This window comes from Aegilops tauschii, chromosome 5, assembly GCF_002575655.3.
Source record: "Aegilops tauschii subsp. strangulata cultivar AL8/78 chromosome 5, Aet v6.0, whole genome shotgun sequence".
In the NCBI taxonomy this organism is placed as follows: domain Eukaryota; kingdom Viridiplantae; phylum Streptophyta; class Magnoliopsida; order Poales; family Poaceae; genus Aegilops; species Aegilops tauschii.
In genome coordinates this window covers 62,858,008-62,929,459 of record NC_053039.3, presented here as the reverse complement: position 1 = coordinate 62,929,459, position 71,452 = coordinate 62,858,008, and the positions used below count along the sequence as shown (strand labels likewise).

Here is a 71,452-nt window from a genome sequence, read left to right as displayed (position 1 = left end):
GGTAACTTTCTCCAGTGTAGTCCCCAAGGGCCGGTTTAACTTATGAAGATGAACCGGTACATTTTAGAAGAATACCCATAACGTTACTTTGAGCAAACATACATTAGCCCCCAAGTGCCAAGAGTAATACTTGTATTGCACTTGGGACTTGTAGAAATTTCTGATAATGAGAAAATATGCATTAGCCCCCAAGTATCAGGTGCATAACTTGTTATGTGCTTGGTACTTCAAATATGTACTGCCAACTCATGATATATCTGTCTCTTATAGGCTGAGCTGAGCAAAAAGGAAACTCAAACCGCTGATCTACAAGAAAACCTCAAGTCCCAGCAAGCAGAAACTTCCAAAGCCAAAGAGGAGCTGACCAGTGCCTTAGCTGCTATGGAAAAGTTGAAGGAGAGTTTCAACAAGGAGCAAGCTGATTGGGAGACAGAAAAATCCGCATTGCAAAAAAGAGCTGAGGACGCAGAAGCAGCTCTTAAACCGGTGGTTGACGAGCTGACTGGTGTAAAGCGGAAAATACATGCTATGACTGTTGCTGTGTTTGGTAAACATCCTGGATTTAAGTTTCCAACATACCATCCCATACATTGCCGGTTTACTGATGTTTTCAACGATACAGGAACTCGCATTACTCATCTGGGTTCTGACGTACAGAAGAAGCTGAAGGCTGCCTATACTCTTATAGAGCAGTTATATACCGGCGCGCAACGGATCATCTGCACCGCCTCTCACAACAAGCCGCCCCCAACTTTAATCAAAGATACCTTAGAAAGGTTGTCAATGCTGCCTGCGCGGGTAGAAGAGCGAAAGAGATCCGCTGCAAGGGTTGGTGCTCTGACCGCACTAACCCGGGCAAAAGCATGGGTGCCTGATCTTGATCCGGTGGATGTGGGCAAAGGCTATCCAAGCTTAAAAGAAGACGGATCAGAGTTCGGCAATGATGACCTCCGAGCCATAAACCGGGAAGTACGTCCACTGGCTTGTCAACTGGCTGAAGAAGCTGATCTTTCATATTATCAGGCGAGTTATGACGTCAACAATAAAAGGGTCGCTGCACCAACTCCTGAGGCTCAAAATCTTATCCTGCCAATCCGTAAGCACACCTATGCCCCTGACATTGAACCGTCCACCCTTATAAGCGATGAAGCTGTATTCCAAGCCCTAACTGGGATCAACTGGGCAACCATTGACTTCCAGCCACTGGGTAGAGAGGAGGATGATGAACTGGTGCAAGATGATCCGCAGCCGTCAAGTCAACCTGGAGATGAATCATGATCCGGAAGCCGGTTTATCCTTCCGCGTGCTGCAATACTTGAAAAACAATTATTCTTTTGGGCACTAAAACGCCTTGTAATAGGCTAGTTAAAACACTTGGTCTACTATGCCATCGTGCATATTTATGTTTGCATGACACTTGTTAATCCGCCATGCTTAAGATATATTATGGTCATAACCCGTAGCTGCTCCTGCATACAAGAAGTTGAAAGTGTCCTGGCGGTTTACCGCCGGACGGGTCATGATGCCCAAATATATAGCCATGGTTTATAACCCAGGCTGTAAAAAGATAATCAAATATGAAAATAAATGATACCTGTGACATTGAATCACAGCGTTGGTTGACCAACTTTTGTAATAAGGGCGATACCCCTAATCATGAGTACTGATAACTCCTTCCATATTGTGCCGGTTTATGATAAAACTGTACCGGGTTGTGATAAACATCGGATTGTTCATATATAACACTGGTGACTTATAGTCGAAACCAGACCGGGTTAATAAGCGCCGGATTATAATTGATCATGTATTGACAACTTGTAGTTGAAAGTCAAGCCGGGTTAATGAACGCTGGTTTATCAAAACATTATAAATGTCATCAAAAGAGAAAAAAACTTGGCAAATAAAAGCATATGAAAAACTTGTAGTCGAGGCTTTTCAAGGGCTGCCAGGCCCCAAATTCGAGGCTTTTCAAGGGCTGCCAGGCCCCAAATTCGAGGCTTTTCATGGGCTGCCAGGCCACTGAGTTAAGATGGTCATCAATCCTTAACCAATCGTCGTTTTAACTTTGACAATTTCAGGGTCTTATGAGATTGACTTGTCGAAGTTCGGTGGGTCATACCAGGTTTACCTGGACGGAGTGACTTACTTAAAAAAGGCAGGCTAACCCGGGGTTTTACGTGTATACACCAGGCTTCCAAGCCGTGGCTTGATAGCCTATTACAAGTGTAGATTCTTTGTTCGTTGCGATAGCAAAGAATCCCCAAGCAATATTTTGAGCTGTGCTTAGTAGGTGCCTATGTTTGAGTTGTTCTTTTGCAACACTCTCTTGGGCCCCTAAGTATTTTTCTCTTGGCCTTGAGCCGATCAAGAGGTGTGGCTATGGTTCATATGACCAAGCCCCCAAGTGATTTTCCTTGCGGCCTTGGGCCGATCAAAAGGTGTAGCTATGGTTTGAATAGGACCAAGCCCCCAAGTGATTCTTAGATATGGCTTTATAAGCTGAATCAAGGTGTAAACTGGACGCCGCTCTATAAACAGAAGCCCCCATGTAACCACACATGATGTAAGAAAAAACAACAGATACCCCGCTTTAGCTGAGGCTCCGGTTTATTATATTCATCATAATATATACATTGTCATAACTATGTACATAAGCAGAGCCTATGGCTCATGTATAGTAAGGCCGTAGATGAGTGATATTCCACGGCCGGTGGGTCTCCTCCTCCGATTTACGTGAGTCTTTGTGCTCTCGAACATCGATTACGTATATGACCCGCTGTGCAGATTCTTGCTGACCACAAAGGGTCCTTCCCAAGGGGGGGATAACTTGTGCATATCAGTCTGATCCTGGATGAGTCGGAGCACCAGATCGCCTTCTTGAAAAGTTCTGGTTCTAACCCGGCGGCTGCGATAACGACGCAGATCCTACTGGTAAATCGCCGAACGAGCTGCTGCAATGTCACGCTCCTCATCTAACAGGTCAAGTGCTTCCTGCCGTGCCTTCTCATTATCAGCTTCGACATACGCCGCCACACGGGGCGGGTCATGATGGATGTCACTAGGGAGAACCGCCTCCGCTCCATTAACCATGAAAAAAGGCGTGTAACCCGTGGATCTGTTGGGCGTGGTATTGATGCTCCATAACACAGAAGGCAACTCCTCCACCCAACAACCTGGCGTCCGTTGCAAAGGAACCATAAGCCGGGGCTTGATGCCTCTCAAGATCTCTTGATTGGCTCTCTCCTCTTGACCATTAGACTGGGGGTGAGCCACTGATGATACGTCAAGCCGGATGTGCTCACGTTGACAGAACTCCTTCATAGCACCCTCGGACAGATTGGTACCTGATATGTCTCCAATGTATCTATAATTTTTGATTGCTCCATGCTATATTATCTACTGTTTTGGACATTATTGGGCTTTATTATTCACTTTTATATTATTTTTGGGACTAACCTATTAACCGGAGGCCCAGCCCAGAATTGTTGTTTTTTGCCTATTTCAGAGTTTCGCAGAAAAGGAATATCAAACGGAGTCCAAACGGAATGAAACCTTCGGGAACGTGATTTTTAGGAAGATTATGATCTGGGAGACTTGGACCCTACGTCAAGAAACAAAGGATGAGGCCACGAGGTAGGGGGCATGCCCACCCCCCAGGGCGCGCCCTCCACCCTCGTGGGCCCCCTGTTGCTCCACCGACGTACTCCTTCCTCCTATATATACCTACGTACCCCCAAACGATCAGATACGGAGCCAAAAACCTAATTCCACCGCCGCAACCTTCTGTACCCACGAGATCCCATCTTGGGGCCTATTCCGGAGCTCCGCCAGAGGGGGCATCCATCACGGAGGGCTTCTACATCATCACCATAGCCTCTCCGATGAAGTGTGAGTAGTTTACCTCAGACCTTCGGGTCCATAGTTAGTAGCTAGATGGCTTCTTCTCTCTTTTTGGATCTCAATAAAATGTTCTCCCCCTCTCTTGTGGAGATCTATTCGATGTAATCTTCTTTTTGCGGTGTGTTTGTTGAGACCGATGAATTGTGGGTTTATGATCAAGATTATCTATGAACAATATTTGAATCTTCTCTGAATTCTTTTATGTATGATTGGTTATCTTTGCAAGTCTCTTCGAATTATCAGTTTGGTTTGGCCTACTAGATTGATCTTTCTTGTAATAGGAGAAGTGCTTAGCTTTGGGTTCAATCTTGCGGTGTCCTTTCCCAGTGACAGCAGGGGCAGCAAGGCACGTATTGTATTGTTGCCATCGAGGATAACAAGATGGGGTTTTTATCATATTGCATGAATTTATCCCTCTACATCATGTCATCTTGCTTAAGGCGTTACTCTGTTTTCATGAACTTAATACTCTAGATGCATGCTGGATAGCGGTCGATGAGTGGAGTAATAGTAGTAGATGCAGGCAGGAGTCGGTCTACTTGTCTCGGACGTGATGCCTATATACATGATCATACCTAGATATTCTCATAACTATGCTCAATTCTGTCAATTGCTCAATAGTAATTCGTTCACCCACCGTAAAATACTTATGCTCTTGAGAGAAGCCACTAGTGAAATCTATGGCCCCCGGGTCTATCTTCATCATATTAATCTTCCAACACTTATTTATTTTCTTTGCTTTTACTTTGCTTTTATTTTTACTTTGCATCTTATCACAAAAATACCAAAAATATTATCCTATCATATCTATCAGATCTCACTCTCGTAAGTGACCGTGAAGGGATTGACAACCCCTTATCGCATTGGTTGCGAGGAGTTATTTCTTTTGTGTAGGTACGAGGGACTCGCGCGTAGCCTCCTACTGGATTGATACCTTGGTTCTCAAAAACTGAGGGAAATACTTACGCTACTTTGCTGCATCACCCTTTCCTCTTCAAGGGAAAACCAACGCAATGCTCAAGAGGTAGCAAGAAGGATTTCTGGCGCCGTTGCCGGGGAGTCTACGCAAAAGTCAACATACCAAGTACCCATCACAAATCCCTTATCTCCTGCATTACATTATTTGCCATTTGCCTCTCGTTTTCCACTCCCCCACTTCACCCTTGCCGTTTTATTCGGCCTCTCTTTTCCGTTCGCCTCTTTTTCGCTTGCTTTTTGTTTGCTCGTGTGTTGGATTCCTTGTTTGTCACGATGGCTCAAGATAATACCAAATTATGTGACTTTACCAATACCAACAATAATGATTTCCTTAGCACTCTGATTGCTCCTCTTACCAATACTGAATCTTGTGAAATCAATGCTGCTTTGTTGAATCTTGTCATGAAAGATCAATTCGCCGGCCTTCCTAGTGAAGATGCCGCTACTCATCTAAATTGCTTCGTTGATTTGTGTGATATGCAAAAAAAGAAAGATGTGGACAATGATATTGTTAAATTGAAGCTATTTCCTTTTTCGCTTAGAGATCGTGGTAAAGCTTGGTTTTCGTCTTTGCCTAAAAATAGTATTGATTCTTGGAATAAGTGCAAAGATGCTTTTATCTCTAAGTATTTTCCTCCCGCTAAGATCATCTCTCTTAGAAACGATATTATGAATTTTAAGCAACTTGATCATGAACATGTTGCACAAGCTTGGGAGAGGATGAAATTAATGATACGTAATTGCCCTACACATGGTTTGAATTTGTGGATGATTATACAAAAATTTTATGCCGGATTGAATTTTGCTTCTAGAAATCTTTTAGATTCGGCCGCGGGAGGCACTTTTATGGAAATCACTTTAGGAGAAGCTACTAAACTCCTAGATAATATTATGGTTAATTATTCTCAATGGCACACTGAAAGATTTACTAATAAAAAAGTGCATGCGATAGAAGAAATTAATGTTTTGAGTGGAAAGATGGATGAACTTATGAAATTATTTGCTAGTAAGAGTGTTTCTTCTGATCCTAACGATATGCCTTTGTCTACTTTGATTGAGAATAATAATGAATCTATGGATGTGAATTTTGTTGGTAGGAACAATTTTGGTAACAACGCGTATAGAGGAAATTTTAATCCTAGGCCTTATCCTAGTAATTCCTCTAATAATTATGGTAATTCCTACAACAACTCTTATGGAAATTTTAATAAGATGCCCTCTGAATTTGAGACTAGTGTTAAAGAGTTTATGAATTCGCAAAAGAATTTCAATGCTTTGCTTGAAGAGAAATTGCTTAAAGTTGATGAATTGGCTAGGAACGTTGATAGAATTTCTCTTGATGTTGATTCTTTAAAGCTTAGATCTATTCCTCCTAAGCATGATATCAATGAGTCTCTCAAGGCCAGGAGAATTTCCATTGATGAGTGCAAAGAAAGAACCGCTAGGATGCGTGCTAAGAAAGATTGCTTTATGAAAGCGTGTTCTTCAAATTCCTATGAAAATAAAGATGAAGATCTAAAAGTTATTGATGTGTCCCCTATTAAATCTTTGTTTTGCAATATGAATCTTGATAATGATGGGACTGAATATGATCAACCTTTACCTAGAAGGCGTTCCAAAAATTCGAAGTTTTTAGATCTTGATGCTAAAATTGATAAAAGTGGGATTGAAGAAATCAAAACCCTAGATGTTGCTAAACCCACTATTTTGGATTTCAAGGAATTTAATTATGAAAATTGCTCTTTGATAGATTGTATTTCCTTGTTGCAATCCGTGCTAAATTCTCCTCATGCTTATAGTCAAAAAAAAGCTTTACCCAACATATCGTTGATGCCTTGATGCAATCTTATGAAGAAAAGCTTGAGTTGGAAGTTTCTATCCCTAGAAAACTTTATGATGAGTGGGAACCAACTATTAAAATTAAGATTAAGGATCATGAGTTCTATGCTTTATGTGATTTGGGTGCTAGTGTTTCCACTATTCCCAAAACTTTCTGCGATTTGCTAGATTTCCGCAATTTTGATGATTGCTCTCTAAACTTGCACCTTGCGGATTCCACTATTAAGAAACCTATGGGAAGAATTAATGATGTTCTTATTGTTGCAAATAGGAATTATGTGCCCGTATATTTTATCGTTCTTGATATAGATTGCAATCCTTCATGTCCTATTATTCTTGGTAGACCTTTCCTTAGAACGATTGGTGCAATTATTGATATGAAGGAAGGGAATATTAGATTCCAATTTCCACTAAAGAAAGGCATGGAACACTTCCCTAGGAAGAAAATAAAATTACCATATGAATCTATCATGAGAGCCACTTATGGATTGCCTACCAAAGATGGCAATACCTAGATCTATCCTTGCTTTTATGCCTATCTAGGGGCGTTAAAATGATAGCGCTTGTTGGGGGGCAACCCAATTTTATTTTTAGTTTTTTTTGTTTTTGCTTCTTTTAGTAATAAATATTTGATCTAGCCTCTGGTTAGATGTGTTTTTATGTTTTAATTAGTGTGTGTGCCAAGTTAAACCTATAGATTGCCTACCATATGAATCTATCATGAGAGCCACTTATGGATTGCCTACCAAAGATGGCAATACCTAGATCTATCCTTGCTTTTATGCCTAGCTAGGGGCGTTAAAACGATAGCGCTTGTTGGGAGGCAACCCAATTTTATTTTTAGTTTTTTTTGTTTTTGCTTCTGTTTAGGAATAAATATTTGATCTAGACTCTGGTTAGATGTGTTTTATGTTTTAATTAGTGTTTGTGCCAAGTTAAACCTATAGGATCTTCTTGGATGATAGTTATTTGATCTTGCTGTAATTTCCTGAAACTTTCTGTTCACGAAAACAATTGTTAAAAATCACCAGACCGTGATAAAATAGTGATTCCAATTGCTGCTTATCAATAAACAAATTTCCTAGGTCGTCCTATTTTGGCTGATTTTTTGGAGTTCCAGAAGTTTGCGTTAGTTGCAGATTACTACAGACAATTCTGTTTTTGACAGATTCTGTTTTTCGTGTGTTGTTTGCTTATTTTGATGAATCTATGACTAGTAAAATAGTTTATAAACCATAGAGAAGTTGGAATACAGTAGGTTTAACACTAATATAAATAAAGAATGAGTTCATTACAGTACCTTGAAGTGGTCTTTTGTTTTCTTTCGCTAACGGAGCTCACGAGATTTCTGTTGAGTTTTGTGTTGTGAAGTTTTCAAGTTTTGGGTGAAAGATTTTGATGGATTATGGAACAAGGAGTGGCAAGAGCCTAAGCTTGGGGATGCCCATGGCACCCCCAAGATAATCTAAGGACACCATAAAGCCAAATCTTAGGGATGCCCCGGAAGGCATCCCCTCTTTCGTCTACTTCCATTGGTAACTTTACTTGGAGCTATATTTTTATTCACCACATGATATGTGTTTTGCTTGGAGCGTCTTGTATGATTTGAGTCTTTGCTTTTTAGTTTACCACAATCATCCTTGCTGTACACACCTTTTGAGAGAGCCATACATGATTTGGAATTTGTTAGAATACTCTATGTGCTTCGCTTATATCTTTTGAGTTATATAGTTTTGCTCTAGTACTTCACTTATATCTTTTAGAGCACGGTGGTAGATTTGTTTTATAGAAACTATTGATCTCTCATGCTTCACTTAGATTATTTTGAGAGTCTTAAATAGCATGGTAATTTGCTTAAATAATCCTAATATGCTTGGTATTCAAGATTTGTAAAACTTTCTTATGAGTGTGTTGAATACTATGAGAAGTTTGATGCTTGATAATTGTTTTGAGATATAAAGATGGTGATATTAGAGTCATGCTAGTTGAGTAGTTGTGAATTTGAGAAATACTTGTGTTAAAGTTTGTGATTCCCGTAGCATGCACGTATGGTGAACCGTTATGTGATGAAGTCGGAGCATAATTTATTTATTGATTGTCTTCCTTATGAGTGGCGGTCGGAGACGAGCGATGGTCTTTTCCTACCAATCTATCCCCCTAGGAGCATGCGCGTAATACTTTGCTCTGATAACTTGCAGATTTTTGCAATAAGTATATGAGTTCTTTATGACTAATGTTGAGTCCATGGATTATACGCACTTTTCTTCCTCCCACCATTGCTAGCCTCTCTAACACCGCGCACTTTTCGCCGGTATCATACACCCACCATATACCTTCCTCAAAACAGCCACCATACCTACCTATCATGGCATTTCCATAGCCATTCCGAGATATATTGCCATGCAACTTTCCATCGTTCCGTTTATTATGACACGCTCCATCATTGTCATATTGCTTAGCATGATCATGTAGTTGACATTGTATTTGTGGCAAAGCCACCATTCATAATTCTTTCATACATGTCACTCTTGATTCATTGCATATCCCGGTACACCGCCGGAGGCATTCATACAGAGTCATATTTTGTTCTAAGTATCGAGTTGTAATTGTTGAGTTGTAAGAAAATAAAAGTGTGATGATCTTCATTTTTAGAGCATTGTCCCAAGTGAGGAAAAAGATGATGGAGACTATGATTCCCCCACAAGTCGGGATGAGACTCCGGACGAAAAAAAAAGAGGCCATAAAAAAGAGAAAAGGCCCAAATAAAAAAATGAGAGAAAATGAGAGAAGGGACAATGTTACTATCCTTTTACCACACTTGTGCTTCAAAGTAGCACCATGATCTTTATGATAGAGAGTCTATCATTTTGTCACTTTCATATACTAGTGGGAATTTTTCATTATAGAACTTGGCTTGTATATTCCAATGATGGGCTTCCTCAAAATGCCCTAGGTCTTCGTGAGCAAGCGAGTTGGATGCACACCCACTTAGTTTCCTTTGTTGAGCTTTCATATACTTATAGCTCTAGTGCATCTGTTGCATGGCAATCCCTACTCACTCACATTGATATCTATTGATGGGCATCTCCATAGCCCGTTAATACGCCTAGTTGATGTGAGACTATCTTCTCCCTTTTTGTCTTCTCCACAACCACCATTCTATTCCACATATAGTGCTATGTCCATGGCTCACGCTCATGTATTGCGTGAAGATTGAAAAAAAATTGAAAATGTCAAAAGTATGAAACAATTGCTTGGCTTGTCATCGGGGTTGTGCATGATTTAAATACTTTGTGTGGTGAAGATAGAGCATAGCCAGACTATATGATTTTGTAGGGTTAACTTTCTTTGGCCATGTTATTTTGAGAAGACATGATTGCTTTGTTAGTATGCTTGAAGTATTATTATTTTTATGTCAATATTAAACTTTTGTCTTGAATCTTTCGGATCTGAATATTCATACCACAATTAAGAAGAATTACATTGAAATTATGCCAAGTAGCACTCCGCATCAAAAATTATGTTTTTATCATTTACCTACTCGAGGACGAGCAGGAATTAAGCTTGGGGATGCCTGATACGTCTCCAACGTATCTATAATTTTGATTGCTCCATGCTATATTATCTACTGTTTTGGACATTATTATTCACTTTTATATTATTTTTGGGACTAACCTATTAACCGGAGGCCCAGCCCAGAATTGCTGTTTTTTGCCTATTTCAGAGTTTCGCAGAAAAGGAATATCAAACGGAGTCCAAACGGAATGAAACCTTCGGGAACGTGATTTTTAGGAAAATTATGATCCGGGAGACTTGGACCCTACGTCAAGAAACAAAGGAGGAGGCCACGAGGTAGGGGGCGCGCCCTCCACCCTCGTGGGCCCCCTGTTGCTCCACCGACGTACTCCTTCCTCGTATATATACCTACGTGCCCCCAAACGGTCAGATACGGAGCCAAAAACCTAATTCCACCGCCGCAACCTTCTGTACCCACGAGATCCCATCTTGGGGCCTATTCCGGAGCTCCGCCGAAGGGGGCATCCATCACGGAGGGCTTCTACATCATCACCATAGCCTCTCCGATGAAGTGTGAGTAGTTTACCTCAGACCTTCGGGTCCATAGTTAGTAGCTAGATGGCTTCTTCTCTCTTTTTGGATCTCAATACAGTGTTCTCCCCCTCTCTCGTGGAGATCTATTCAATGTAATCTTCTTTTTGTGGTGTGTTTGTTGAGACCGATGAATTGTGGGTTTCTGATCAAGATTATCTATGAACAATATTTGAATCTTCTCTGAATTCTTTTATGTATGATTGGTTATCTTTGCAAGTCTCTTCGAATTATCAGTTTGGTTTGGCCTACTAGATTGATCTTTCTTGCAATGGGAGAAGTGCTTAGCTTTGGGTTCAATCTTGCGGTGTCCTTTCCCAGTGACAGCAGGGGCAGCAAGGCACGTATTGTATTGTTGCCATCGAGGATAACAAGATGGGGTTTTTATCATATTGCATGAATTTATCCCTCTACATCATGTCATCTTGCTTAAGGCGTTACTCTGTTTTCATGAACTTAATACTGTAGATGCATGCTGGATAGCGGTCGATGAGTGGAGTAATAGTAGTAGATGCAGGCAGGAGTCGGTCTACTTGTCTCGGACGTGATGCCTATATACATGATCATACCTAGATATTCTCATAACTATGCTCAATTCTGTCAATTGCTCAACAGTAATTCGTTCACCCACCGTAAAATACTTATGCTCTTGAGAGAAGCCACTAGTGAAATCTATGGCCCCCGGGTCTATCTTCATCATATTAATCTTCCAACACTTATTTATTTTCTTTGCTTTTACTTTGCTTTTATTTTTACTTTGCATCTTATCACAAAAATACCAAAAATATTATCCTATCATATCTATCAGATCTCACTCTCGTAAGTGACCGTGAAGGGATTGACAACCCCTTATCGCATTGGTTGCGAGGAGTTATTTCTTTTGTGTAGGTACGAGGGACTCGCGCGTAGCCTCCTACTGGATTGATACCTTGGTTCTCAAAAACTGAGGGAAATACTTCCACTACTTTGATGCATCACCCTTTCCTCTTCAAGGGAAAACAAACGCAGTGCTCAAGAGGTAGCAGTACCATTATCAGTTATAATGTTGTGTGGAAAGCCAAACCGGAAAATCACCTTTTTGATGAATTGAACCGCCGTAGCTGCATCACACTTACTGACTGCCTCTGCCTCCACCCACTTAGTGAACTTATCAACCGCCACCAAAAGGTGGGTCTTCTTATCCTTGGATCGCTTAAAGGGCCCAACCATATCCAGCCCCCAAGTTGCAAAAGGCCAAGTGATTGGTATCATCCTCAATTCCTGGGCCGGAACATGTGCTCAGCGTGAAAACTTCTGACAACCGTCGCACTTTTTCACCAAGTCTTCTGCATCAGCATGAGCCGTCAGCCAATAGAAGCCATGACGAAAAGCTTTAGCCACCAGGGATTTTGAACCGGCGTGATGACCACAATCCCCTTCGTGAATCTCACGCAGAATCTCACATCCTTCTTCAGGAGACAGGCAACGCTGAAACGCCCCTGTCACACTGCAATGATGTAACTCTCCATTGATAATAGTCATGGACTTGGACCGCCGGATTATCTGCCGGGCCAAAGTTTCATCGTCCGGTAACTCGCCCCGGTTCATATACGCCAAATATGGGACCGTCCAGTCTGGGATGACATGAGTAGCTGCCACCAACTGAGCCTCCGGATCAGGAACAGCCAAATCTTCCTCTGTTGGGAGCTTGACCGACGGATTATGTAGCACATCCAGAAAGACGTTAGGTGGAACCGGTTTACGTTGGGAACCCAAGCGACTTAAAGCGTCCGCCGCTTCGTTCTTCCGCCGGTCCACATGATCAACCTGATAGCCCTTGAAGTGACCTGCAACAACATCCACCTCTCGATGATATGCTGCCATGAGCAGATCCTTGGAATCCCAAGTACCAGACACTTGTTGAGCCACCAAGTCCGAGTCACCGAAGCACTTAACCCGGCTTAAATTCATCTCCTTAGCCATTCAAAGACCATGGAGTAAAGCTTCATACTCAGCTGCATTGTTAGTGCAAGGGAACATTAAACGGAGAACATAACAAAACTTATCACCTCGTGGGGAAGTTAATACGACTCCATCCCCCGAGCCCTCCAATTGTCTGGACCCATCAAAATGAATAGTCCAATAAGTATGATCCGGCTTCTCCTCTGGCGCCTGTAATTCTGTCCAGTCATTGATGAAATCCACAAGTGCCTGAGATTTGATCGCCATCCGGGGCATATATTTTAACCCGTGAGGCCCAAGCTCAATAGCCCATTTGGCAATCCGGCCAGTCGCTTCCCTGTTCTGGATTATATCCCCCAAAGGAGCAGAGCTGACCAAAGTGATGGGATGACCCTGGAAATATTGCTTAAGCTTTCGGCTCACCATAAAAACTCCATACACCAACTTCTGCCAATGCGGGTACCTTTGCTTGGACTCGATAAGTACCTCACTGATATAATAAACCAGCCGTTGAACCGGATACTCCTTTCCGGCCTCCTTGCGCTCCACCACAATAGCCACGCTAACAGCCCGGGCGTTAGCAGCCAAATATAACAACAATGGCTCTTTATCAACAGGAGCAGCAAGGACCGGCGGATTGGCCAGCTGCCGCTTTAAGTCCTCGAACGCTTCATTGGCAGCGTCACTCCAGACGAAGTCATCCGTCTTCTTCAGCATCTATTACAAAGGGATGGCCTTCTCACCAAGGCGACTGATAAACCGGCTCAAGGCGGCAATCCGGCCTGCCAGGCGTTGAACATCATTGATACACTTCAGTTTAGCCAAAGAAATTATAGCCTTGATTTTCTCCGGATTAGCCTCAATGCCCCTGTTAGACACCAGAAAGCCCAAGAGCTTGCCTGCTGGTACACCAAAGACACACTTGGCCGGATTAAGCATCATTTTATAAACCTGGAGGTTATCAAAGGTCTCCTTCAAGTCATCTATCAATGTCTCCTCCTTTCTGGATTTCACCACAATATCGTCCACATAAGCATGAACATTGCAGCCGATCTGATCATGAAGACAATTCTGCACACAGCGCTGATAAGTCGCCTATGCACTCTTGAGCCCAAAAGGCATAGACACATAACAAAAGGCTCCAAAGGGAGTTATGAAAGATGTCTTCTCCTGGTCCTTAACTGCCATTTTGATCTGATGGTAGCCAGAATAAGCATCCAGAAACTTTAAACGCTCGCAACCTGCCGTAGCATCAATGATATGATCAATACGAGGGAGGGCAAAAGGATCCACTGGACAAGCCTTGTTTAAATCTGTGTAGTCCACACACATACGCCAAGTGCCGTTCTTCTTAAGTACCAGCACCGGATTAGCCAACCACTCAGGATGAAACACTTCAATGATAAACCCAGCCGCCAAGAGCCTGGCTACCTCCTCACCAATAGCCTTGCGTCTTTCTTCATTGAACCGGCGAAGAAATTGCTTGACCGGTTTAAATTTCGGATCAACATTAAGTGTGTGCTCAGCGAGTTCCCTTGGTACACCTAGCATGTCAGAAGGCTTCCACGCAAAGATGTCCCAGTTCTCACGGATGAACTCGATGAGCGCGCTTTCCTATTTCGGATCCAGGTTAGCGCTGATGCTAAACTGCTGGGATGAATCGCCAGGAACAAAATCAACCAGCTTAGTCTCATCAGCCGATTTAAACTTCAAGGCTGGATCATGCTCTATAGTTGGCTTCTGCAAGGTCATATTTGCCGGATCAACATTGTCCTTGTAAAACTTCAACTCCTCTGTTGCACAAACCGACTCAGGATAAGCCGCATCACCTTCTTCACATTCCAAGGCGATCTTACGGCTCCCATGTACCGTGATGGTCCCCTTATGACCCGGCATTTTGAGCTGCAGATAGACATAACAGGGCCTTGCCATGAACTTAGCATAAGCCGACCGCCCAAACAGGGCATGATACGGGCTCTTGATTTTCACCACTTCAAAGGTCAATGTATCTGATCTTGAAACATGCTCATCACCAAAAGCAACCTCCAGAGCTATCTTACCCACTGGATACGCCAATTTACCAGGCACCACACCATGGAAAACGGTGTTGGACGGTCTAAGATTTTTATCTGTTAACCCCATGCGACGGAAAGTTTCATAATAAAGTATATTGATACTACTCCCTCCATCCATGAGTACATTGGTGAACTTATAACCCCCCAACCTGAGGTGCCACCACCAACGCCAGATGACCCGGATTATCAACCCGAGGTGGATGATCCTCTCGACTCCACACAATGGGCTGTTCAGACCGGCGTAAGTAACGGGGCACCGCCGGTTCAACGGAGTTCACTGCCCTTTTATGAAGCTTCTGATCGCGTTTACACAGGCTAGTGGTGAAGACATGGTACTACCCACTATTCAACTACTTTGGGTTGCTCTGGTAACCCGACTGCTGTTGCTGCTGTTGATTCCCCTGATGATTATAACCACCTTGGTTGCCTTGATTGCCTTGATTGCCATGACCGCTTTGATTACCGTGAAATCCTGAACTGGAACTGCTTCCACCATAACCCGGCCCATGAGACCCGGGGCCTGAACCGCCGGCCGGTCCATGATCATTCCGGAAAAAATCTGAATTTTTTAACTCCCGCATAATATAACAATCCTTCCAGAGGTGCGTGGCTGGCTTGTCCCGCGATCCGTGCTTTGGGCAGGGCTAGTTCAACAGGTAATTCAGGCGCTCCGGATTGGGACTTGGTTCTCCTCCACGTGGGGCGGTTTACCCTTACGACGCTGACCATTACCCTGCGCATTGGTATTAGCCACAAAATCTGAACTGTTATCCGCCTTACGCTTACCGCTGTTTCCATGACCCGTCGGGTTATGCTGCTGCCCTTTGGTGCTGCCGCCCTTCTTTCCCTTTCCTGTCTTGTCATCATCAAATTCAGGGTCCTTGGTACTATCGGAGTCGGCATACTTCACCAAGGCTGCCATAAGAGTCCCCATGTCATTGCAGTGACGTTTGAGCCGCCCCAACTTCAACTTCAGAGGTGTAAACCGGCAATTGCCTTCCAACTTAAAACTGTTGTATCAGCGTTGATGCGATCTGGTGAATGCAAAATTTCTGAAACCCGGCGCACCCAATGGGTTGTTGATTCTCCTTCCTCCTGGACACAGGCCGCTAAGTCCACAATTGACATGGGTTGCTTGCACGTGTCTTTGAAATTCTGAATAAACCGGGCTCTTAACTCGGCCCATGATCCGATGGAGTTAGCTGGCAAGTTCTTCAGCCAAGTGCGAGCCGTCCCTTCCAACATCATGGTGAAGTATTTAGCACATGCCGCATCATCTACGCCTAGCATCTCCATCGCCATCTCATAACTTCCAACCCATGCCTTGGGGATAAATCGGCAGTGTAATTCGGCACTTTACGTGGGCCCTTGAAGTCCTTGGGCAGCCATACATTGCGTAATGCTGGGACGAGACATGGCACCCCCAAAGAACTGGAGGTCACCCCTAGTTCCACCGAAGTTGTTGGACGAACCGGAGTAAGCTGACGGGCTGCGTTCTGTGCTGCTAACTCAGCCACCCGATGTGCCCTGGCACGGTCCACCACATCCTGAGCATCAACACCGCCACCCGCCGGGTTATGGCCTCGAGGCTGATTACGGTTCCACGCACTGCTAGACACAGCCGGTTCATCAATATGTCTGTTGTAACTCCGGCTTGGGCGGGGGGTGGAATGAATCCTCTCGCGACTGTACGAATAAGCCTGCTACTGAGTCAAAGCTGTCTGAAGGAGCTCCCTAGCTCGTCGCGTCTCCACCGCTACAGGGGACTCACCATCGACTGGGAGGGCTGCCCGTGAAGCGGCCGCGACTATGTTATCCAAGGTGTTGGAGTAATGACCCGGAGGTGTGGGCACATGTTGGGATGGCATATTCTAAGGAGGTGGGTCCATTGTGCGTGGCTGAACCGGCGTCCCCGTTCCAGGTGCCTCGACCCGGTTTACCACTGGCTGGTTGCTGGTTCCTGCTCCTAGTGTGTTGAAGAGATTTCTGGCTTCGTAAACCGGAGGCAGATGAGATCGGTACCTCCTTCTCATGACATCATTCCATGCGTTTTGATCCAACATAAGCCGATAAGCCTGTGCATCTAACTCGGCCTGCTTCGCCGTCATCCTGGCGTTTTCGGCGGCCAGGTCCGCTTTGGCTTGGGCTATTTGATCATTTACCTTTGCCACCTCCGCGTTGTGCTGCTCCTGATCCGCCGGGTTGACCTCAGCGGCTAGCAGCGCTGCCAAGGTGTCAAATAAATCGGACAAAGCATGAGCCAGTGGTGGTGCGGGGCCTCCTGCCCCAGCTGCCGTTGCCGGCGTTGAACCGGAGATCATCGCCGCGGTAGTCAAAGATTGTGGCGCTGACTGTGTACCGGCCATGAAGATCGCAACTCGGCTTGGCGGATCAAAGGGGTCCGGAATACTGTCGCCATCAGAACAGCCCCCAAACCGGCCATCCTGAAGCTGGTACAATGACTCGGTTTCTCCAGTAGATGACTTGTCCCCGGAGTAAACGACGGTTTCGCCATCATATTCCGATCTATCCTCAGATTCCACTCCGTGGATGACTCCCACGAAGGCACGCTTCATGGCAGGCTTAACGCAGGCAGATCTCGCACACTGAGCCGTTTCGATGATGTCGGTGCAGATGTCCGGCTCAGGGCCCGGTTCGCCAATCTTGCCGATGAACACGTGAATGCCGCCGAAGGGGACCCGGTACCCATACTCAATTGAGCCGGCCTTGGGGCCCCAGCCTGCGTCGTCGATGTAGAGTTTGCCGCGACGACTCTTGGTCATCCGGCCCACAGCATATCCCTTGAGTCCTTCGAAACTGCCCTCTAAGAACTCGAAACCATCGTGCGATAGCCCCACGGTGGGCACCAACTGTCGTGGTTTTGTCACGGCAGATGTCCTAGGGAAAGGACTTAGTCGTGGAGCCATCGCGACGGGTTAGCTTAAAGGGGTTAAAGCGGACAAAGGACATAGAGAGTTTATACTGGTTCGGCCCCTTGCGGTGCAGGTAAAGGCCTAGTCCAGTTGTTGTGGAATTGCTAGGGTTTCGATGACCAGGGAGCGAATTCGCTATGCCTGGCTCTCGAGTTGTTGTTTGTTCTCCCTAAACCGCCGCCGGGTCGTCCCCTTATATACATGGGTTGACGCCCGTCGGTTTACAGAATCCCGAGGCCGGTTCATAAATGTGTCCGGCCCGGTCTCTACTCTTTCTATCTTACAGCACAAGTTTACATATCAATGTCGGTTTATGTCTACAGGCCTTAATCCGCCTTTGGGCTTTGGGCCCCCATGAAGCGCCACCATCTTTGTCTTCATGGGCTTGAAACATAATAACTCGTTATGGGGATAACCCGGCCTCTCCTGGTCGGTTTATACCCAGTAGTAATATCCCCAACAGGTGTGGAGTGTCGAATCTAGTCGCGTGGGCCGTCGGGGAAGTCGGAGTGGCGGCTCCGAAGAGCACCTTTGTGTTGTGGGGTGTCAGATCTGGTCTGTGGGTGACAGAGTCGTCGGCTCGTGTGGAGTGCGACCTCGGGGACGGCGGGGAAGTCAAACAATGGCTCCCTAGAGCACCTCTATGATGTGAGTGTCGGATCTAGTCTCGTGGGCGGCAGAGTCGTCGGCTCGTGTGGCATGTGTGAGTTGTTGAGGTTTCTAAGACGGAGTGGCAGCTCCAGGTCGTGTGGTAGGGTAGTAACTCTGGTCATTTGGGTGACAAGGAAGCCGGCTTGTTTGGGTACGTAGTCCCAAGGCTGTTGTGTGTTTCATTGTATCGGTTTTCGTCCAGTATTCCTTATAGACTGACCAATTCTCTTCCTATTAATGCCTACAAGTATTCCTTATAAACTGGCTAATTCTCTTCTTATTAATGCAAAGGCCGAGAGCGTGTCGGTTCCTCGAAAAATGGCATTTCTCTCATAGCTGAAATATGTCGCAATGAAATAAAACTCACCACACATCCACAAACTATTTCCTAAATTACATTTTGTCCTCTGAACATTTGACCCACATTTTCCATATCTGATCCCAAAACCTTTGCCCCAAGAGTATAGGTTGTAACCTTTCTATAATTCATCAGTGTCACATAGCTAAATTGCAATTATTCAACGGTAGAAATAGCTGCCTTGAGTAAATATTGATTAAAAAAATTCCCAACACCGAGACTGTCATTAGTAGTACTATTGTATTTTTATTATTTACCTTACATCAGACTCAATCAAAAAATTACTCCCTTCGTCCTTCAAAGAGTGTACTTCCAACTTTATTGGGAAATCAAATTATCTCAAAGTTTGACTGAGTTTGTGCAAAAATATATCAATGTTTGTGAAACCAAATAGGTATATGATGGAAATATATTTTATCGGGAATCTAATGTTAGTACTTTGATGGCATAAATGTAAGTGTATTGTTGTATAAATACGGTCAAACATAAAAAAGTTTGATTTTTCAACAAAGTTAGAAGTACACTTTCGAGGATGGAGAGAGTATATCCTTAGAACAAGCTCTCTATAGACTGCTAGTACACCCAATGACCTATACCAAGCGTGCAGCCCAAAGCTGGCGGGCCAACCAAAAGAAAATATCTTATGGGCTATTATTTAAAGGCCTAGGAGTAAATGCATAGTGTACAAAATACCTTGGGCTGGGCAAACCACGCCCCATTAAGCCTTGCTTTAGCTCCGCCAGTGCACAAACCTCCAGTCCAGCCCGGCTGCCCGCGCTTCATATCGGGTAATAGCTTGGAGACCTGGGTGAGATCGTACACCTTTGTTTCTTCCTTGCAGTACTGTGCATCTATGTTCACGGCCGCTTCCGCATGTTCTAGTTCCCCTATACTGTCGTCCAAAAAAGATATAGTTCCATCTTTTAAGATGACATTCCATACTGAGATGATGTACTGAATAATTTTGATATGGTTTTTGGTGAGTACGGATGCTCTCGAAGTTCTTCAACATCTGAAAGTAGTTTTCCCTATACCATAAAGCACAACATTTCATTACGAGGCAAATAGTAAGTTTTTCTTGTACCATAAAGCACAACATTTTATCATGATTCAGACTATTCCTTGGACTGTATGAATCATAAAGCTAATTAGCATTGCCTCAGCATACGAAGTGTACCCATAAGAAAGCAAACGAAGCGGAAAATAAAGAGTCAATGCTCCATGCATATACATTGTAGGATCTGATATGTACAAAAAGTACACCACCATGCAATCATCACGGCTTTATAAAACGACCAAAACACATGAGTTCATATTTTCTCTAGAAAACAGAAGAACGCAAATTGAGTGTTGCACAAAATTATCATAACATGATCTCCCACCAGTATTGACAAAAAAATTACACGTATACTATTACATCAACAGTTAAGTTGAATGCACGCATTTATAGATGTACATAGAAGCAATTGTGGAGCTAGACAAGTTTCCTTTTTTTCTGTTACCTGTTTCAAGGCTTCCATGCCTATGTGGCAATCCTTCCATCAATGGTGGCAGTCGACCCTACTCGAGGAAGCGGCATGCTTCTTCAATTTAAGAAAAACAATACAACGAGCCATGCCATTGCGAAATGCAACAGTATTGTCTAATACCTCAAGCAAGCAGTTCACCATGCCATGCGTCCATCCTTGTTTTACCACTCCCTCGCGTGATTGTTTGACTTGGAAATACCTCCTATTCCGTTCCATTACCTTCTTATCACCAAGAAATAAAACATACGGATAGGGTGTGCACCGTTAAATTCCTGATGAAACCATTGTACATGTAGTAGGCCGAAGCAAGATGTTAGGTTGCAGACTTACAGTAGATAGATTCAGTAGCATACTTTGAGAAGGTACTCAAAATTGCAACCTGTGATTTGTGAGAGACACGAAGACAACAATAGTAATAATAAGCATGTCGATCACGTGCAGCTACTTAATAGGACTGAAAGTACAATAACAAATAAGAGGATATTTCAAAACAAAAATACTGGAAAGATGACTTTTCCATACAGTACCATTCCATAATTAGAAGAAATGAAAATAACATCTTCATATGTCCTCTCCAAATTAGTATACCTGCGATTTTGAAACATACATGTTTTCTTTCTAGTTAGTGTCTTTCCAACTATGTAGTTTATTCAGTTTCTTCTAATTGATACTTCTACAGGTATGTACAGATTGAAACAGAACACTTGCAAGAGGGATGACAATTCCATATGCTCCAGCGGGCGACACTAATTATTTCCATCAAGAAGGAGAGTTGCAAATGCCTTCTTGATACAACCAATGGCTACAAGCATAGATAACTGAAATTAGAAATCATCATTGCCTTGTTGCATGCTAAGGAGGATACAACCTGTGATCTTGGGGAAAATGGATATGACTTTGTATAGTACCATTTGCATTATCAATATGAGACCATGTTTTCGGTGGAAATATTTGTTATGATCAAGGTTGGGACTAATAGGCTCACGCAGATTGCGCATTCTGTGGTGCAGCATTTCCAAACTGCTTTCATGCCAGACAGAAACATCCTAAAAGAGGTTGTGGTCCTTCATGAAACGCTCCATGAAATTCACACGAAAAAACTAGATGGAGTTGTTTTTAAGGTGGATTTCGAGAAAGCGTACGATAAAGTCAAATGGTCATTCCTTCAACAGGCCTTGCGTATGAAAGGTTTTGAAGAAGCCTGGCGGCGCCAGGTAGAATCATTCACGCAAAAAGGGAGTGTTGGAATTAAAGTGAATGATGACATAGGTCATTATTTCCAGACACATAAGGGCCTAAGACAAGGGGATCCAATGTCTCCTATTTTGTTCAACATTGTAGTTGATATGTTAGCAATTCTGATAGGAAGGGCTAAGGAGGCTGGTCAGGTGGGTGGATTAGTGCCTCATCTAGTTGACGGAGGTGTGTCTATCCTACAGTACGCCGATGATACGATCATCTTTATGAAGCATGACTTGGCAAAAGCGAGAAATATGAAGCTGGTGTTATGCTTATTTGAACAATTGACCGGGTTAAAGATTAACTTTCACAAAAGCGAATTGTTCTGTTTTGGAAGAGCCAATGAGGAACAAGAGGCTTATAGGCAATTGTTTGGGTGCGAATTGGGGACTTTACCTTTTACGTATTTAGGTATACCAATTCACCATCGTAAGCTGACAAACAGAGAATGGAAGTGTATCGAGGATCGCTTTGAAAAGAAACTGAGTTGCTGGAAGGGCAAGCTCATGTCTTACGGAGGCCGATTAATTCTGGTTAATTCGGTTCTCATGAGTATGTCTATGTTTCTCTTGTCGTTCTTCGAAGTCCCAGTTGGAGTTAGGAAAAGACTGGACTTCTATGGATCCCGATTTTTCTGGCAGAGCGATGAACTTAAAAGAAAGTATAGACTCGCCAAGTGGGATATTATCTGTCGACCGAAAGACCAAGGGGGTCTTGGCATTGAGAACCTCGAGGTCAAGAACAGATGTCTTCTCAGCAAGTGGATGTCGAAGTTGTCTCTCGAGACTGATGCCACTTGGGCACAGATCCTTCATAGCAAGTATCTTCACTCCAAAACTTTGTCCCAGGTGACAGCGAGGCCGACCGACTCACCTTTTTGGAAAGGGCTTATGAGAGTCAAATTAGCCTTTTTAATAGGACAAAGTTTATTATCGGTAATGGTGCTACCACACGATTCTGAGAGGATACTTGGCTCGGAGAGACTCCCCTTGCACTTCAATATCCGTCTCTGTATCGTATTGTTCAACGACGTGATGCTTTCGTTGCAACGGTACTTCAATCCATTCCCCTTAATATTCAGTTCAGGAGGACGCTAGCCGGTAATCGTTGAGAAGAATGGCTCCATCTAGTGAGTAGACTGATGGAGGTTCAGCTATCTCAACAACCCGACAAGTTACGCTGCAAGCTTACTAGGTCTGGAGAGTTTACAGTTAAATCAATGTATTTTGATGTTATCAATTCAAGCTCTATTCCTAGTTTCAAATATGTTTGGGCTGTCAAAGTTTCTTTAAAAATCAAAGTGTTTATGTGGTTTGTACATAAACAAGTCATCTTAACCAAGGACAATTTGGTAAAGCGTAACTGGACAGGACCTACTAGGTGTAGTTTCTGTGATCGGGATGAAACCATCAAACACCTTTTTCTTGATTGCCCGTTGGCAAAAGTTTTATGGCGGACGGTCCATATTGCCTTTAATATTACTCCTCCGAGTTCTGTCAGCACGTTATTTGGAACGTGGCTTAACGGGATAGAGTCCGAAACAGCAAGACACATTCGCGTAGGAGTATGTGCTTTATTATGGGCAGTATGGAACTGCAGAAATGATTTGGTTTTTAACATATCAACAAATATTCATTTTTTGCAGGTTATATTCCGAGCCACGGTGTTGATCCGTATGTGGTCGCTACTCACTCCGACGAAGGCCATGGAGCGTTTGGTTACTGGATCTATCCGGTGGGAGATGGTAACACGAGATATCTTCAACCGGTTTGGATGGCGGTCATGTAATAGGATAGGCAATTAGTTTACCTATCTCTCTTATGCCAGCCATTTGTGGCTTTTTTTGCTAGTTTTGTTATTGGCCTTTTGGCTCTTTGTGAGCTTTCCTTTACTTTTGTTGGAGACTTTAAGACCTTGTTGAACTTTTTTGCTTATCTATAAAGTTGGCCGTATGCATCGATCTGATGCAGAGGCCGGAAAGTCCCCCCTTTTGAAAAAAATACGTAAAGTAATAACTGAACGACTTCGTAAGTGTGAGCTAAAGCTCATTTCTGATAGGACGCTACTCTTTTTGAAGAGTAAACATTTCCCTTGACCATCACGAACCATGGACAAGTCTTGGATTCCCCTTGGCCAAAGACTGCAATTTAGGGAGCAATAACCTAACGCCGTATCACCCTAGACAAAAGTTGTGAGCAATCACCTATATCCACAACCATTTGTGTCATGTTTTGAATTGTGTCAAAAAAATCTGTGTGATGTTTAGTTAGTAGAGATAATTCACAGAAGATTTGGCACTGGTTTGATTTCAGTTTTGAATTTAGAACAGTGGCAAATAAATAAAAACAGAAAAAAAAACCGAAAACCTACCTGAGGCCCAGCCAGCCCACGGCCAGGTCGTCTTGAATCTCTGCCAGTAGGAAGAGGCCTGTCGAGCGCGCGCTCATCCTGCAGCCACCTCTTGCTTAGCGTTGTCTCCCGCGTCCTCATCCCCATCAGCTCGCCTGGGAGATGCCCTGAACCCCCTCTCACTTTCCCATCGCTCTGGAGCTCTCTCCCTCTCTTCTAGCGCTCGGTTTCGAGCTTGCCCGAGCGCACAGCCCTAGCCGCCGTTGATTGTCCGCGTGGCCACCGGCGAAGAATCCCCGCGCCTTCGTGTACAGAAGCTTCGACAGGCCTTGCAGCGTCTCTCCGCACAAGGATTCGAGCAGAAGAGCGCCGAGACGACGCCATCGACCACGACTTCGCCCCTCTGCCCGACGATCGCCTCCGACTGATTCGGCCACTGCAGAGCCTCCCTGATCCTGGTGAGCGCCTCTACAGACTCGCCGTGAGGTCCTCTTCGATTCCACTCTAGCCATCTGCTTGATTACATCCTCTAGTCGCATCGCCCGCAAATCCGATGGCCACCGCCCCTATCACAAAATCTGAATAAAAAGCTGAATACACTACGATAGGGGTGGACAGGAGCACATGCGGTGGGAGACTTACCATGATGGAGGAAAGAGTGGATGGAGGGCAAACGCCGGATGGAGCGCGACCACCGCGGAACATAGAGTGGATGATAATGGACATGAGCTCTTCCGTCCTCTGACCCGCGCGCACCGACCACATCTCTACCGGGCAGCGCCACAACCACCTCTTCCTCTGTGTCTGCGCTAGCACCATCGTCACGCTCTTCCCTCTCTATGACCGACACAAGAGACGGAGCGAGAAGCAATCAATCCTCTGGATCCAGATCAAGCAAAGGGTGAAATTAGGAAAGGTTCAGAAAACCCGTTATTTGTTTCCAGAAAATCCGTTATTTGTTTCCTAAAATAATTTTTCATTAATAAGAGAGATCGGTTGATTTGGATAAATTGGGAAAATTTAGTCCGTGATTTTTTGTACGTTAGAAAAGTGCTGCTTTGCTAAAAAAATGGAGAGAAAAATAAACCAACGTGAAGAGTGGTGGTGGGAGGGGAGACGAAAAAAACCAGACGAAAAAATCCCAGACGAAAGTGGTGGGACGAAAATAAACCGTGGATACTATTCAACCAACTCATCCATTAGGACTAGAGATTTATGTCTACAGTTGTGTTGTGATATCTTCCCGTGAGTCTCTTATCTTGATCGTGCACATCTGCGTCTATGATTAGTGTACGATTGGGTTGGGGGCGTCACAGGACCAGACCGGCGGGGAGCAAGTTGACAAAGATGGGAACCGCGTCCTCATATGCTTCCTGGCCTCCCACCGGCCACAGCTTCGTGTGCCCCCACTCGCAACCGCGGCCGCTAACCAAAAAGCGAAGCGTCTTCGCGCTATCAGTATCCACAAAATCCAACTCGTGCAAGGCCGGCTCCGGCGGCAGCGACACCTCCTCCGCCTTGCCCTTTTCCCTTTATCTACAGAAGGTATGGGTCTACGCGACTCCATGGAGAAAGATCCCGGATGGGGGTAGATGCGAGGAAAAGGAGAAGAGCTTGGGAGATGGCGGAGAGAATGGCTGAGGGGTGAGAGCAACGGAACGAGCTAGCATCGCCCCGACAACCCTCCCTTATAAATCAAGGGGCAGACGCAAGGGAAACCGCCCGCCTCTCGGTGTTAACTGCCCATGCTCCCCGGTTTTCAAGAACGCGCCGCGAACATGGGCGGGAATTGAGGCACTCTCGTGGTCTGACAAAAGCGCCCCTCAAGCCATCCTTCAATACAACGCAAAAAGTCTCCATCGTTTGGTCCCGTCATGGGTGGCCAGTCGCCACGCGTCAAGGCTCTGGAACGACATGGCCCCCGTCCCCCATCTCGATCCCTGCAATCACCAAGACGAGTAATGGGACCGGGGGCTACTGTCAGCGTCAATAAAACTAGGGCATTACTAACCCGGTAAGAAGAGCCTTGGCGTCGAGGACATCGATGTTACTCCATCCAGGGGAATATCGTCAGAGACCTCGATACATCCATTGGACCCTGGCCTGGTTCGTCAGGAGACATGTCACAAGTAAAGGGTGGACCGTTTCCTGGAAGCCCTTCACGGGGACTTCCCGGGATGCCACAACGACATGCCGCTTGCCCTTGCAGGGGAATGAGTCTTCTCTCCTTAAGGGCGTAGGGAGTCCGTACCCCGCGACACTGCAACTTGCATCTGGATGGAGACAGAGGGCAAATGGCTAGCCCTTACACATGGGCTCTGGCAAGACCCATGCGGCTCAAGCTATACATGGTGATTACAGTAATATTCACCTACTTCTTAGACTGCTACAGTGGTGGTACCTCATCACCGCCCAACGAATACCAAAGGGGGAAGCGAGGTATTCATAGGGTAATGCGCTGCCCCATAAGGACGTTATCGTCACACGTACAAGCATGCCATGGGCGACCATGCCACTAAATTATAGATTGTGCTAGCCTACCCCAATGTATATTCTGCCAATCAGAGCCACCGGCAAGGCCTCTCCCTGCACTATAAAGAGGGGAGACCGAAACCTCACAAGGGTTCAAGCTTTTCATCTTGTAATAGACACATTGTAGCTCTCTCCATTGAATACAAACAAGGCAGGAGTAGGGTATTACACCGAGAAGGTGGCCCAAACCTGGGTAGTTCTTTGTGTTCATCTACAGTTCATCCACATATCTCATCCATGACTTAGGATTGTTGGACGTGTTCAGTTCCTGTCCGAACTTTCAAAGAGTTGTTTCTCACAACTCATATGTAGGTTCTTACAAACCGACAGACTCAACGATGGATTCTATCATCACCATTGGGATTTGATCAAAGATGGTGTTACAAACGCGGTTCTAGATTATCTAAACGACGACCATTTGTTGAATATGTTAAAAAAATATCTTGATTCAGAAGATAAAACACCCAAAGAATATCACCCAATACAAGCATATTTCTTTATGCAATGTTATATACAAGCTATGTTCCAAGATTTTGGCTAGCCCATTTTGTAAGATTCTTGATTAGATCAGTGTTGAGGAACAAAGTACTTTGTACCGGGGAGACTTATCATGGATAATGTGATTGCGGCATATGAGTGCATTCATTCTATGAAAAGAAAGAGGGGCAAGTAGTATTGCTGTGCAGTGAAATTATATATGATGAAAACGTATGATCGCATGAGTGGTCCTATCTCCAAGGGATCATGCTTCACTTGGGATGGTTGAGATCTTAGGGGGGGGGGGGTATGTTGACAAATAAACTAGCATGACAGCGGCAGTCTAATTTCGTTGCCATGGCAGCGCTATTTAGTCGACATGGCAGTGATCAGTTAGTTCGCGTTATTCAGACTGTCTGTTGGTACCGCTTTAGGACGTGACTTGTACGAACCCGAGGATCGTTTGTAGGCCTATTAGACTTGTTCTCGATTGTGGGATTGCACGATCCAGTAGGAGATCGAGCTAGCTCTACATCATGTTTGCTTTCTGTTGAGAAATAACATGAAGAAAGAAAAGCAACATTCAGGGTGCTGCACAAAAATTCAGAGTTCTTCCTCTATTCTTGTTAGAGTGACAAAAACAGAGAGAGGGATCAAGATGAGAGAATTGTGAGTGCTAATAGATATGCCTTTTGCCAACACCATATATCTTACCAATAATTTTATTTTTTTTCAAGAAATTTGCTTTTGGAGGTTACTCAAAGACCTCCTCCCTCCCCTAGTTCGTGCGTATGTGTGTATTGATTTCCATTCTGATCGAGATTTTCTAGTTCACACAACTTTCATGACCTACAACTAGAGACTGTTAAGCATAATGCTGGAATCTATAAAATCTAAATAGTTGATCCCCACTGACTCTAATTCTCTCAACATGCATCTCTCCACATCACCAAATGTGCCACGTCATTATCCATTACAACTATTTTGTAGCACATGCATGCCCCAAATTTAACTGTTCCATCCCCAATGGTCCAACGTACATGCATACTCTTTGTTCACACACAATTGCTTCCGAAAGAATAGCTTTTGATTTAGGTCATTTCATTCATACAAATTTTATCCAACATTAATCTTTGAAATCCCGCAGCAAAGCGCGGAGAAATCACCTAGTTTCTTAGACTCTGGACCCATATTGAATTACATGCATCAAATAGTTCACCCAAGCCTAAACTTATGGAGAAAAGTGGTGTATATATTTCAACACAGGATACATGTGTTGCAAATGGCCAAAGACTACTAATTTATTCGAATGGAATCATTTTTCGATAGATGTATTCATTGTTCTAGAAATTTATTTCATTTGTCGTTACAAATTTATTTGAAGAGTCATGAGTAATGACACATAGAACATATCCTAGTTTTTCAAGGAGATGTATCCATTGTTGATCATCCACTCCATACTCCAGTGGTTGTTCACATTCTTGAGAGTCCAATAGGCCCATCCAAACGTTGCCCTCTCATACACATCCATCTGTGCATTTGCAAACATTTGGAACTCTTGCTTCGCTGCATTAGGCACCTTCCACTCAGCGACCCATTCTCCTACGGAAAACATGTCACATGATATATTTTTATTAAAGTCCCGAAGAATGGGGATTCTAAAACCAAAAGGGAATAGTTACAGTTACCTACAAAGGTGAGGGGACCATTTTCCCTCGTGACAATGCTAAGATCGCTTGAGTAGTTGGTCTTGATGAAATCAATATTTTGTTGCACGGTGAAAGTATCAAACATGTTGTTGAACAACGCGTAGTAATGCACATCAATGACAGATCCGGGTAACCCGCCAGCGAGCCCGAGGAACTCTGTTGGGTCCGGGGATGACAGCCGGTTGGACATGATCACGTAGGCATCCGATGAGTGCTTCCTGACGGCATTGTACCCGTCGCGGTAGTACGTTTTTAGGCTCTCCAGGGATACGCCGGGCGCCAACGGCTCGTTCATTAGCTCAACTGCGAGGAGGCTTGGGCTTTTGGCGTACCTGGATGCGAGGAAATCTACCACTTGCACAGTTTGTGCGATGTTAGTGTCGGTGGTGCCCCAGTCCTGTGAGCCATCCTTGGAGGAGCTGTGCTCGAAGGGATTTTGCGACCCAGGAGCTGCATGTAGGTCAATGATGACGCCTAGATTGTACTTCCTGTTCATGCAAACAAATTGAGCATTTACAAAGCGGAATGTTTCAAAAAAAAGAATAAAAAGGAGGATCAAACGTAGGCCAAAAGTTAATTAGATAACGGAAGCTTTAGTTTGCTCAAGATGATGCCAAGGTCAGCCCCTGGCCTAAATATTCCGATAGTTGAGCCGATCTTTGATTTCATACATTTAGCAAAATTATATTACAAGTTTCTAAAGGTTACTTACTCTGCCCATTTGAATGCCTTGTCCAAGGTTTTAAGTGAACCTCCAACGTAAGGTGCTGGAGGTCTGGGGTCGTTAGCAATCCACCATCCCACTGGTATTCTCACTGCGGTCAGCCCGCTTTCGGAGATGAACCTGAAGTCAGCTTCCACTATATATGTGCTCCAATGGTTCTGCCAAACATGCAACATTCCACAAAATTGAGGTGCCAAGAATGATACGTATTCCTAACTTCCAGAGGGAGAACAATGGTACCTATTTCTAGCTAAGTTATAAAATCTACCAACTATAAGTATCTACCTTGTCAAGACAAGAAAAGCACACTTCTCGCAATAATAATAATACTAATGATGATGATGATGATAACACACAATCAGTTAGATAATATTACTATATCGTGAACACCAAAAACTTGGTGTATCTTTTTTCATTTGAATAAATTACATTTTCAGTTGTTTTTTATGCAATGATTTCAAACAAGTTGTACCCGATTAAGTTATTCGCTGCACAAAGATCGGCACTACCCTTTCTCGTTTCCTTGTGCAAGTGGACAAAGATATACTAATAAACAAGAGGAAAATGACGAGGGAAACCACTGAGGACAGTGATCTCCACGTGATGCATGATAAGCATAATGTACAAGTGTTGCTCACTATATATAGCTCTGAATTAAAACAGGGGTCCGCAAGTGGAGCAGTGATGCTCAATGTATTTACCCTGAGAATAGGTGTAGCCTTTGTCGTCCCATAGCCGTTGCAGATCTGGTACTCCCCTTGTAGCCCCGTCACTCTAGTCACCACGAACACCGACGGGTCGTCGTCGCCCCAGCTGGTGCGCTGGCCATAATCGGCCGTCAGCGAGGCATCTTTGTTTGCCTGCACGCCGTCAACGGAATGTGACTAATATAGTTTGGAACATGAAAGAAAATGAGATTTTCTTATAATTACTTATTGTTTGCGCTAGTCAAAATCCCTAGAAAAGCTAGTCAACATTGGAGGCTCATGTTGAATAATGGAGAATCTGTTTTGAACGCACTTGTTGCCCAGTTGGCAAACATAGTAGTATGAAGGACGTGGATTTTTAGAGCTTGTCTCATGAACACTTTTATCTTTATCCTCAAATATAGCTTTGAGATCTGTGTTAAACAACTAGCTTACTATATTTTCCGTAGTACGAGTAGTGAAGTGCTGACCAATATATGCGGTATTTCGTACTATTATCGTTACCTGCAAGAAGAGCCCGTTGGGCGCCATGATCCGCATCCTGTACTGGTCGCCGGGGCTGCGTACCAATCGGAACGTCTCGGACCGCCCCGGCGCCGCCGCCGTCGCGACCAGCGAGCCGTCGCTCTTGACGCCCACGAACTGGTTGCCGAACACTTTGAAATTGAATGTCACCTGGTTGATCCGCCACAGCTTGAAGGTCTCCCAGCCAGACGCCTGCGGCCGGTTCGCCACCAGCCCCGCGCCGCCGCCATTCTCCGCGGCCACGTAGGCGTTCTGCGTTACCGACTTGAACTGCAGCTGCGTGCCGTCCTGTAGGTACGTCGGCGTGCTGATCGGTCAAGAACCAAAAACACAGAGCCATATGCAAAGCTACGACGTTGATTTACCAGGAGATCGTTGTTGGGGATGCCGTCGAAGAGGGACGGCAGGATCCAGCCCTCCGTCACCAGCCACCCGCCGAGGTTCACCGCTCGCACGGGGAGACGAGGAGCAGCCATAGCCGCCGAGCTTCGGGAGAGGAAGCACAGCATGAGTAACGAGGCATAGTGGAAGAGGCGGCTCCTCATTTCGCAGCTAATGCTTCTTCAGAACAACTGGGATCGGTTGCTTGCAAGTTGCAACGCAGTGCTCTGCTCTGCCGTCCTCTGCTCGCTTATATAGCTCACGGCTGATGATTAATTAAGATATGATCAACTTGTTGGATGCATGAACACCAGATTAGAACGGGAGGGTTTCCACTAACGATAACAATCCGGGGGTCCAAACTAATGGCTAGCACGAACGAAGTTTTAGGTTTACTTTAAGTGAAAACATGTTCCACTTTTATTTTTGGCGAGTACTCTGCGCCGGCGCACCGGCCCAAAACTTTCGGCCGGTCGCACCAGCAGCGTAGGATTTGTTTGTTTGCAGCCGCACGATTTCCTTCCCCCTCTCCAGCGTCTTCTTCTATGAGAAAATAGCCCTATCGCGCCGCCATGGATGCGAGGCCTTGAAGCACTGCCCAACGATGCTTCCTCCTCTCCTGCGTCTTCTCCTCCTCTACTGCTGCCCCCGCTGTCGGTCGTCGCCCTCGCCGCCGGTCGCCGCAGTTCGCCGCCGTCGTCTACTATATTTCTCACCGGCTCCACGCATGCCGTAGCCTGTCCCCATGGTTGCAGCTCCACCTGACGGCGGTCGCAGCTCCACATGACGGTGGTCGCAGCTCCAGTCGTGGCGGCCACAGCTCCGGCGGCCATGGCCAGCGGCCGCAGCACCTCTGACAACGAGCTCGCAAAAAAACTGTACTACCCCTCTGGTTGCCGGTTGCAGGAAAAAAGTCAGCCGATTGTAGCAAAAAAACATTACAGTTCGAGCAAAAGAAAGTCGCCGGTGCCGCCACTCGGTCGCCATCGTAGCAAAAACTCTAAGCGATTGTAGCTTTCTGATTGCCGGTTGCAGCAAAACAGAATGACGCAGTTGTAGCAAAAAATAAAAAAATGATGCTAATCACATCTGCGTATGGTGGTAACAAAAATCGTTGCTGGTGGTAGCAAAAAGTTGTGTCGTTTGTAGCATAAATAAACATAGTCGCTCGCCGTCGGGTTGCATAATCTTTCATGAATGATTTAGCGAAGAAAAAAGTCGTCGCCGGTAGTAGCAAATGAAGCCGTAAGTAGTAGCAAAATCAAACGACGGTTCCAGCAAAAACAAAAAACAACAACGAAGTTTCAATAGTTGGTTCCAGCAAAAAATTTGGTTGGTTGTAGCAAAATGCGACACCGGTTGTAGCAAAAATACGGTGCCGGTCCCAGCAAAAGGGCAGTACTTCTTCGGCTCACGGTTGCAACTCTGCGGGTGTGCGGTTCCAGCTCCGCTGCGTACCGGTTGCAGCATCTCACCATGCGGTAGAGACCGCCGTGTAGTAGCAATGGTCGTCTCCCATGCTTGTCTGTAGGAAAGAGAAGAAGGAAGGAGCGAGAGGAAGAAGATAACCAGAGAAAAAAGGAAATAGGAAGGGGCTGCGGTGGGCCCAGGCGCACGTAGGCTGAGGAGGTTGAGTGGGTGATTGGTCAAACTTGCATGTGATCGACGCGGGCCGCTGGATTGCATGTGATCGACAAGCGCGATGGTGCGACCGGCCGAAATTTCGGCCGGCGCGTAAAACGTTTCCCTTTATTTTTTTTAGGAAAACATGCTCCACTTACATTAACGTGGCCAAAACCGTTCCCTGTCTCGCCCATTTTCCGATTCGAAAACTCATGGGCCACTAATCTGGCCTACGGCCCCGTGATTCAAATGAGCTTACAACCTGGTCTCCGCGCTGGAAAAATCCGGCTTTCCACTAAACTTGACGGTGTTGTACTAGGAAACCGGGACCTCCTATAGGGCGCGCAAGGGATCTGGCGCCCGCAGCAGCCAAAAATACCTCCTCAGGCGCACGTAGGCTGAGGAGGTTGAGTGGGTGATTGGTCAAACTTGCATGTGATCGACGCGGGCCGCTGGATTGCATGTGATCGACAAGCGCGATGGTGCGACCGGCCGAAATTTCGGCCGGCGCGTAAAACGTTTCCCTTTATTTTTTTAGGAAAACATGCTCCACTTACATTAACGTGGCCAAAACCGTTCTCTGTCTCGCCCATTTTCTGATTCGAAAACTCATGGGCCACTAATCTGGCCTGCGGCCCCGTGATTCAAATGAGCTTACAACCTGATAGATATTTACACCGCGAAAGTTTAAATAAACAGAAAATAGACGCGCTATTTATTGCACAATACACTGGCATTTATACAGTTCAATTATTGAAAATATGTTCAAATGTTACGGATGGAGTTCTTGAGCATGCAAAAAAAGTCCGCGTATTCAAAAATAGTTCTGAATACACATTGAACATTTTCTTAGTCTAGGGTGAACATTATTCAAAGAAACACAGAACATTTTTCTAAAATACGCTGAACTTTTTTTGAATACATGCTGAACAAAATTTCTCTACACGATGAACATTTTTTATACACACTGAACATTTTTTCAATGTATGGTGAACAATATTCAAATACACGTAGAACTTTTTTTTAAATACGATGAACTCCTTTTGAATGCATGCTGAACAAAATTTCTATACATGATGAACATTATTTTATACACACTGAACATTTTTTCAATGTATGGTGAACATTTTTCTTCAATACGGTTAACAAAAAATTGGAATTCAGAACTATTTTTGAAACATGAACAAAATTTGGAATTTCGAAAAACATTTTCTGAAAAGTCAAACTAATTTCGAAAAATATGAACGTATTTTGGATATTGAAAATAGTTCATCCAATTCGAAAATAGTTCATCAAATTTTAAAAAGTTCACTGGTTTTCAAAAAAAGTTCATTGAATTTGAAAAAAAGTTCATCAATTTTGAAAAAAGTTCATGGAATTTGGTGAGAAAAGTTCATCGATTTTGAAGAAAACTTCATCGAATTCAAAAAAAAGTTTATAAAATTGAAAAAAAGTTCGTCGATTTGGAAAAGACAGAAAAAGGAAAAAGAAAAAGAAAAGGCAAAAAGAAAGAACAACAGAAAAAAAGAAAAAAGAAAAATACGTGAGAAGTAAAGAGGAAAGAGGAATTAGATAATCGCAGAAGGTGGCTTGGCTGTTAAGGTTAGCGCGTCCTGTAAGAACCCCGCGGCGCGGGTTCGATTCCCCCTCATGCCCTTTTTTTTGCAGCAAGTTCAGAAAACGAAAAAACATGAAAAGGGGCCGGCCCATCGCGGAGAGAGGGTGTGCGCCCGTTTGTCGAAATAGAAGAAACGGGCGCAACGGGCGCCGTTTAGGAATTGCCCGTATTTGCCACATTCTGCGGCAAGGTTTTTTTTTCTGAGACAACTGCGGCAAGTTTTCGACTTATCGCATTCGTTCAATGGTACATGGCCCGGCCCAGTTAGCTTTTTTCGTGCAATCATTTTCCAGTTTTCGATCCTTCCAGAAGGTTCCTGGACAAGTTTTTCTGGTTTTCAGGTTTTCTCTTTCTGTTTTTTGTTTTTCCTAGTTTTATTTTTTATTTTTTCTGCTTCTCTTTCTTTGTCCCCTTTCTTCTTTTTTTGTTTTTCCTTTTTTTGTTTATCTATTTCCCTTTCTTCTTTTCTTGAAAAATATAAATTTCAAAAAAAGTTCAAATATTCAAATTTTGCTTCCCTTTCCAAAAAATGTTCTTAAAAAGTTGTTTGAAGATTCAAAATTATTTTGGTTTAAAAAATCATGTATTCAAAAAATCTTTGCATTTCAAAATTTATCAGGATTTCAAAATTTCTTCTCCGTTTCAAAAAAGTTTCGTGCTTTAAAAAATTGTTCCTCTTTTCAATATTTGTTAACAAAGTCGAAAAAAGTTCGGGAATTTTAGAATTTGTTCGTGATTTCAGAAAATTGTTCGGATTTTTCAAAAAATGTTAATAAGTTCAAACAATTACTCAAATTTTGGGAAATTATTCGGGATTTGTTTTCAAATAGTGTTATGTCTAATACTGCCATTAATTCTTTAAGTGATGTGATGTATATTTGTCGCCAGATCACTTTGGTCATATTGGCTAGCAGCGAGCGCGCATGAGTAGGCAGTCGCGGGTTCGATTCCCAACGACCGCATGCTACCCTTTTGCTATGCTTTTGTCCTGTTTTATATATAAAGCACCACACCAACAACAACATCGAGGAGAAGCAACATGTTAAAGAGAGATAAACAAGAAGAAGAAAAAGTAAGAAAGAGATCACCATAAGTCCAAAGAGGCAAGTAGGGTTATGTTGAGGGCACCAGCTCAACAAGCCCTAAAAGAAGAAGAAACAGGGAAAACAAGCCGCCAATAAACTAGTCAGGACCCGGAGGAGGAGAAGGTAGCGGTAGTGCCAAGTGGAGAGCCAAAGATCTGAGTCGTGAAGTAAGAGCATCAATGGCGATATGATCCTAGTCGCGGCTAAGCGGCTTCCACGGCTGCAAAATCCCACACATTTTATATATAGCATCACAGGAACGCCGCAAAAGGGAATGCCTAATAACCTGGTTGTGGCGAATCATCCATAGCGTCCATGCGAGAACACTGATGCCCAACCATCTAATATGGCGGGTGGCCACAGATCTCGCGAGTAATTCCCCAAACAAGTCAGTTTGTGTGACACCACCCACTACCGATAACTTCCCTGAAACAACCCCAAAGGAATTGAGCTGAAACATATGAGAAGAAATGAAGAATATGTTGTTGGGAATCTTTTTCGGTGCCGCACAACAGTAAACAGCCATCCCCGAGGCCATGCCGCTTTAGGACCTCCACTCCTGTAGGAATGCGACCACGGATCCATTGCCACTGGAAGATCCTAATATTGAGGGGGAGCCTAACAGACCATACCTGCGAGAGGGGCTCCGGCCTAGGCAGAGCAGTAATGGCATGGTACAACGACCTAGTGGGGAACCTGTCACTATTCTTAAGGTCCCAGGATACCTGGTCAGGTTCAAGGGAGGGAGAGTGGAGAGCAACACTCCTCAAGAAGATCCTCCCAGGCCGCCTACTGGGAAGGACCGAAGGCACGCTGAAAGGTGAGGCTCCCAAGTTCAAGGATGGTAGCCAGGACAGAAATATAGGGCAACGCGCAAATGGATATTAGTTTCGGGAAGCGAGCTACGAACGGCAGTCGCTTACTCGCTTGCCCAACAATCAAACCAGAACATGGTTGATGCCCCAGACCCAAGCGAGCTGCAACATGTGTACTGTCAGCATCGTCTCTTACATCCAGGCCCATCACATCCATTCGATGGCCCACTTTTGTGCTTGACTTGGCATGACTCGCTAGAAACGACCAATCCGATTGTTCCTTTGCGGTCTTGCCTGAGAGCTGCTTTAAACATCGTGCGAGTCAATATTTTGGTTCAAGACTGGCATTCAAACGCACATTGTTTGCACTGCGGGAGCCTGGTTAGGAATCCTACCAAACGCCCCCTATGTGTACTTGAATCATTCTAGATTGATGCGTGTGGAGACAGGAATAGGTGTGGGAGCCCCGGCCGAAGGATGAGCGATCCCATAGCTGCCGAATCTGGAGTCGTAGATGAGGAAGCCAACACTAGTCAAAGCCACCATGTCGGAAGGCAATTGGCAGGGCTGCACCTGCCGTCGGAGGGTGGCACTGCCTTCGGACCCACGAGCATTGGATCTGGCCAAAGGGGAGGCTTTGAAATGTACATAGCAGGGTAGGCAGCGGAGCAAACCACGAGGAGGGTGGGCGATGGCTATCAGCAACGCCGGCAAGCTAGGACTGGAGGGACGCAGATCCGAGCTGTCGTGGCCATAGCCGTCGCGACGTCAGTGAGCCAAGTGAGCTGGAAAGGACGCAACTGCTGGGTCACCGAGGGCAGAGCTGCCCGGCAGAGGACACCAGTGGCCATGGGCATTGGAGAGACGCAGACCCGAGGTCGCCGGGGCCGGAGCAGCACCAACAAGCACCCGCCTTGAGAAGCACCGTGACTGCACAAGCACTATAGCCTCGTCGCCTCCGCACTTTAGACATCTCCGTGGCTCGGGAGGGGAGGAAGGGCCGCCTGAAACAGGGGGCCGCCTGCGAGGAGGCAGGCAAAGACGTCCCCGCGACCGGCTGCAGGTCTTGCGCCCAACCCATGGTCGACGACAGCAGGGCTAGCCGTGCCGTAAAGGTGGGGGGTGGGCGGATTGTAGGGGAGGACGCAGAGGCCGTAGCCAAGTGCGCCGCGCCCGACACCCGACCGGCGGGAGAGCACCAGCTGGGAGGAAGGGTGCTCGCGAAGCACGACTGGATCGGGGACGCGGGGCCAGGGGAAGCACGCGAGGGACGAAATCTCCCCGCCGCCACCATCCCGTGGCGTGTCATAGCCAGGCCGGCGGCAGCGGTGCAGCGGAGGCGGGCGGAGGGGGAGCATCCTGGCGGCGGTGGCTGGTGGATCTCGGGGGCGTGGTGGAGTGGGGATGCGCGAGAGGGACGGATTTGCCCTGCCGCCACCATCCCGGGGCACGGCCCGGCTTCGCCGGCCGCCCTCCGACGGCGGCGCAGCGGGAGCGGGGGGAGGGAGGGCCTTCCTGACGGCGGCGGCTGGGGTTTCCCCCGTGTCACCAGAGGAAGGCGACGCGGGGGGGGGGGGGGACATTTAGCAAAAGACACCTCGAAAATTTAAGAGAAAAGTCCACATTTCAACCCAAACTAACCACTAAAAGTTTAATTTACAACCCTGAACTTCAAAACCGGTCGGAATACACCCTCAACTTACCATGAAGTTCAGAACACAACCTTGGTCTTGGTTTTCCGTTGGTCAAACGGTTTTGACCACAGTCAATGCTGACTGGGCATGCCAACTCAGCCTAGGGATCGTTTTTGGTGTCTCACTGGACTGACCCCGACTCCTGCTCCTCCTCTGATACAGCAGTAACCGCCCCCGCTGCACCTGACTACGGCCACTGCCGGCACTGCTGCATCGGCGACCCCGTCAAGTACGTCTCCTCGGCAAGGTGCGCATCCGGCTCTCGACGCTCGATGCCGGCCGCATCCACACGCACTGGTACGCGCGGATGGCTATTTTATATAGGTCGGTCGAGTTTCACTGGAATCCACTTGGTTCGCTAGGCATGACGCCAATTTTCCACGCGCGCATGACCCAGCAGAGCAAGTGATCGAGCAAAACGTACGTGCAGATCTGCTTTCCTGGCATGATATGGATCCGATCATGAGCGTGCGCAAGAGTCAAAGATTCAGATAAAAAGAATGAGACCAACCAAGGGCTAATCTTCGTTGACATTTTTTTATAGGAGAAACTTCGTGAGCACCACGCGTCCGAGTCGGGACTCGAACTCAGGCGGGCTGGCAGCAACCCCAGCTGTCCAGCCAACGGGTCGACGCCCCATTCTCAAAATTAAGTGGCAGCATCTGTACCGTACATACGCTCATATCCCTCCATACCGGCGACATCAAGAATTCAAGATGGGGGAGCTCCATCTCGCCATGCGTTTCTCGAGCACGTCGACGCTGGGCCTGCTCCAGACTTACTCGCAGTTGCACCTGCCGCTGATGCACTACCAGTCTACCATTGCCCGCTCTCCGTGGTGTAGCAGGAGAGGCTGCTGCGGGAGGCACCAGATGGACCTGCCGCTACGCCGGGAGTGCGTCGTGTTAAAGTGTATAAATGTAAATGTGTATACAGTATTTGTATAAACCGTATACACGAGTAGATAAGGATCGCGTTGCGTCTTGTACTCCCGGTTGTTGGGTTGTTATGATCGATCTCATAGATCTTGTATAGGATATGACTTGAAGATCAATCCATCAACTACCTAACAACTAACCTTGTAATCTTCTATCTATATATAACACGTAACGCGTCCCTGCAGATGCATACGCTTCACGCAACTTTACATGGTATTCAGAGTCATTCTCCTCTACAACACATCTCTCTCGCGCCGCCATGTCGTCCTCGAGCTCCACCGCTGCCGCACCTTCCGTCCTCATTCCCATCGCTGAAAAACTCCACCGCTCCAACTTCAACGTCTAGCGCGCGCAAGCCCTAGCCACCATCCGTGGCGCCCAGCTGGTTGCCTACCTCGATCCAGAGAGAGAACTACCGGCGCCAAAGCTCTCTGACAAGGATGGCAAGCCCACAGATACACGCCAATCCGACGTATGAGATCGACAGGGCTCGAGACTCTCAGGTTTTGAGTTTCCTTTTTAATTCCATCTCACCTCCTGTGATGGTTCAGATCGCAAATGGCATCACGGTGTCAGCAGCATGGACTGCAATCACCGAGATGTTCATCTCCGAGACGCAGGCGGCCATCGTCAACACGAGGATCGCCCTCTCCACCACCAAGAAGGGGACTTCCACCATCGCCGAGTATCTTGGCCGCATGAAGGCCCTTGGTGATGAGATGGCTGCCATCGGCAAGCCACTCACCGACGACGACATGGTGTCGTACATCCTCGCCGGCCTTGACTTCGACTACATGTCGTTTGTCTCCTCGGTCTGCGCCAGGACTGTCCCCATCAAGCCAAACGAGCTCTACTCCCAGCTGATCAGCTTCAAGAGCCGCCTAGTATGTTCGAGGGGAACTCATCTTCACACTCCTCCGCCAACGCTGCCTCTCGCGGTCGTGGTGGCTTTCCTCGTGGCGGCGGCCGCGGCAGGAACGGCAGAGGTCGTGGTCACGGTGGTGGCCGCGGCAATGGAGGCAATGGTGGCGGCCGTGGAAACGGCCACAGTGGCCGCGACAATGGAGGTGGCGGCCGTGACGAGATCCCGGAAGCCTTCTGTCAGATCTGCAAGAAGCCAAATCACACTGCCCTCGAGTGCTATCGTCGCTTCGACATCGCCTTCACCAAGGAGAAAAGCGCAAGCGTAGTGTCCAACTCCTCCTACGGTGTTGACACGAACTGATTGACACCGGCGTCACCGACCACATCACCAGCGAGCTGGACAAGCTCACCATGAGGGACAACGGCCATGACCAAGTGAACATGCCCAACGGGTCAGGTATGAAAATAACTCATATTGGTCAAGCATATGTTCGTACCCCTACTCGTAATCTTCATCTTAAAGATGTCCTTTATTCCCCTAACGCCACCAAGAACCTTGTTTCTGCCCACCGTTTGTCACAAGATAATCATGTGTTTCTCGAAACTCATCCTCGTTTCTTCTTTATCAAGGACAAGGCAACGAGGAACACCCTCCTCCACGGCAGGTGTAGATCCGGTCTCTACCCTCTATCATCAGCTTCCTTAAGCCCGGGCAGGCAAGCTTTTGGCGCCACCAAGATATCGCCGTCAAGGTGGCACAATCGACTAGGTCATCCGTCTTCGCAAATCGTTCAGCATGTTCTTAGGCAAAACAAAATTTCCTTTTCTAGTCATGAGTTGAATAAAGAAGGAGTGTGTGATGCATGCCAAAAAGGCAAAAGTCACCAACTCCCCTATCCAAATTCTAGTGCACTTCGAATGCTCCTTTAGAGCTCATTTTTTTCGATGTATGGGGGACTGCCTGTGATTCTATCAATAAAAAGAACTATTATGTGAGCTTCATAGATGATTACAGCAAGTTTACTTGGATATATCTTCTCAAACATAGATCTGAAGTGTTTAAGATTTTTCATGAATTCCAAGCACTTGTTGAAAGGCTTTTTGATCGTAAAATCATCTCCATGCAAACAGATTGGGGTGGTGAGTACGAACGGTTAAACTTGTTTTTTCGCCAAGTAGGCATCACACACCACGTCTCTTGCCCCCATGCTCACCAGCAAAACGACTCTGCTGAAAGAAAGCACCGCCACATCGTCGAAGTTGGTCTTTCTCTCCTAGTCCATGCTTCCATGCCCTAAAGTTTTGGGATGAAGCATTCATTGCCGCCACATATTTGATCAATCGCACTCCTAGTAAGGTGATCAATCTAGAAACTCCTCTTGAAAAATTGTTCCATGAAAAACCAAACTATCATGCTCTTCGCATATTTGGGTGTGCATGTTGGCCCAATCTCCGTCCTTTCAATGCCCGCAAACTAGAATTTCGATCTAAGCAGTGTGTGTTCCTAGGCTACGGCAACTTACACAAAGGATTCAAATGTCTAGACATAGCTGCTGGTCGTGTTTATATTTCCCGTGACGTCGTGTTTGACGAAACAGTTTTTCCCTTTGCTGCTCTAAATCCAAATGCCGGTGCACTCATCTGATCCGAAGTTCTCCTTCTCTCTGAGCAATCTCCATCTACACCTCTTGATCAAGGGGACGAACATATAGCTAATGATCCTTCAAGTAATTTTCATGAAAATCCTGCTATAAATTTTGGAGGAGATCTTGCTTTGCACCATGATTTTATGCAGCCAAAAGAGACAGAGACAGAGCACGAGGAGGATCCAGGGTCTGCGCCAGATTCCCCTAGCAACGATCCCGGGGACGATCTCCCCTCGCCTGCCGTGCCAGGCAGTGGAGGCGCATCCGCCTCGGGGCCAGGCGGGCCATCATCGCGCGGACACGCGTCCTCCTGCGGGCCTGCGTGCGGCACAACGACAACAAACGGCGGGCCCGGTGCAGGTAGTGGGCCATCCACGCGCGTGCATCATGACAGGCGTTCTCCTACGCCCGCCAACCCGTCTGGGCCCGGGCGGTCCCCTGCGTCCAGCCAAGCGGCTCGACAACCGGCGGCTCAACAACCACAGCCACGGGATGCGTGCGCGCCGCAAGCCGATCCCGCCAGCATCCATCTTGGATCGGGTGCACCTGGTCGGGTGTGGCACCAGATTCGTCGGGATCCCCTGTGGCACCGGCTCCTGCTGTTGTACCTGTGCCAACGCAGTGAACAAGATCGCAACATGGGATTTTAAAACCTAAGGTCCGTACAGATGGTACGGTCAGGTATGTCAACACTCGTTTTGGTGGTCTAGCTATCACGGGTGAGCCCAACAGTCTAGGTGAGGTTTTTGAAAATAAGAATTGGAAAAATGCTATGGATGAGGAATACGATGCTCTTGTTAAAAATAGAACGTGGCATCTAGTCCCTCCAAAAAGGGGCAGAAACATCATCGATTGCAAGTGGGTTTATAGAATTAAGAGGAAAGCTAGTGGAGAAATTGATAGATACAAGGCTAGACTAGTAGAAAAGGGTTTTAAACAACGGTATGGCATAGACTATGAGGACACCTTTAGTCCTGTTGTTAAAGCAGCTACTGTCAGACTTGTTCTCTCTATTGCAGTATCAAATAGTTGGAGTCTTCGTCAATTGGATGTGCAGAATGCGTTCCTTCATGGCATTCTAGAGGAGGAAGTCTACATGAAACAACCACCTGGGTATGAGGTAAAAGGCAAAAATCACTATGTCTGTAAACTTGACAAGGCATTATATGGTCTAAAGCAAGCACCCAGAGCATGGTACTCTAGGTTAAGTGAAAAACTTCAAAGGCTTGGCTTTAAACCTTCAAAGGCTGACACGTCACTCTTCTTCTATAAGAAAGGCAAGGTAATCATCTTATGTTGGTATACGTTGATGATATTATAGTAGCTAGCTCATCGCATGAAGCAACCGATGCGTTGCTAGAGGATCTTAAGAAAGATTTTGCACTAAAGGATCTTAGTGACTTGCATTATTTCTTGGGAATAGAAGTTAAGAGAGTAACTGATGGTATCGTCCTAAGTCAGGAGAAATACGTGTCAGATATACTGAAAAGGTCAGGTATGATGAATTGTAAAGTTTCCAACATGCCTCTTTCAACTACTGAAAAATTATCCAAAGAGGAAGGTGAGACCTTGGGAGCTGAAGGAGCTACAAACTACAGAAGTGTGGTAGGTGCCTTGCAATACTTAACACTTACAAGACCTGACATATGTTTTCCTGTCAACAAGGTATGCCAGTTTCTGCATGCTCCTACTCTCCAGCATTGGACTGTAGTTAAAAGAATTCTCAGATATCTCAGAGGTACTATGAGTACAGGATTAAAATTCACAAAGTCAACCTCAACTATGGTGAGTGCCTTCTCAGATGCAGACTGGGCAGGCTGTCCTGATGACAGAAGATCAACAGGGGGTTTTGCTGTTTTCTTTGGACCAAACCTTATTTCTTGGAGTGCACGCAAGCAGGCAACTGTGTCAAGGTCCAGCACTCAAGCTGAATATAAGGCCTTGGCGAATGCTACGGCTGAACTGATATGGGTTCAGGCTTTACTTGATGAACTTGGCATAAATCACTCTTCAGTTGCACGACTGTGGTGTGACAACATTGGTGTCACTTATCTATCAGCAAATCCGGTGTTTCATGCAAGAACAAAGCATATTGAAGTTGACTATCATTTTGTTAGAGAAAGAGTAGCTAAAAGACCACTGGACATTCGATTCATTTCTACTAATGATCAGGTTGCAGATGGTTTCACCATAGCCTTATCATGGCAGAAGTTAGAAGATTTCAAAAACAATCTCAACTTGATAAAGTTATGATTGAGGGGGCGTGTTAAAGTGTATAAATGTAAATCTATATACGGTATTTATATAAACCGTATACACGAGTAGATAAGGATCGCGTTGCGTCTTGTACTCCCGGTTGTTGGGTTGTTGTGATCGATCTCATAGATTTTGTATAGGATATGACTTGAAGATCAATCCATCAACTAGCTAACAACTAACCTTGTAATCTTCTATCTATATATAACGCGCAACGCGTCCCTATAGATGCATACGCTTCACGCAACTTTACACGTCGAGCACTCTGCGAGGTGCACGGGCACCGGTGGAGCATGCAGCGCAGCAAGGCTCTACGTCCAGCGTTGGTTGTGGCTGCTCCTCGAGTGGGTTTGCCCGTGCCATATGGGACGACGTACTCGGGTGGTTTTGCCCATGGAGAGCGCAGAGACGCACTGCAGCTCTCCTCCGTTGCCTGTGCTAGAGGCGGTGCCGGCAAAAATGCTACACTCACGGGCTACTTTTTACTTAATCAACGGACTTTCCTTTTCCCCCTCACTAATCTCACCCCCTGATTTTCAGGGTGGGCCCGCGTCGCCTAACGCCCAATTAGCGCAACCCACGTCCGCTTAGCCCATTGAAACGCCCGTAAAGCCCCCGTGAATGTAGCATTGCTGCGGTGCCGGCGTGCTGCTACAGTCGCGGTGCATGCATGTCTGCCATGCTCAATGCACATGAAGTGCTCGACGTAATGTAATGCGCACATAGGTCAGCTCCAGCGAGCCCGCACCGCCACGAGCTCCTACTAGCACGCCCGTACTGTTGCGAGCTCTCGCTAGCTGGACAAGCAGCAGCAATACTAGCAAGCTCGAGCACGCCCATACTGCTGCGAGCTCTCGCTAGCTGGACGAGCAGCAGCAAAGAGAAGCTACTGGAGGGCGGTGCTATTCATGCGCGAGCAGCTGAGAGAAAATGCTGCGTGAGGCCGCTCGAGCTGGCTTGCGGGTACAGCAGAGATGCAGCGGCGGCCGGGGGCACGGCAGCGACAGCCAGTGGCGGAACTAGCAGCAGGTTAAGACTATGCTGACTGATAATGCAAAAAAAAGCTATGCTGACTGATAAATTTCTGTGATTTTCTGTACTTTTTATCAAGAATTAGTGGTTGGGGCGCCCCCCTTGGGGCGCCTCCTGAGACTGAGAGGTGGTTGTGCGGTGCCAGGTAGGAGGCGACTGTTTCATCATTTATTTTTCTCATTGTGGTTAGCACATGAATATGCTATTGGTGATACACAACAGGTCAATTGTTCTTGTGCTCAGCCAATTGCAAGCACGATCTACATTGAGTGTTGATGCAGTACATGGTTCACATATTATAAGAAAAATAAACCAGTCGTTTGCATTCAGCCATGCATTAGAGGAAGTAAACAACTGATCTTGGCATATAATGTCATGCGAATTCTGGTCGAAGTACCAACCTAGACAAAAGTGGATGCAACTCCAAACCTATCCTCGAAAAGACATCAAGCTAAGTAACTAAGCTAAGGATCATTCTTCAGTAGAAGATCAGTGCAAGTTCAAGACCATAGCACCATTGCTCCTTGTAACTCCTGAGCTTGAGAACACACAAATGCTTCTAGAAAAGCTTCAGACCAGCACTAACATTGCAAACCATGTCAGACTGCTAACATAGAGTCAGTAGAATCAGAAAATAAACATCAGCTAACCACAAGTACTGAAGACCGCAAGGCAAAACATGCAGAAATAAGATGATATATCATTACACTGCAACTTCATTATTTACAGCTATGGGGTATATCATCCAATCGAAAGAAAAAAAAACAGTACGTGCCTTGTTCTAGCCACTAATAAGATGTCAGCAGTTGGCCACCGAAACAAAGCTAAATTAATTTGCCGTACGACACTGCAACTTCATTTCTTTACAGCTGTGGGGTATATCACCCAATCGAAAGGAAAAAAAATAGTATGTGCCTTGTTCTAGCCCCTAAAAACATATCAGTAGTTGGCCACCAAAACAGACCTAAATTAATTCTCCATACAGGATATTAGCTATATCATGTGTGGATTCACCCAAAAAGATATCTAGCCGCCAGTGAAGAAAGATTGTAGATACTGCAAATATATACAGAAGGTTTCGTGCTGCACTGAGTGAATTTAATTGTAACATGAAAGATGTGGATGGAGTGCATCAAATGAAAATGAAATGCTCTCACTATCTCCATGTTGCTAGGCTTATTCAGACAACCTTGACATGAACAGGGTTCTGAACAGAAGACTCCAGCATGAAAACACTCGCAGTAACTGCATGAGAATTAGCCAAGTCATCAATACACCAGATAGAATGCATCATCTAAATTTGTCTGCGTTTTCAGCAACTTTTGGCAACAAAAATAATTAAAAAATCAAACTGATTTGTTAACAAAAGAAAGTATAGTTTAACTAGTCAAACCAAATTTATTTCAAATAATAATACCTGCAGTTGTTGATGTGCATATCTAAAAGAAGAAAAAGAGAAGTATCACACAGACATGGACATTTCAAGTACTGTTTCTATCTATAGTTAAGTATATTTAGCATCCCCCTTTATGGTCGTATTCTTGGGAGGCATACCTTGCTACCTCACTAGCGGTGTGGTGCTATGGCAGCGAGTTCATTATGCATATGACCACAGTAGCTGATAGCTCAACTAACAACCCATACCGGATATCTTCATTTAAATTCCTCTAAATCCTAAGTCAGTTGCACTGTACCCTTAGAACATTTTACACCACTAGTTTAAGTCTTACACAGTTAGTGATGAAAGACCAAAATGGTCTTCATTAAAGTATATAGGGGTGACTAGAAGACCATATGTGGTGATACAGTGAGTGTGACTGTGTATTAGCCAAGTGCGCCACAGCTTTCTGTTTTGGGCTTTGCTCATATTGAATTATGCCGATTATTATGTCATCAGAAAAGATAGAAGCCTTACAACACGATTAATTATCATGTCAGTATACCACCATCAGTTGCTGTGTAGAACAGGTGAAGGACAGTGAGGCTCAGTCTGTGGTTAATGTGTTGTGCTGTGCTTAACTTTAAGCTGTTGTGAAAAAGCCTATACTCTGCAGTAGAGCAGATTATAAAGTTGAAAGTTATGTTATCCAACAACTGTTATAGTATCCTCGTCTCATATGTTCTAAAGTACAATAATGTATCCATTTGCAACTGGCTTCTTATGAAAAAAAGGCGCTAACTAAACACCCAAATATCTAAAAGCAGTTCAACCATATTGCGTCATGCCAAATAGAACCTTAGATGATCCTGGGAATCAAACCACATGGAGCGCTGGAGACTGAGTCTTCACCAATTTTTGCCATGAATACTACAGTAGTACTCCCACTGTCCCACAATACAAGATTGTTTTTCAAGCTATGTTAGGTTGAAAAACAATCTTATATTGTGGGACGGAGGGAGTAAAGACTCGGCAATACACAACCGCATCACAAGAGAGCGCAACCAAAATAATAGCGAGAATAACAAACCGAGACCAATCTGAAGTAACTGAACCTAGCTCAAAGAGATCCCAAACAGCACCTGAACTGCAGAGACGATCCACTCAGCACACTGAACGCCGAATCGAAGTCGAGAATGAGCTAATTTGTGCGATTTCTGACAAAAGAAATCAAAATCTCAGGCCACCATATGGATGGCATAGCATCAAACACCTACTGAGCATGAATCGACAAACATACATATGAATCTAAGGACACCGAAAACACAAAATCACACGGACAAATATAGCAGAAACTCATCTTGACCACAAACGAAGCAGAAGGCCCACCACAGGAAGATGAACAACACGATCTATCGATGAAAGGCCACAAAACCGGTGCTCACTCGACAACCACCTGTTAACAGAGGAAACACACATGCAAAAATTAGATAAAAGACTTGCTTCAATACAAACAAACAAAATAATAATAGAGTGATTTCAAGGGAGGAACGATCCCAAACACATCAAAAGGTACTGCTTTTTGAGGGAGTGCTGATGCTACTACAAACAGGAGCAGTTAACCAGAACTGTGACAAACGTATGTAGACGGAGGAATTTCACAAGCAATAACTACCAGTCTACGATTATGTAGCCATCACACCATCAAAATCAAGGCTAATCATCCTGCCAGGAAGAGGGAGAAAGAGAGGGGAAGGAAGAGGAGGAAGATCTTACTGATCAGAGAAGCCGGAGGCGGACTGCCACGACTTGGTGGTGCTCCCGGCTGTCACCGACGCCGGCGCACGGGAGAGGGCTGACCTCAGATCCTGCCATCTGTCAATGTGGCGGCGCCGGTGCCAGATCACAGATTGAAACCGCCGCCGCCGCCTTCTCCTCCCAGCCAATCCTCCCTCGAGGTCCAGGGCCGGTGGCGTGCTCGCAGCCGCTTCCCCTCCTCCTCCTCCCCACCTTCCCGGCCGCTAGCACCTGCTCTACCTCCTGCCAAGAATGGGAAGGACTATATTGTGGAAAGACGAAAATGGAGAGGTTGCGTGTGCTGCGAAATTTTGGGGAGAAAAGGAGAAGGGGTGGGGGGCTCGAGGGTCGAGGCGACCGAGACGGAGGAGGAGGCGGCTAGAGCGATGCGATGGACCCACACTAACCGGCGCTTCCATTGGCCAAAACGAGCGCTGACGTGGACACGCAGCTGCGTTCTCATTGGCCAAAACGAACAGTGAACCTGCTGCCGATGTGGACATCGCGAGGGGACGCCCCTTGCGCGACTCTTAATGTGTTTAATTATAAGAGAAGTTGTTGGCTATAGCCATAGTTTTCCCAGGCCTATCTCCGCCACTGGCGACAGCTACTGCATTCACGGGAGGAGCAGGGGCGCGAGACAGAAAGAAGTCAAAGAACGATTCACGTGTTTGTTTTTCAGTCCTCCCAATCCTAGCATAGTTGGCAGTGCCCGGTCATCATTGACTGCGGTCAAAACCGCTTGACCAATGCAAACCGGAAACCAGGGTTGAGTTCTGAACCTCGTGGTTAGTTGGGGGTGTATTTCGACCGGTTTCAAAGTTCAATGTTGTAAATCAAACCGAGTGGTTAGTTCGAGATTGAAATGTGGACTTCTATAAAAAAAATAACCAAGGTTTTTTTTTGCAAACAAAAATGCCGTGTTAGTAGGGCACCTCAGCTCCTCGAACCAGTATGTAACATGTTTGCTCATACAATGGAGTGTTGGGACCATTTCATCACATTTTAGGAGAAGACCGATCAAAGTGCTTGTCTCGTGAGAGTTGTATGACTTCTGGTGCGTTTATTCACAAAGTTATTTTGAATATTAAAGAGGTTGCCGCGCATTTGCACATACGCTTGAATCGATCGAAGATCCATGAATTACTTAATGTAGGATTAACAGGGCAAGGGCGCAGCCAGCGTTGATGGGTTCGGTTTGAAGTTTGAACCCAGCAAAATTTGTGAAACTTAATTCTTGATAGTGGATAGTTTTGACCCACGAGATGGTCAATGGAAACCGGAAACCCTCCCGTTCTGATCTTGTCTCCACCGAAGAAGTCAAATATCCTGATTAATCACTAGGCATCTTGGCCTATATAAGCTTGCAGAGCACAGCAGGGCAGGGCACAACACCGAGACCGAGAGAGCTCTGGCCTTCCGAGTAACCGAGGCCAAGCAGCAGTACGTAGCAGCCAAATGAGGAGCCGCCTATCCCGCTGCTTCTGGCTCCTCCTGCTGTGCCTCCTCTCCCGGCGCGCGGCGGCTGCTCCTCGCCTCCCCGTCCGAGCGGTGAACCTCGGCGGCTGGCTGGTGACGGAGGGCTGGATCCTGCCGTCCCTCTTCGACGGCATCCCCAACAAAGATCTCTTGGTACTCAACGTATAACTTTGCATACGCATACACGCCAACACATGTGGATGTGGGAGGTCGCCGCCGCCGCCGCCATGGCTCTCTGTTTTCAATTTCTTGACCGATTAGCGCGCGGTGTACGTACGTGTAGGACGGCACGCAGCTGCAGTTCAAGTCGGTGACGCAGAACGGCTATGTGGCCGCGGAGAAGGGCGGCGGCGCGGGACTGGTGGCGAACCGGTCTCAGGCGTCTGGCTGGGAGACCTTCAAGCTATGGCGGATCAACGAGACGACGTTCAACTTAAAGGTGTTCGGCAACCAGTTCGTCGGTATCCAGAGCGACGGCTCGGTGGTGGCCACGGCGACGTCGCCGGGGAAATCGGAGACGTTCCGGTTAGTGCGCAACGCCGGCAAGGACAGGATGCGGATTATGGCGCCAAACGGGCTCTTCTTGCAGGTAAGATTAAATGAAATATATGTCTCTCACTACTCATTGGCCAAAGAGGCACCAAGTGTCGTCCTACAAACAAATACTTCCTCTGTTCCAAAATAAGTGTCTCGATTTTAATACAATTGCTAAGACACTTATTTTGAGACGTTTCATTGCTCAGTACTCGTACTAAAATGAAAACCAAGTGAAAACTAACGTTCTACAAACATGTACCCCTCTATTCCTAAATGGAAGACCCTTCTGCGGTTCAATTTTTTAACTACAAAAGCGTCTTACATCTAGAAACAGAGGCAGTAAAATTGAAATTTAGTGCTAATCTAGAAAGGATGATCCAACGCCTGCATAAGAAAGAAATTAGCAAGGTATATCCAACAAAATTAGTCAATGATTTACATACAAATTTCTTAAACATTTAGTCAGCATGTACTGTACGTACGTTCAAAGCCGGCACTGGACTCAACATGCGCCTCCAATGTTGACTTGTCTAGCCATCTAGGATATTTGACTAGTACACCAATAAGTTAGAAAGATCATTCTCTGCCATATAAACTAGCAGTCAAATTCCATTGATGGCAGGCAAACAAAGACAGCACAGTGACAGCGGACTATGGGAAGAGCACAAGCTGGGGCGACGACGACCCGTCGGTGTTCGCGGTGACCAGAGTGACGGGGCTCCAAGGCGAGTACCAGATCTGCAACGGATATGGGACGGCAAAGGCCAAGCCAATTCTCAAGGTAAAGACATTATTGAACATGCATGTGCCCACTTGCTGATTGCTACTGTTTTAAATCAAAACAATACGGTGAACAGCACTTGCAGATCATGCTTAACATGATGTGGATATCACTGCCCTCGGTGGTTCCCCTCCTAATTTGTTTCTGGTGTAGGAGTACCATGTGACTCATGTCTATGCATGCCCACTTGCACAAGGAAACAAGAGAAGAGTAGTGGCCACGATAGTACAGCGAATGACTTCAGCAGATATACCTAGTTTCAAATAATTGCAATGAAAACAATTTGGAAAGGAATTTATTCATTCATACGAAAAAAGAGATACAGAGTGTTTGGTGTTCGCGGTATAGTAACATTATAAATTGAATGTGGTTATAGCTAGGAATAAGTACTGCCATTTTTCTCTCTCTCTAGAAGTCAGAAATAAGTATCATCTCTTTGTGGAACGTTGCATGTTTGGCAGAACCACTGGAGCACATATATAGTGGAGGATGACTTCAGGTTCATATCCGAAAGCGGGCTGACCGCAGTGAGGATACCAGTGGGATGGTGGATCGCTAGCGACCCCAGTCCTCCAGCACCTTACGTCGGAGGTTCGCTTCAAACCTTGGACAAGGCATTCAAATGGGCAGAGTAAGCAGGCTTCATGTTTGATCTTGGCATAATCTTGAGCAATATCAATAAAGCTTGCATTATCTAATTATTTCTGGAATAAATGCTTGACTTCTCTGCATGGACAGGGAGTACAATCTGGGCGTCATCATCGACCTACACGCAGCTCCTGGGTCACAAAACCCCTTCGAGCATAGCGCCTCCAAGGATGGCTCGCAAGACTGGGGCACTAGCGCCGCTAACATCGCGCAAACCGTACAAGTGATAGATTTCCTTGCATCCAGGTACGCTGCGAGCCCAAGCCTCCTCGCAGTGGAGCTATTGAACGAGCCGCTGGCGCCTGGCGCGTCCCTGGAGAGCCTCAAAACGTACTATCAAGACGGGTACAATGCTGTCAGGAAGCACTCGTCAGAGGCCTACGTGATCATGTCCAACCGGCTGTCGTCCCCAGACCCGACGGAGCTCCTCGAGTTCGCCGGCGGGTTACCCAGGGCCGTCATCGACGTGCACTACTACGTGTTGTTCAACAGCATGTTTGATACTTTCACCGTGCAGCAGAATATCAATTTCATCAAAACCAACTACTCAAGCGCTCTCAGCACTGTCACGAAGCAGGACGGTCCTCTCACCTTTGTAGGTATGTGTAACTAATATTTTGGTGCCTTTTGGTTTTGTAGCATGGATTTTTTGTTCCCATTCCTGCAAGACTTTAGTGAAAATGTCTGATGTGTCATGGATGACATTGTTTTCCACAGGCGAATGGGTGGCTGAGTGGCAGGTGCCCAATGCAACGAAGGAAGAGCTCCAAATGTTTGCAAATGCACAGATGGATGTGTATGGGAAGGCGACATTTGGATGGGCTTATTGGACTCTCAAGAATGTAAACAACCACTGGAGTATGGAGTGGATGATCAAGAATGGGTACATCTCCTTGAAAAACTAGGGTGTGCTTTCTACGTGTAATGACGCATGAAATAACTTTGTAGAACAATCGATGCATCTCTAGAAAAAATTATTGAAGGTGAATAAATGAATTTGTAGTATTTGGCCATTGCTACACGTGTCTCCTCTCTTGAAATATATGGCCAACTTTTGCCCAACACCTAGGCTCTGGGGTGAACTGTTTGGTTCATACAATTCCATATGGTATCCACGCTTATGATTATTCTAGCATTATTATGCTTAAAAATCTCTACTTGCAAGGTGTGGAAGTTATACAAACTGTTATCTACTAGACAATCTCGATTAGTACAATAACCAATGGGCGCATATGCATGACCTAGGGGGCATCTTTGAGTAACATTTGGAGCTGCATAGCACGGACTTTAAAGCACCTCTGGGCCTGCATCCCTAGGAACGTTCGATTTGGCCGTTTTTCGCCAGTCATGCCTGAGCGATGCAGGCGAGCGCACGTTGGTGGCTGATGGCGCGGAGAGGCGTGACTGCTCAGGTTAGGCTGCATAGGTGGATTGCACCGCTGGAGAGCATGAGTAAAATTAATGTTGATGCAGCTCTAACCCGGAATGCCTCGGTGGGAGCTGTGGCAGATGATCTCTATGAGAGAAGAATATATGTACCTTCTGATTGCAAGATTGTCATTGACTGACATCAAACAGAGAAGTGCGTCATCTTATGGCGCGGTCATTCGTGAAATCATAGATCATTCTAGTTTTTTTGATAGTTGCTTTTCTAGTCATGAGTTTAGGAGCTTGAATATCGAGGCTCATAATTTAGCAAAGTATGCTCTATCACTTCGGGTTGGCCGCCATGTTTGGTTAGGCAATCCGGGTGACCTTATTTTTGTCCCGGGTGACCTTATTTTTGCCCTGTAAACATTGTGACGAGTTAAATAAAATCTTCGCGAGATTGTCTAAAAAAACGTGGGTGGCTGGTGGATGCAGCCTCGTTCGTTCTGATCCACAGGTGTAGGTGAGTTTGCAGGTGGTCTGTTGGTTTAAATCCTAACCTTGTTCACTTATTAGTCCCTTCTAATCTACACAACGGTGCATCAAATTGAGATAAGCTTTACATGAAAAGGATGCATATCAATGTTATGGTTCCATATTTGCGATCGGTTGAAAGTTTCGTCGACAGTAACTATTCAATTTCGTGTTCATGTTTGGAGCAATTTGTACAGGATGTGACAAGAATTAACAGATGCCATTGTCATAATATCAGTAAGTGTTACTATTCCTGATGTAGAAAGCTTGGTATAAATAAAACCAAAGGCAGAGCAGTTGCATGGCACTCAAGCCAATCTATTTCAGCCAATACATTTAATAATGAGTTAAAAATTTGAATTTGAATTGCTCAATGATAATTTTGGCAAATATATAATCAGCTGGGAGCACTTGGTGAAGGCGTATCTGAGCTCGAACTGCTATTCCAAATATACATCCAACACTCATATTGCCTTTTCATATGCGATCACGATGCTGCATAATTAGACATTATGGTTCATAGTACGAAGGTTGCAAAAACTTGTACAACAACATAACATGGCTAAAAACAAAAGAAATAATCACTTTGATGCTTCATTATGGTTTATTAAAATATCCCTTCAGTAATTTTACATGTCTAAACTACACTTGTCTAGGCAATGCTTTCACGTTCCAGGATTTTCTCTAGATTCATTAGAACTGCAGTTGCCTTCTTAAACAAGCTTGTTAATGTGTCCATTTTTTTATTTGTCATCTTTCTTTTTTGCGGTCAGATATGCACAAAAACTAATAGGATACTAGCTTGGCCTATCTTGACGGTATCAAACTGCACTCTAGAACAATAGCTCTACTAGGTATCTCTTTGGAGGTATTATTACAACATTTTGTGTCGTCCCTTTGGCTTGTCTTATCTTTAAAAAATTCTTTGGTAGTGCTTAATAAGCTTTCTTATGCCGCTTTGACGATGTGGTAGAATGCCGAGAGAGGTAGCTGCCCTCTATTGCGCGAAGGAAGACGTTGAGCTTCTACTTTCTTCATGTGTAAATTGACCTCTTAATATGTGCAGAGCAGTTCTTGTAATGGCATGCAATGCCTGCTCCAACTTGGGTTCAAAATAAAAAACCTCCCAATGCGTTATGCTGCCGAAATTTCGACTGTAAATTGCCATGACTTGTCAAAAATTTGGCCTTGTTTGTAAGGGAACAAAAACTTTAGGGGGTTGGCTGCAAATTTCTAGGGACTTGGTTGCAAGATTTTTTGTTTGTGCGGATGTAAAAAGAATTACTAAATGATTTTAAAATTAAATGATATCATTATCCCACGATCGTCAGTGTCTACAAGAAAGGGGAGACCCTCCGCTTGGCTGACAAGAAGTAGTCGTTGTTGCTGCTTGTCAGGTCATGTCAATGTGAGGTACTCCAAGGCACCTACAATGTTACGGTATCTGGTTGCATCTTCAATGTCAAGTTTTTCGCCTTTAACCAGAGATAGTTTCTCTATCGTGGACAATGATGCAGCACCTTGCTTACACTTCACTATGTTTAATCTAGCTAAGATTTCACTAACACTTAGCTTAAGAAAGTTGTATCCACTCTCTAGCCCTATGTACCTCAATACCAAGGAAACAGTGAAAGCTCCTCTAGATCCTTCGGTGAAATTTGTGATTGAAGTCCATGAATCAAGGTTGGAACAATTGATGGACTAGACCCTGTAATAATGATGTCATCCACATATACTAAGATATATATTAGTATCCCCGTCCTTTTAAAAAAAAGTAAGGTGTTGGACAGAGATGATGTAAAGGGAAAGTAGTGGCTATACCCAAGATTGCTGCACCCCCGCTGCACCCACCTATCCAGCCGTTTGAAATCCTAGAGATGTGTGCGCTGGCCTGTTGCGTGGCAGAACTTTTTCAAACCATTTGTTCTGATTACCTATCTTACTTTCTATGCCCACATGAACACCGAAAGATTCCCTGCACATCTCTCTCTCCTCTCACCCGGTTTTACCACTCTCTCACACAAGCACTCTCTTCTGCATGCCCTCTCTCTCACAGGTCGCACTCTTTCACCTAAAAAACAAAAACCTCTCTCTAACACACAAGTTCTCTCTCTTGTTTAAAAAACTGGAGTAGAAAACGTAGAGTATGCATGTCTCTGATGGACTCTTTCTCTCACTTCTTTAAAAAAATACTCCCGTCTCTCTCTCACTTGTCTCTGATAAGTTCTCTCTCCTGAATTTCTCACTGGCAAGTTCTCTCTCGGTAAAAAAATCTACACGCATTCTCTGTAGTTTTATGTGGTCTGTGTGCTACCCCACCTTTTTGTGTCTTAAGTCTGCAACAACTGTAGGGCACAGTCGAGACAAAGCACATAGGACAAACAGTGCACTATTCCCTCTGTTAATCATAATTTAACCTTTGACGTGTCAGTTGTTCTTGGAACAGATCTCGAGAAAAGCAGTACAACATGGACGGGCTAGATAAGAGGGTGCAGCGTGGGTGCACCAAACCTGGGTATAGAAAAGCCACTCTCAGGATGTAAATCCTAGTTCTTGAAGCCTGGAACTGAAACTACAATATAGAGCTCTGGGTGCATGTTTGAGTGCATACAATGCTTTATCCAATTTACAAAAATAGTGTGGGTACTCCTTTTCTTCATAACTTGGTGGTTTTCTTATGGACACTTCCTCCTCAAGAATACCATGGTGAAATGCATTCTGGACGTTAAGTTGTTGAAGACATCAACCTTTGGACAAAGCAAGAGACAATACAAAATGTATGGTGGCAGATTTTATAACTAAACTGAAGTTGTCTTCATAATGTACCCCATAGCTTTGTCTGAAGCCCTTGGTAACCAGACGAGCCTTGTAACGACCAACTGTTCCATCAACTTTATTCTTTATCTTGGACACCCATTTATAATCAACAATATGTTGGCCCTTCACAGGAGCAAGGAGGCACCACATATGGTTTTTTCGATCAAGGCATCAAATTCTTCATCCATGGCTTACTTCCACTTGGGATCATGAGCGGCTTCCACATGTGACCTTGGTTCAGCTGGAGTCAAAGAACTTGATACAATCTTAACACACCATGTCATTGGGAAGCACCTTTGGTTTTGATATACCATGTTGCAACCGTGTACGGACAGCAGGTGGTGTAGATGTGCCTCCAGCTGCAGAAGGTCCGGTGTAGTCCAGGACGCCATCCACCCGAGCAGAGGCATGTCTGCCTGGCGCATCAGGATCGTCGGCATCACGAGAGCTATATCTCGCCTATAGCGAGATACGTGTTCCCCTGGCCTGAAGCTTTTATCCCTCGCGTAGGTATTGGACCGGCCGTTTTCATTTTTTCTATTCGCTCGCTCCTCGTCTGGAAGAAAGACCCTCATTAACTCTACTATTTTGTTGGTTTTCTGCAGGTTTTTTCGGGGTTTGTTTTTTTCGAACAAAAAACTATTTCCTCTGTTTCTCTTTGGACATTCTTCGGGTTTTTTTTCGGTTTCTTTGTTTCTTTCTCATTTTCACTCTTTTCACTCTATTTGCATTGGTTTTCTTCGGTTTTCAACTTTCATTTACTTTCTTTCTTTATTTTATTTGTTTCTTTCTCGGTTTACATTCTTTTTCTTCCTTTTTCTTTGCTTTTCATATTTTTCTTTCCTGATTTTCACTAATTTGCACTTTTCTACATTAGTTTTCTCAGTGTTTTTCTTTTAGTTCATTTTTTTTGTTTCTTTCTTGGTTTTTCACTTTATCTTTGGTTTTCGTCACTTTTCTTATGTTTCTTTGTGGGTTTTCATTGGTTTTCCTTTTTTACCACATGTCTAATTTTTTCAGTACATTGTGTACATGTTTAGCGTACATGTGAAATTTTTTTTTTCATACACGTTGAACATTTTTCTAATACACAATGTGCATTTTCTTAAATACATGTACTAAAGATATTTTTCAAATACATGGTACACATTTTTTAAATATACATTGACATTTTTAGTGGCCTCCTCGCTCCTGTCTTACTACACTGGCGTCGTCGTCGTCATTGTCGTTCTCTCCCGCGTGTTGTTGCACTAGCGCCATCGGCGGCATAGTTCCTCTCAACCACCTCTCCCATGTCCTACTACACTAGTGTAGTCGTCGTTCCTCTCGGTCTCCTTTCTAATGTCCTGCTACACTAAAGCCATCGCTGACGTCATTCCTCTCGGCCTCCTCGCTCGCGTCCTACTACACTCGCGTCGTCGTCATCATCGTTCTTTCCGGCCTCCTCCTTCGCGTCCTACTACACTGAGGCCGCCATGGCGCGCGCACTGCATTTTTTCTCCATCATCCTCTGCATCAGTGTCCTCCTTGTTACTCCACACTAACTTTCTCGGCGGTAGCGGTGCTAGCAACTAGTTCACTGTGCCGCCGATGGGATCGCTCCCCCGCGACTCCGTGCTTGTCATGTCGGACGCGGCGGCGCTACCGCCGCCCATCTCTGTCGTCGAGGCACCTCTAGTGTAACACTATGTGTTATGCGTAGCTGTTAACTCTTAATCATATCCAGCGTATGCAACCCAACAACGTGCACTAGTATGAGCACAACCAATGCGAGCAACCAAATGCGATGCGTAGAGGCATCGTTACGATGCAGGGAGAGGACATGCAGGCAACCAATCAACATGCAAATGTTGGTTTTTTGCATGCATATGCTCAACCAGGCCCAACTGGGACACGTATGCAAAGTGGCAAAAAATAATGCAAGTAACCAAACGCGCCCTTGATGTCTGTACTGCAGCACACAGTCTAAAGAACTGGTGTTAGCGTAGAACTGGGCTGCTCTACTGTAGCGAATTTCAATTAGTTAATGTAGCGAACTGGAATTAGTTACTGCAGTGATAGTTTTTTTAAGTGTACTTCTTTAAACTGTATACTTTGAAAATGTGCAAACATTTTTAAAATTTCTGAACAATTTTGAGAAAAAGGAATATTTTTTGAATATGTCTACAAATTATGAAATTCTGAACAAATTTTGAAACTGCGAACATTTTTTGAATTTTTGAACAAATATTTGAGAAAAGGAACATTTCATGAAATTCGAACGAAAATTCATAACTATGAACCTTTCTAGAATTTATTAACAAAAAGTGCAAAATGGAACTTTTCATCAAATTCCGAACAAAAAACTGGAACCACAAACATTTCTAAAATTTATGACCAAAATTTGGAATCATGAACATTTTTTGAATTGCCGACAAATTTTAAAAGAATGTGAACTTTTTTGAATTTGTGAACAACTTTTTAAAACTAGGTACATTTTTGGAATTCTTGTGCATGTTTTGAATTTGTGAACAAAATCTATAACGGGAACAGTTTTTTTTGAAATTGCTGCACATTTTTTGAAACCTGAACATTGTTTTCTAAAGTCTGGTCATATTTTGTTAAGAGGAACATTTTTTAAAATCGGATTTTTTTTGAAATTTTCGTAAAAATAAACAATAAAAGTAAACTTAAAAAGGCAAAAATAATAAAGAAAATGAAAAAGAAAAACAGAAACAGATTCACGAAAAAAGAAAACATAAATAAAAATAAAACCAAAATAAAAAGAGAAACCAGGAAAGAACCGGTTTTGGAACCTTCTAGAAGCTGCGAGAAGGTTCACAGATGGGCCGGCCCATTGGATCGATACCAGTGTGCGGTACGTCTTTCCGGAAAGCAGCGCGGAAGAAAAAAAAAAGCGAACAAGGGGAACTTGAAGCTATCCTACGGGCCCAATACAAGTAGGTTTCGCTGTGGGTGAGCCATTGTTTGCCAAAAAAAGAAAAGAAAAAAGCGGTGAGCTGTCGGTGCGCGTGACCCACATAAACGCTACGCGCAGGCCACGCGTTACCTTGTCCGGATCGGACATGGAGACATCGCCGTCCTCCTAGCTGCCTATATATACATCTAGTACATCCCCACGTACTCCGCTCGTCTAGACATCGATTCCCCGTCGAGAAAGAATCCGAAGCCAGCTCCAGCCTACGCGCGTTTCTCCCCGGCCGACCGACCCAGCTCGCACGCACAACAACGTTCTGAGCTCATGTTGACGGCAGTAGGCGCACGTTCCGAGCCCACGCCGACGGCCACCCGCAAGCGCCCGGCGGCGGAGCGCGTCGCCAACGGCAACGGCGGCAAGAAGGCCCGATACTCGTTCGGGAGCATCCGCGACTACGAGACGCTGGAGGTGCTCGGGGAAGGCGCCTACGGCCAGGTCTTGAAGGCGCGCGACCGCCGCGGGGGTAAGAAGGTGGCGGTGAAGTGGATCCGCGCGCCCGACATGCCGGCCGTGATCCGCGAGGCCGGCTGCCACGCGGCCTGCCGCGGCCACCCGTCCATCGTGGACATCCTGGACGTGGCGACGGACGCCGACACGGGGGACATGTTCCTCGTCATGGAGCTCGTCGCCGGCGGCCTCACCCTGCGCGAGCACCTCTACAAGCCTCTGTCGGAGGACGTGGTGCGCGTGATGATGCGGCAGCTCCTGGACGCGGCCGAGAGGATACACGGGGCCGGCGTCGTCCACCGGGACATCAAGCCCGAGAACGTCCTCGTCACCATGTTCGGCGAGCTGAAGATGGGCGACTTCGGATCGGCGACGCGGCGGAAGCCGCCGCGGGTACCGTACGAGGAGTGCCGCGTGGGCACGCTGATCTACACCTCGCCGGAGCAGCTGGAGGGAAACCGGTACTACGGGCAGGCCGTGGACATGTGGGCGCTCGGGTGTATCATGGCTGAGCTGTTGGCCGGCGGGACCCTGTTCGTGGGAGACACGGAGGAGGGCATGGCCGCCGAGATGTCCAAGCTACGAGAGCAGATCGCCTCCACGGGGAAGATGCACTTGGAGTGGTTCCCGGATCTTTCGGAAGCCGGGCACGACCTCCTGACTGGCCTGCTTGCCTTCAACCCCGACGAGCGGCTCACGGCGGTGGAAGCGCTTCACCATCGGTGGTTCAACAAGGCCTCTGCTTCGTGACTCTGTTAAGTTAATTAGCTTCATTAGACCGATAGACGAAATGTTCAATGCATTGCTCTGTAGTGTCCCAGAGTTAGCTTAATGATCCTGCAACCCTTCTGCAGGTTTGTTTTGGGGAAAAGGTTTGGATAAATTTAAGCGTCTATGCACGAACTTAATTGAGATATAATCTATGTGTGCTGTTGTGCGCATCCCAATTTGAGACAAATCTTTGAAATGCACGATGGACTTGCTACTTATGCAAATATGCTGCAATGTACAGAACGTATTATATATTTCTCTTCCATTTATCCTTCAATCGTTGGTTTTTCATTTTTCATAATCAGATAACTGCACGGCAGTGATCACTTTTTTTCCTTGCAATATTCGAGTCCTCGGTGACTCAAATGCTTTGTTCAAGTCACTTGTCATGGTTGCTTTTTTCCCCACAGTTAAGAGTGATTGAAGCTTCGAGGGTGGCATGTCAAAAATACTCCCTTCGTCCGAAATTATTTGTCACAGAAATAGCGTAATTTTGGAAGCGCATGCGCCGCTGCAGAACAGAACAACATAAACAATTCAGTTGTATTCAAATAGTAATACTAGTATATAACAAAGAATGCACATACAACGCCATGAAGAAAGAAAACCAAGCAGCCAACAATGCACTTGCATAAGCGCGACAACGATGTGAGCACCATTGCACACACAATATTTACAAAGTCTTCGTTTAATTGGGAAAGAATCAATATACTTGTAATGTTGAATTAAGATTTACTAATAAGACAAAAAGAAACCATTGGACAAAATTGTTCTTCGATGTTAAGGTGATAGCTGTGAATAAGTCTGACTACTTGGAAAAGATAGAAGAATAAGACGCATTTTCTTTTCTTTTTCAAATTCGCGTGGTATGGTGAGTTTTAGATGGACGAGGGAGATTGCGGTCGAGTGGGGGAGTGAGTTCACAATCATCACCATCAACTCCAATTTATAAGATAGTAGAAAATTTGGGGGCTATGAACTCCTGAAAGACACTTATTTTGTCTCTAAATATTAATCACTCTAGTTTATCCGATCCAACTAATTTCATTGCATTTTTTTATCTGCCATGAATCCAGATATGTGAAATGGTTAATGTCGTTTTAGTTTATTGCTAGATCATGGGAATCTGCTCATTAAAGTGGAAGAATATCAAGATCCTTTAGATGTGTTTGGTTCAAGTCACAGGGTGGAATGTAATGGGTGGAAGAATCTGCTCATTAAAGTAGTATTATTATTTTAACAAATTCCGAAAAGATATTACCTAATTTGTAAATTTAAAAAATATTAGCCCGTGGGCCTCGCTCAGGCCGAAGAGGCACTTTTCGGCCGCACTTAGACCGAACTTCGGTCTTCGGTCACGATTCGGCTGAGGAGTGGCCGTTCTGGGCCGAAGATATTAACTTCAGGCTCGCCCTAACCGAAGAGCTATCTTCGGCCTACACCAAGCCGAAGAGCGCACCTGCTTCAGCTACAACAACTACGCTAGCGTGTGCAAGACGGAGGACATCCCCGACAGCCAGTGCAACACGCGCCGCCTCCAGCGCAAGTGCTACTGCAAGAGGGTATATGTGCTACAGCCCAAGCCGACATCATCTCCTACTGAATCCGTGCCGTTAGATCGCTTACGTTCGTCAGATGTTCGTGCGTTCCACTTAGAATCTCTACTACTATAAAAACCTGAGTTGGTGGTGATGGTGTGTCTGCCATCGTGCATTCACAACCGTCTGATCGATCTGATCTAATGGACACGGTGAAATCTGGTCAATTTTGCAAACAGACGCCCGCCACTTCCATCACATATTTGCAGATAACCCCCTGCCTTTCCCGTTCAGCCCCATGGCCCCCATCTCTTCCCCACGCCCACCTTATCCAATCATCTCAGGAAAGGCATGCCGCCGGCAGCGCTGGAACCGATCTGGCGCGGTGGCTGCCGTCGACGCCGTGTGCCCCCGGAACCTCTCATGCATCCTCTCAGCCACACGGCCCACCAACACCATGGCCCTCTCGTCCATCTCTTCCACCCCATCCCCATCTTCTCCGATGCCGACCTCGGCAAGCATGCCGGCGACGCATCTCCTGCCCCTTCCTCTGCGCATTAGTCCCAGCGCCCAACATCTCCACACCCCCTCCTCCTCGCCATCTCCTCCACCCCCTTCCCCGTCTCCTGCCGCTGACCGCCGCCGGCTATGTGTTGCTTCCTTGGCGGAGGCGCTTCCGCATAGTCCACCTCCTCCTTCCCCACTGTCACTGAAGCGCCCCATGTGGAGGTGCTATGCTTGGCTACTGCCTCTCCTTCCCAATCCTCATCCCTCCCACCCGTGCCGCCTCCAAAATTCATTTTTTTGTTACCCATAGTTCAATTCGTGCGCTCAGGTCGAACTCTCTAGAAGGGACGAGGATCTAGAAGCCAGTCTTGCAGAGTTGCAGTCCAATATAAATCAAATGGGTAGGCAGATGGGACTCAAGCTGCTTGTACTACACCTCAAGAGCCACACGCTCGTCACGCCAATCTGGAGGTGAATCTAGCTGCTTGGCTACCCGTTTTCTCATGGGACTGGAATACTACAGGCCGTTATGTTTAAGTAGTGATTGTCTGATGCCCTTTTAGGTCAGAAGATAGATGAGGCGAGATCTTCAGAGCCAATATTGTTTTTCACATATTTTCTAATTAAGCAAACAACGAAAAGAAGGGCATACTATGGTTGACAAATGATTCCATGGCCTATTTGTAGATTCGTGGTGGTGTTGTACACAAATTCAGGTTCGCTGTGCATATGTAGCAAAGTGTTCAGTCAAACATGTCTACTTCGTTCTTGTTTGTCCTGGAACCATTTATAAATGTGTGCTCAAGCTATAGTATATATGTTTTTTCGATTCATGGCTGCCATTTATCTTCTCATTTAAGTTTGGTGTGCCTAATATACTGGCACACAATGAGCAATGTTGAATACTTGGAAGAAAGGTAGCATAATATATTATTTTGTCTTCTACAGCTGTTCCAAGGAAAGGAGCAGTTCTATTAAGGATGGATATGATAATATGTATTGGAGAATGCTCGTCGTCCTGGTAATTTCGGAGATCTGGCATCAGCACAATCGTCTTATCTTTCAAATTTTGTAGTTATCGGCTCCAACGCTCGCATGTCTTGCGATTGCGAAGCCAATGTAAGGAGTCTGATGCGCCCGCTGGCGTGCATTCCTTCAGTGCCTCTCCTCTGGCATCAACCTGAATGACCACGACAATCGCTGAATGTGAGGTGACCATTGCTTTCAATTCATTTTTGTGTTTATACTGAAGTGATTTGGTGTCTGTTTTGCAGGATAGTTTAACTTGCGAGAAAATACTATTGCATTTTAAAAAAGCGATTATGCTTGATCTTATAAGCAATATTGCATTTAAAGAAGTGTTTCTCACTAAGGAAGGTAATTATAATAAGCATAAGAATCAGCACGTGATTGTTTTTAGGATAACTGAAATATGCAAAAAAAAAAAAATGCCAGAAGATCCTGATCTTACTAAGCACAGAGTTCTTGGCTTAAGTACCAGGCAGTAGGTGACTGGTTTTCATGGCGTTACAGCCAAATCTTGCTTTATGTAATGTAAGAAGAGACTGAAAGTTTGTTCTATTAAGCAACAATCTAATGATATATATATACAGCAAAGGTTGCCTGCAAGAAGCATTGCCTTCTGTACGTTGAGCATTTGTTTGTATATCTAAGCTCAATAAATTGCGTTTCACAATGACAATTCAGATATGTTGTTAGTCGTTCGGCTTAGCAATTCCAGAAGTTGTAGTTCCAGCCAAACATCTAAATACTGAGCTCAAATTGCAGAAAATACTGGGTGTTCAGTACTTGATTTTGGACTATATGTTCACCTATCTCTAGGGTGCCATGATCTCATCTAAAGGATCTTTTGTACTAACACATACCTTGATGTCGACATCGACAGCAGCAGAGATAATATACGCCATATAATCTTGTAAACATATGTGTAGATCAGTACAAGTACTTTCAGTCTTCCTCCTTGTGAATTAGTCTTTCAAGCTGTAGATGGTCAGGAGCCGCCTGAGCCCTGCAAAGATAATGTTCAAGCTACAGCTTGAGTCAGAATTTGTACGGATACATGAAAATGTGATGTATGCCGAGAAAAGGTCTGTTTGCTATACAATTCAATTTTTAGCTTGCAATTGCAGTTAGAAGTCCAAACCGCAACTCAAGTATGTTGTTAATTTACGGTGAGCATCCACTTGCAGAAGATTTGTGCCTGGATGTGCTAATTGACAGTGAAATGTAGAAATAAGTTGCAACTTTCAATGTCCATCTGATATGTGAAACAAGAATTGTTACTAATTCACAACATGTATCTACGATTGTGAGATGGGACACCATGTGCACAGGGGAGGCAACACAAGGTCGAGAGAAAATCCCATGTGGAAAGAGATGCAACATATGGCAATCATTACAAAAGTTATTTTTTTGTATATGTTGTAATTATTCATGCAAAGGTTACAGGCTTGATGCACAATTATAAGTATCTGGAGGAGTTGACGAAGCGTGGAGTTTTTTCTTTACAATACAAAGAGTATGAGTTAGGAGACGTTGAAGTGCAACTACAGAGCAAACATGACATAGGTGAAGCTTTTACTGGAGAAAGTCGCGCAAAGTTTTTTTTAAGGAAAAGTTGTGTTTTCTTACAGCCGTGGAGTAGGATCCAGATAGGGAAGGGAAGGGGCTAGAGCAACAATAGTGTCCTTACCCATTAGACTTTAATTCTATGTACCTCCTAATCATTTACCCGATTACTGCCGAAATAGAAGAAGAAAGATGAGATATGAACTTGGCTCCTGAGCTCAAATAATTGCAATAAAATTCAATGAATTCTTAATGTTTCGGAAACAAACATGTTGGGCTGTTCTAGCTGTGTGCTACATTTCATGAATTTTGCATACAGATAAAACACTTGAACGTGCTTGCCTATTTTCATTTGTATTCACTATACCCCTGATACTTATGAGCTCAGCACCATAACTGAATATCTGAATAAGATATGGATATTTTTAATAGTTGAGAGGACCCTCCACATATTTTGTCAAATAAACTACTCGTGTATCAATGCATCCTGATGTTCCGTGCAACGCGCGCGGGCATCTTCTAGTTAAAGTACGTAGTAGACTGTTCATCTGCATGGATGCATGTACGCTCGGAGGCATGCTAGCTTCATGGAATACGATGCATTTTTGAAGCTTCCTCCTCAGCATGCTGGCGCTAGCGGCAATCAAGGCGCCCGTGCTGTTGTGTCTTGCCTGCTGCCTCTGCTGCTGCCATGCAACCCGACGCCGAGGATCACCCCGGCGAGCGCCCGTCTTGCACTCGCGGTCGGGCAAGTCCTCCGTCTTGCACACGCTGTCGCCCGTCTTGCACTCGCGGTCGGGCAAGTCCTCCGTTTTGCACAAGCTGGCACAGATGCTGTCACTGACACAGCTGCCATCTTCGGCTTGGTGCAGGCCGACGACTGATCTTCGATCAGGACCAGGCCGAAGAGTGCCCATCGGTCGGGCCGCAGCCGAAGTTAGTCTCATCGGTCCAGAACGGCCACTCATCGGCCCAAGCGTGACCGAAGATAGTACTTCGGTCTAAGTGCGGCCGAAAATGGCCTCTTCGGCCAGAGCGGGGCCGACGGGCTAATATTTTTGAAATTTCCAGATTTGGTCATATATTTTCGGAATTTGTTAAAATATTAATAATGTTTTTCAAAAAAAATCCTCATTATGCACATGGGCCTCATCCTTATGCTTGGTAGCAGTGAAGACCGGAATCCACCCATTCCCTGAATGTAATATTCTCCCATTATCTGGAATGCGCTCATACCTCCGATTTAGGGGAATCACACGGAACGGCTCGCGCCTCTTAGCCCTCGACTCACTCATCTAGAACCCTATCCCAGCGTCGCCACTCCCCCGTCTCTCTCTCCCTCTCGATCTGAGGCCCCTCGTATCTCCTTCTTGGACGTCACCTCTCCTCATCTCTCCCTCTCCAACACTGCCTCTCCTCGTCTCTCCCTCTTCGGCAAGGAGATCGTTTGGAGCCAGACTGCCGGCCGAAACGTTTCGCCGGACGCGTGTGCTGCGTCAATGCCGCAGATCATGCGGCTGCGCGTGCCTCGCGTAAGTAAACTAATCGCCTGGGCCCACGACCAACCGTTTTCTCTCTCGCGCGATTTTGCTTATCTTCTTCCCTCTTTGTTCGTCTCTTCTCTCTCCTGCAGGTTCTGCAACGTCGCCATGGACGCGTGGGATGGGGCCGAGCACCAGTGCTACTACGACAGGGGGGCCATGGCCCGCGAGCTCATAGGCAAGGCGGCCATGGCTTACGCGGACGGCGAGCTGCGAGCACCAAGGGATACCGTCCCCGCTCCCCGGATGTTGCAAAGGTGTTCTGAAAAGCTACAACTGATGCGACAAAAAGCTTCAACCATCGACGATAGATGCTGGAACCAGCCACTCCCACAATAAAAATCTACATCCGATGTCGCACAAAGCTTCAACCGGCGTAAAAAAAAGCTTCAAACAATGAATGACGATGCTAGGGCTAACTACTGCCAACAGAGACCACGGAAAAAGCTTCAACTGTAGATAACAAAGATTCACCCGTAGTTGGATCTTGCTACCACCGTAGTTTTTTGCTACATCCAACAAGGCGGAGCTGCGACGGCGGCGACAACGATTTTGCTGCAACCGTCTGTCATTTTTGTTACGACCGGCGATGCTTTTTGCTACATCCATTCAAAACGGCGATGTTTGCCTGGGGTGCCCATCGCGGATGTCCAGTTGTTGCATGGGTCGTGCTGCTATCGGCGACCGGCACCGGAGCTGCGACCAGCAACCATCACCGGAGCTGCGACCGGCGCCACCACAAACGCGGCCCGCTCAACGGAGTTGCAATCGTCGCCACGGGAGCTGCAACCGCGGGCGCATGTTTGCTGGCGAGAAACCCAGGAGGCGACGGTGGCGACCGGTGATGACAACTGGCGACGAGGGCAACGGCAGGGGAGACGCGCGGGAAGGTGCTTTGAGGCCCGCGCCTCGTCGTCCATGGCGGCGCGTCGGGATTTTTTCTAATAGAAGAGAGACGTCCAGAGAAGGAAGAGGGAATCGTGCGGCTCCTAAGAGCAACTCTAGCAGACCCCGCATCCTCCCAACCCGCAAAACGGTTTTGCAGTTCGCGGAAAAACGTCTTTGCGGGTCGGCGCGGACAGCCACAGTTGCAGACCCCGCATAATGGACCCGTAAAAAAGGATATTCCCATAATATGCTTTTTTACGGGTTGGGGTTGCGGCGTCTGATCTGGCGCATTTACTCCCGGCCCGCAAAACTTAAATTTGCAACTCAATTTGATCTAGCATATTGCATTGCTTTGTTTTATGACAACATTGGATACAAAAAGCATCACCAAATCTTTGCTAGAATAGCAAGACCAAAGAAAACAAGAACTACAAGAATGCATTTTAGAAGATTTCCAATTTCCATAACTGCTCCCACTAGTTGGACTAATATCTTCTCCATGCATTCGTTGTTGATCTGTGGATTCTTGATTTTGCATTCTTCTTTCTTCATCTTTGGTTCGGAAGAAGTAGATGTTGCTTCCCCTCTGGTTGCACATGCAGCCGCATCATTTCCTTTGATTGTACCAAGGAGTGCACTAACATCTATTAAATTTCTTTCTATCAACAAATCAATGTATTGCCCTTCCCAAAACCAAAAGGAGCATCCTTCGTCCTACACAAAAGAATGAGCAAGCTCGAAGTCAGCCACCGCAGTTTAGCTAAAGAATGAACTGTGAAACGAGCTACCGCAAGTGCACGTACCCCGTCGTTTTCGCATTTGAAGAACACCCATCCGGGGTGCTTCGGCGTGCTCGAAGTGAGCCGCAGCACTTTTCGCGTGCAGTCGTCGCACTCTATGAGCGGCATCGGCAAGCCACAAAGACGCTGCGCGAGCGCCGAGCCCGGTGGACGGCCGGACGAGTCCATGCCCGCAAACCTTCGGTGACGGCGGGCGGATGAACTCACACCTGCATGCGGCGATGCGCCCTTGCCTGGGCTGCGGGAGAGGCTCCCCGACCACTCCATAGCTTGGGGCAGCAACCGGCGGCCGGAAAAAGCCAAATCCGGCGGCCCGCGATGAACTGCCGCAGATCTGCAAATCCGGCGGTCCGCCGACGCGCGGGGGGGGGGGGGGGGGGGGGGGGGGGGAGGCCTCGTGCGCGTGGCGGCCTTCCGGCGTGCTCCTGCCGGCTGCGGTCGCCGAAATCTTGGGCGGCGGCCGGCGGTGGCGCAAGAGGGGAGAGGAGAGGTGGTTGGCGGAAGAAAGCACTGAATGAAATGTCCCCCCACCAACCGCTTCTGCTTAATATGCAGGGCACCGCAGCCGCGAGGGGGAAACCCGCGTTTTCTCGGGTTGGGCTCGAGATTTTGCTGCGCCCCCTAAAAATTTTTGCGGGTCGGGGCGGGATGCGGGGTCTGATCGGGCGGGTTTTTTCGTCCCGGCCCGCATTTTGGCGGTTATTTTATGGGTCGGGGCGGGATGCGGGGTCTGCTAGAGTTGCTCTAATCACTAGATCCTATGGCGCTGGTCCGACCGGCCCAAATCGCCGGCGCCTAGCACTCGCCCTTCGGCAATGCCTCTCCTTGTTTCCCCCTCTCCAACAATGCTTATTCCCGTTTCTCCCTCTCCAATGATGCCTCTCATCGTTTCTCCCTCTCCGGCGATAGCTATCCACGTTTCTCCCTCTAAGACCAGCAAGCAATGGTGCAGCGGTGCAGCAGCTAGGCGGAAAGCGAGTGGCTGCTTGACAGGCAGAGGTACAGACCCTCCCTTGCTCTCCCCGTATATGTTATAGTATAGATAAAAATAGAGTCTAAGATGGAGTGATGAACATATTTCCTCTCCTCTTTGTCTGATTTTTGTATTTATAATGTCCAATTATTATTTTCCTATATCCTACCCCAATTTGTTTGGTGAAAGGCTTTGTTGTTGTTGTACAATGTCCGATTTCTTTACACAAAATATTGTTGTCCACAGTACATTTTCAATTTATGACGTTGTCTATCTTAAATCCATGAACTTCTCCCAAGGAGAAAACATTGAAGAGCTGATCAAAGATTTTCATCTCGACTCTCACGTTGTTTTGCAGATTAAAAAAACAATATACTGAGCGTTTGTATGTAGTACTCCTTCCGTCTCAAAATTCTTGTCTTAGATGTATCTAATACTAAAACATGACTTGATACATCCGTATTTAGACAAATTTAAGACAAGAATTTTGGGACGGAGGGAGTACCAAAAGAAAAATGAAAGCACTACAGTGAGGAAACTAAAGAAGAAACGCTGGTGTCACACATAAATAATTCTTGCAACATAGTGATCTTAGGCGTGACGCGTATAGCGTAACATTTTTTGCGTAGTGCGTTCCCCAATAGAACACGGTAGGGTAACTGCACCTTCGAGTTGTCACATTCTTTGCACCAAATCCTTTCTTGAATCTGCCGAGATATTTGGATGTTTATACTGCGAGGTATTACTCTCTCCGTTTTAAAATAAGTGTCTCAAATTTAATGCAGTTTCATATTAAAGTTAGTATAAAGTTAAAACAATTATTTCAGGACAAAGGAAGTATTTGTGTCGAGCGTTTTGTGGAAGATCTGGGGTACCAGAGCGTTATGAGATGAGTTAAGGTCAACTCCAACATGCGACCTCATTCTATCCGCGTTTGTTTGTTTGAACTCAAACGGACAGACCACATGGCTAACGTGTGATCCATCCTCATTTTCTGTCCTTTTCATGTTCAGTTTGTCCCATTTTCGGTCCAAACTTCCGTCGACTTTGCGTCCACACGGACGATGAACGAACGCCCACGCGCTCACTCCGCGTCCGTCTCGGGCTCGTGTGCCACCTACCACCCACCGCCCACATTTACGGCGCACGCATGGGAGGCCCCACTTGGCAGCCACCCCGGCTGAGCGGCCGTCCATTTTAATGTGAAAGCCGTGGACCGGTGGGAGTCCACACTTCCACTTCCCTACTCCGGTGACGCGTGCCTCATCTTAGCCCGAGAGCCAAACCCTAGCCCGCCGCTTCTCCACCTCCCCGTCGGTGACAATGGCGGGCCGTTGGTTCCCTGTCCGCAAGACGAGGCACGACCACGAGGCCGGGTCGTCGTTTGGCCGGCGTCAGCGCTCCCCCACTCCACCTCCACCGTCCGCATTCCATATCTCGTCGGACAGCGCCCCGCCTCGCCAGCGGCCGTACGTGAAGGCGGAGGTCTGCAAGAGGTACTGGGAGACGCGCACGCCATTGCCGTGGGACGACCTGCACCTCCCCCAACAACTGGCACCTCACCACGGATCGGGTGCCTATCCCGCCAGTCCCGTGAGCGGTCCCGCCCGCCGGAAGGAGATCAACCGCCGCCGCGCCCGCTGGGACGAAATCAACCGTCGCCGCGCCCGCCTGCCCCAGGACCTCATCGACGACTGGAGGTATGCCGTCGACTTGCCGTTGTGGGATACGTGGCTCCGCGATGAGCACGACATCCGGCGACAGTCGTTCTTTGCAGGCCGTCCACCGAGCCTGCAGCGGGCGCGCTCTGACCGCTGCGCACGCGCTCCTAGCCCGTTCCAGCCACGCGGGCGCAGGCTGGTTCGCGGCCTCACCCCTACGCCGTTGTCGTCCCTATCGTGGATTTGTCGCGGCAGATGTTCTCGTTGAAATGACTTAGTCATGAGGCCAACACATCTATGTGGTAGCTTGAGAGGGGTTGAGTGGGACGAGAGACACGAGATTTTACCCAGGTTCGGCCCCTCACGGCGGAGGTAAAAGCCTACAACCTGCTTCATTGATATTGATGATGATGACGATCTCGGTTACAAGGGCGAGGTTTCGCTACCTCTATCTCGAGAGCATCTACTTTGACTTGTCTATTGAGACCTCTAGAAAAACTTGTCCCTCTTGGGGTGCCCTGCCCCTCCTTATATAAGTTGAAGGGGCGGCTTGCGACTAGTCCTAGTAGGATTTTTACAAGTGGAGTCCTAGTCTTGCTTCCTTTGTAGGGAAATATTCCTTATGCTTTGCTCTTAAGTCGGCCTACGGGATTCACTAAGACAGAAATAAAGTATTGGGTCGAACTCTTCTTTGGTGTTAAGGTGGTAGCTGTGAATAGCCATCAACTTTCTTCCATCCTTCCTAGCTCCTCGAGCTTGCACCCGCTCGATGCCTTTTTCATTGTTCGTTCTGAGGTGGATTCGAACCACTCTCTCCATTTGGATTTCGAGTCCAAAAGGCCCGGCGAAAGAGGATTTTCAGTCCTATGCCCGCTGCCAGCCAGAACGGGATTTTT

General features: G+C 46.0%; 3 protein-coding genes and 2 long non-coding RNA genes across 5 annotated transcripts; 2 read left to right on the top strand and 3 right to left on the bottom strand.

The window, feature by feature from the left end:
- Positions 1-19,256: 19,256 nt before the first annotated feature.
- On the bottom strand, positions 19,257-24,653 carry LOC123493852 (uncharacterized). Its single transcript, XR_012184107.1, has 5 exons — positions 24,542-24,653; positions 20,642-24,465; positions 20,432-20,530; positions 20,285-20,342; positions 19,257-19,810 (listed from the first exon to the last, which is right to left on the bottom strand). It is a non-coding gene; the product is annotated as an uncharacterized lncRNA (long non-coding RNA).
- A 3,555-nt stretch (positions 24,654-28,208) lies between these two features.
- On the bottom strand, positions 28,209-31,188 carry LOC109741516 (probable glucan 1,3-beta-glucosidase A). Its single transcript, XM_020300608.4, has 6 exons — positions 30,939-31,188; positions 30,553-30,861; positions 30,043-30,201; positions 29,330-29,499; positions 28,597-29,105; positions 28,209-28,510 (listed from the first exon to the last, which is right to left on the bottom strand). The coding sequence occupies exons 1-6, from the start codon at positions 31,116-31,118 to the stop codon at positions 28,323-28,325; spliced, it is 1,515 nt and encodes a 504-aa protein (XP_020156197.1). The 5' UTR covers positions 31,119-31,188; the 3' UTR covers positions 28,209-28,322.
- Positions 31,189-49,066: 17,878 nt separating this feature from the next.
- On the top strand, positions 49,067-52,162 carry LOC109741507 (probable glucan 1,3-beta-glucosidase A). The gene is made up of 6 exons (XM_020300602.4): positions 49,067-49,332; positions 49,463-49,768; positions 50,339-50,497; positions 50,959-51,128; positions 51,236-51,744; positions 51,863-52,162. Exons 1-6 carry the CDS (start codon positions 49,159-49,161, stop codon positions 52,048-52,050), a joined length of 1,506 nt encoding a protein of 501 aa, XP_020156191.1. The 5' UTR covers positions 49,067-49,158; the 3' UTR covers positions 52,051-52,162.
- Positions 52,163-58,986: 6,824 nt separating this feature from the next.
- On the top strand, positions 58,987-60,207 carry LOC109741514 (putative cyclin-dependent kinase F-2). Its single transcript, XM_020300607.4, has one exon. The coding sequence runs from the start codon at positions 59,106-59,108 to the stop codon at positions 60,036-60,038; it is 933 nt and encodes a 310-aa protein (XP_020156196.1). The 5' UTR covers positions 58,987-59,105; the 3' UTR covers positions 60,039-60,207.
- Positions 60,208-62,815: 2,608 nt separating this feature from the next.
- Positions 62,816-65,128, bottom strand: LOC120964333 (uncharacterized). The gene is made up of 2 exons (XR_005756225.3): positions 63,991-65,128; positions 62,816-63,284 (listed from the first exon to the last, which is right to left on the bottom strand). It is a non-coding gene; the product is annotated as an uncharacterized lncRNA (long non-coding RNA).
- Between the last annotated feature and the right edge of the window lie 6,324 nt (positions 65,129-71,452).

Excerpts from the sequence above, each read along its gene's own strand:
- LOC109741516 (XM_020300608.4), bottom strand. The coding sequence starts at position 31,118 with ATGAGGAGCCGCCTCTTCCACTATGCCTCGTTACTCATGCTGTGCTTC. Across the intron at positions 30,862-30,938 it reads TCCCCAACAACGATCTCCTG|GACGGCACGCAGCTGCAGTT; the intron begins GTAAATCAACGT and ends ACGTACCTACAG. Across the intron at positions 30,202-30,552 it reads CCAACGGGCTCTTCTTGCAG|GCAAACAAAGATGCCTCGCT; the intron begins GTAACGATAATA and ends GACGGCGTGCAG.
- LOC109741507 (XM_020300602.4), top strand. The coding sequence starts at position 49,159 with ATGAGGAGCCGCCTATCCCGCTGCTTCTGGCTCCTCCTGCTGTGCCTC. Across the intron at positions 50,498-50,958 it reads AGGCCAAGCCAATTCTCAAG|AACCACTGGAGCACATATAT; the intron begins GTAAAGACATTA and ends CATGTTTGGCAG. Across the intron at positions 51,745-51,862 it reads CGGTCCTCTCACCTTTGTAG|GCGAATGGGTGGCTGAGTGG; the intron begins GTATGTGTAACT and ends TGTTTTCCACAG.
- LOC109741514 (XM_020300607.4), top strand. The coding sequence starts at position 59,106 with ATGTTGACGGCAGTAGGCGCACGTTCCGAGCCCACGCCGACGGCCACC.